This window comes from Citrus sinensis, chromosome 9 (genome assembly GCF_022201045.2).
Source record: "Citrus sinensis cultivar Valencia sweet orange chromosome 9, DVS_A1.0, whole genome shotgun sequence".
NCBI lineage: Eukaryota > Viridiplantae > Streptophyta > Magnoliopsida > Sapindales > Rutaceae > Citrus > Citrus sinensis.
The window spans coordinates 19,597,043-19,669,131 of NC_068564.1; the positions used below are offsets into that span (position 1 = coordinate 19,597,043).

Here is a 72,089-nt window from a genome sequence, read left to right on the forward strand (position 1 = left end):
ATTAGATATTTGGCTAGCTAAATATGATAGAAAAATTTAAAGGGGCCAATTTGGTAGATAAATTGTTTTGTAAAATCGGGAAGTTTTTGTACTATTTTTGTAGATTTCCCTAAGATGAGCCCCTAGATCCCTCATTTAAAATAAAATAAAATGATGTTCAATTTAAAAGATAGATAAGTGTGATGATATTTCTAACCCATAGTTTTTGTAATTTCACCTCATTTTTAAAAAATAATTGCACAAAGTGCACATTATTTTTAAAAAATTTTAAATTGAAAAATTTAGAGAATTAATTAATTAATTTTATCTTAATTTACTTTTCTGTAACTTAAATTTTTTTATTTTACTTGATTACAAAGATTGCTTTGACATAAGTTTGAATAGACTATTTTACCCTTATAATGTAAAACTACCAATAATTTACTTTAACTTCAATATTTTTTCATTTTATACTAAACTCATTGTTTCTAATCCTACTTTATTAGAATAATTATTAATTTTTAATTAAACTAACATTGTGTCTTTATGTCACAATGCTTATATAAATTATTAGGCTATCAAATTTATGTCATTTATGTGTAAGGATAATGAAAATAATAATTAGATTTCATTTAAAAATATTAGATTCTAAATCACAGAATTAAATACCTAAGTTATTAGATACAATAACTCATATTTTTTGGGGCAAATAATGAAAGGATTTAATTGATTAACTACAAATTTTTTTTATTAATTTGTATTTATTAAAAATATTGTGAACTCTGTAATTATTCCTTAAAAATGAGGTGGATTTATAAAAATAATAGGGTAGAAAAACACATTACATCGGCATTGGTGTTTTTTCCTTTTTTTTTTTCCAGTGAGTTAAGTGTATGTGAGACACCAAAAAAATAAATATAAATAAAACAACACAGCGCTTCGTTTGTTAGTATTGCATTAGTTTATTAGAATAAAACTTGTATTCATTGATAATTCGATGGTTTTAAGAACAAAATCTAGTCAACAAGTTTCAGTTAGGAAAAAAAGGGGAAAAAATGGTGTGTCTTAATATAATTAACGGCAATTCCTTGTTAATATACGACTTTTATTTCTCCTGTAATAATTTAATTGCTGTCTTGTTATGATTTTAGTATTGTTGGTTCCAACATTAATTATTGATTAACACTGGCAGACGAGCAGATTGGTCACGATGGCGATCATGTATCGATTAGTGTTGATGACATACTTGATGAAGTACCTGATGAATTATATCTTCCTACAATCCCAAAAGTACCTGAGCATCTACATAGTGTGGATGTAAAAGCCTATGAACCAGAAATGATAGCAATCGGTCCTTTTACCTACGAGCTCCGCTCTCAAAATCGCTTGAAAGGGATGGAAGAGCACAAAAAGCGATATCTGAAGAAGCTTCTCGAGCGAAGAGGGGAGGAGCTTGCAAGAACCCTTGTCTCGGACATGAGAAACTTAGAAGAGGAAGCTCGTAAATGTTATTCAGAACGAGTGAGTCTTACTTCACACGAGTTCGTGGAAATGATGCTCCTTGATGCTTGCTTTATCGTTGAGCTATTTCGTTACACAGCGCTAAACAACGGGGACGACCGTAATGACCCTATTTTCAGGATAATTTGGATCTCTAGGAAACTGGGCCGTGATTTGTTGTTAGCTCAGAATCAACTTCCCTTGTTCGTTCTTCAGAAGGTTTATGACAGGACTACGACACCCGGCGATAAAGATTTCCATGATATGATTTTCAAATTCTTCAGTTATGTATTTGAACAGGCACCAGCACCGACGGGCGGCGCACTAAATGCCGGCGAAGAAATAGAGCATCTACTGGACTTCATATACAAAAATTTATGGATAGCTCGTCCAAACATTCAGCAAGTACAAAATGAGCAAGTACAAAATGAGGAGTTCATACGGATACGATGTGCCACAGAGCTCCAAGAGGCTGGAATCAAGTTCGAGAAGATGCCGGAGACAGAAATGCACAAGTTGCCAAAGGCACCAATCTTGTTTGAAGAGGCTAAGGGAATAATGAAAATATCAGAATTGACTATTGATAATGAGACCGGGTCCTTACTCCGAAATCTGACTGTTTATGAGCAGTACCAAAATGCACGGTATGGTCCTCTCGTTAGTTTTTTAGATGTCATGGACGGTCTCATCAATACCGCAAAGGATGTGAAAATACTTTGTGAGAGCAGGATTCTTACTAACTATTTAGGTGACGAAGAAGTGGTTGCCCGGATGTCCAATAGGCTTGGAGTTTCTGTCTGTCTCCCGCCTGAGAATAATTACAAAGAAATGCTCAAGAATGTGAACAAGTACTGTGACAGAAAATGCAACAAGTGGATGGCGAACTTATGGCACAATTATTTCAATACTCCATGGGCAACCATTTCTTTCTTCGCTGCACTTGTACTGCTTATACTTACCGCCGTACAAACCGTGTTCTCAGTTCTAGCTTATTTCCAGTAATCATGCTTGGGGGAGGGCCTTGTCTTATGAATAAGCTCGGTTTCATGAATGTGGGACAATATTGTAGTGTATTGTATTAAGATGCTTTGTGATGTACTGTATCAAATAACAGTAGAAACAGTTAAAAGCAGCAAAAGTAGCAAATGAGTGCAGCTTAAAGTGACAAAAATACATGAACATAAAAACAGAGGCTAGTAGGCTATGGTGAAGAGCAGCAGGAAATCCTATCTACAACTAGCAATGCCAATATGCCATGATCAAGAAAGAACCTAACAATTAGATCGATATTGCAAGGGCTGTCATCATCAGATGCGATTGTTGATGCGAGATTCTGGTTATCCTCGTTCTACGACCAGGGACTCTGCTCGATCAACTTCACCACGACCAGGATCTCTCCTCGTAAAGCTTCTTCTCCAGAGGTTCCTGCGCACACAGACAGGTCAGAGTACGCCGGTTGTTTTCCCGACGCAAACCCTCCGACGCTCAAGTCAGATATGAAGGTTCGGGGAACGCTTGCCACAAATCTTATGGCTGTTAGGTTGTTTTCTCTCTTTTCTTAGTTCAAATAGCAAAAAATCTAACCCTTTTACCTTCGTTGGCTACCTTTTTATAGGCTTCCTCTGAGTCCCGGTTTTCCGCAGTTTACGCCCGTTGTTCTCCCCACGCTCGGATGTGGATGTCCCATTATCTTCATGATGGGCGAATGGAGATGGACCTCGTGCCTTGATTCTCGGATAGGAAGGCACGTCTCGCCAACTGCCGTTGACCGGGTCTCCTCGCCTCGAACCCTAGCGGGAGTGACCCTATGCCTCTAGCAAGGGTTCCGCCTCGCGAATGGCATATTCGTGGACGAGCAGAATATTCATGCTCCTGTTCCCTTGCTACCTGGCTCTTACAGGAGACACCTGCTCGCAGAATTCTGCCACCAAACATCTGCTCATCACATCTGGTCTCACCGAAGTATTTCCCTTAAACACTGGTCCCCCAGTTTCTGGTGTTGGGTAATGTAATGGACCAGCAGTAGAAACTCAGTGGTTCTTGGTCGCGTGGGACTGGAAAAGGCTGCCAAGGAAAATGCCCAAGGGGTGGAGCCAATCGTGATTGAGGAGGAAAGCTCTCCTCCTCATGCAATCCCTGCTGATGTTGGCGAGGCGAGCACCCCCCGGACGCAACTGGTGATACCCCCCCTGCACCTAAGGAGGCCCAGCCCGTCGACGCTGCTCGGCTTACTGATCCACCATCTTCTTGATGTATTTCTTGTCTTGTAATGAACCATGTTTGTGAAGATTCTCTCCTCTGTTAATTATTAACAAATTAAAAAAAATTTTTTGATTAATTTCTTGTGTTGTAATCATGAGTTATTTTTCGTTTGAGAATCTGCTCGTCTTCGTCTGATTGAGCAAGTTCTGGCTTGGCATATGGTTTCGCCACATGCCTTGGAAAATTCTTCAATGCTTGAGATTCTGCTCGCCTTCGCGTAGTCGAGCAGATCCTGGCATGTTTGGCTTCTGTCTCGCCATAAAACAGGCTTTGAGACTTGGTGAGCCATTGCATGCCTTAGTGACTTCTTCGATGCTTGGGGATTCTGCTCGCCTTCACGTGGTCGAGCAGATCCTGGCATGCTTGGCTTCTGTCTCGTCATAAAACAGGCTTTGAGACTTAGTGAGCCTTTGCATGCCTTAGATGATTTCTTCAAAGCTTGGGACTCTGCTAGCCTTCTCGTGGCCGAGCAGATCATGGCATGCTTGGCTTCTGTCTCGCCATAAACAGGCTTTGAGACTTGTCGAGCCTTTGCATGTCTTAGAAATTTTTTCGGTTCCCAGTGACTGAATTTCCTCGACATTCTATCAATTGCAGGATTCAACTTACATGGAATTGTTTCTTCATAAAATAAATAACGGCAAATACTAACAGAAAGAACTTGAAAATATCAATGACTCTTACTGGAAATATTTCCTGAGATGTGCTGCGTTCCATGGGCGCTTCACCTCGTGGCCGTCCATGCGAACCAGCTTGTACGCTCCTGGTCCAACTAGCTGCTTGACTCTATATGGTCCCTCCCAATTCGGACCGAGCACTCCTTGAGTCGAGTTTTTGGTGTTCTGATTTACTCTCCTTAACACCCAATCTCCGACCTTGATCTGCGGTACAGTCACCTTCTGGTTATAATACCGGGCAACCCTCTGCTGGTAAATGACTGATCGCTCGGCTGCTTGCTCCCTTTTTTCCGTCAGCAAGTCCAAATTCAAACACATCTGCTCGTCGTTTTCTTGCTCGTTGAAATGATCTGTTCGGTGTGTGGTCGTTCCTATCTCAGCTGGTATGACCGCTTCATGTCCGAAAGCCAAGGCGAACAGTGTCTCTCCCGTTGCTGTCTTATGGGTTGTCCTGTATGCCCATAGTACGCCTGATAGCTCATCAACCCAAGCACCTTTCTTTGCTCCAAGCCTGGTTTTCAAAAGCCTCTTGATGGTTTTGTTGGCTGCTTCTACTTGTCCATTCGATTGGGGGTGAGCAGGCGAGCAATACTTCAGCTCTATCCCGAGGTTCCGGCAGAAATCCCTGAAGCCGTGATTATCGAACTGCCTGCCATTATCCGTTACCAAGGCATAAGGGATCCCGTACCGACAGACCAGGTTTCTCCACACGAAGTCTGTCGTTTTCTTCTCTGTAATCCTGCTAAGGGCTTCGACCTCTATCCACTTCGTGAAGTAATCTATAGCAACTATTGCATGCGTTGCTGCTCCTCGTCCCTTTGGCAGCGGGCCGATCAGATCAATCCCCCATTGAGCAAATGGCCAAGGGGAGGCCATGGAGGTGAGTTTCTCTGGGGGTTGGTTGGAGAAACTTGCAAAACTCTGGCAACTTACACAGCTCCTGGTCTTCTCCTGTGCATCCTGGTGCATTGTTGGCCAGAAATATCCTTGCCTTAGAACCTTGTGGGCCAGTGACCTCCCACCAGAATGATTCCCTCAAATTCCTTCATGTACTTCTCTCAGTACGTAATCCGAGTTGTCCTCATCCAAACATCGAAGGAAAGGTAGTGTATACCCTCGCCGATACAGTACCCCATCAATCATCGTGTATCTCGAGGCCTGGGCTCTAACCTTCCGAGCTCGCAGCTTATTTAGTGGTAATACCCCGTCTCTGAGGTATGAAATTATCGGGTCCATCCATGAGCATTTTTGCTCTATCCGCAGCACCCCCAAATTCTACTCGATGTTAGGGCTGGACTTCACCTCCAAAAGGACCGACTTTGGTATTTTTTGGTCGACTACTGCTGCCATCCTGGCCAAAATGTCTGCTCGACTATTCTGCTCCCTGGGGATTTGTATCACCTCCACTGCTTCAAATTTCCCCATCATCTGCCTGACTATCTTCAGGTACTGTTCCATCTTCTCTTCTCTTGGTTGAAATCTTTCACTGACATGGTTCGCAACCAGCTGGGAATCAGTCTTAATCTTAACTCTGTCTGCTTTCACGGCCTTAGCCAATTCCAAACCTGTGATCAAGGCTTCATACTCTACCTGGTTATTTGTGGCTGCAAATTCTAACTTTACAGCATAAGAGATCTCCTCTCCCTCAGGGCCTTCCAATACAATCCCTGCTCCCCTGACGACCCATCCACAGACATCTGCCATACTTGAGCTTCGTCACTGTCTGTAACTACATCTTGTTGGTCTAAACATACTTCAGGCTCTGTGAATTCTGCTACGAAGTCGGCCATTGCCTGAGCCTTTACCGCTGCTCGGGGTTTGTAGTCTATGTCGAACTCGCTCAGCTCTATAGCCCACTTGACGAGCCGACCAGAAGCATCTGGCTTGTGCAGAGTTTGACGCAATGGCTGGTTTGTTATTACCGAGACTGGGAATGCTTGAAAATATGGCCTCAACTTTCGAGCCGCAACTACAAGGGCAAGTGCCCATTTCTCCAATGGTGGGTATCTGGTCTCAGCGTCGAGCAGGGCCTTGCTGGTGTAGTATATCGGATGCTGAACTCCTTCTTCCTCTCTCACCAGAACAGAACTGGCGGCTCGATCTGATACCGCCAAATACAGATATAACTTGTCCTCATCCCTCGGTGTGGACAGCAGTGGAGCTTGCTGCAAGTACTGCTTCAGGTTCTGGAAGGCTTCCTCGCATTCTGGTGTCCATTCGGTTTTCTTCCCCCTCCTTATCACTTGAAAGAATGGCTGACACTTATCTGTAGCCTTGGATATGAATCTGCTCAACGCCGCCAACCTCCCCGTGAGGCTCTGCATTTCCTTCAGGTTACGAGGAGACCTCATCTGCACAATCGCCTGGATTTTCTCGGGATTTGCCTCAATCCCTCTATGGCTCACTATGAATCCAAGGAATTTCCCTGACTCGACCCCAAAAGCGCACTTCTCCGGGTTAAGCTTCATCTTATACTTACTCAAAAGCCTGAAGGTCTCCTCGAGGTGTCTGACATGTTCCTTCGGGATTTTAGATTTGGTGATCATGTCATCCACGTACACCTCCATGGTTTTCCCGATCAACGGCTTAAAGACTTTGTTCACCAGCCTCTGATAGGTGGCCCCAGCATTTTTGAGACCAAATGGCATTACCCTGTAACAGAACAAACCCTGGTTAGTGATGAAAGCCGTGCTCTCCTCATCCTGCTCGTACATGGGGATCTGGTTGTATCCCGAGAACGCGTCCATGAAACTAAGCAGACCGTGTCCAGCCATTGAATCTACTAGCTGATCGATCTTTGGTAAAGGGAAGTTGTCTTTTGGGCACGCCTTATTCAGGTCTGTGAAATCCACACACATCCTCCACTTGCCATTTGTTTTCTTTACCAACACCACATTCGATATCCATTCAGGGTAATTGACTTCCCGAATGAACCCTACTCTCAAGAGCTTCTCCACCTCGCCATTTATGGCCTCATACTTCTCCTGGTTGAAGCACCTCCTCTTCTGCCTTACTGCCCGAGCGCCTTTCTTTATTGCCAACTTATGACATGCTATCTCAGGGTCAATCCCAGGCATGTCTTCGTGTGTCCAAGCAAACACATCTGCATGAGCCTGTAAGCATTTCACCAACTCCTGCTTTTGCTATCCCTTAAGTCTCGACCCGATTCTGATCGTCTTTCCCGGATTCTCTGGTCCCAGGCTTACTGTTTCCAGATCCTCTACAGGTTCTTGTCTGCCGTTCTTGTTTTGCACTCGGGTATCGAGGGATGTTATCTGCATTGCTTCCCTTGCTGCCGAGGAGTAGCAGCTTCTTGTGATCCTCTGGTCTCCTCGTACCACTCCAACTACCCCATTTACCCGGTACTTCAGAGCCAGATAGTGGTTGGACAGCACTGTTTCCTCTGCATTCGCCACCCCGTCGTCCTCATCAAAAATCTGCCTTGCCGGGGACTGCTCTTCCTTTCTATGGAATTCTCCCCGCAGGGGTATGTTACCTTTCTCACCACCAAGTCTCCCGGTGGTTTTTACTTCTCCTCGTACTACCGGGATCTGGTGCCACTCCACCTCCTCTCACCCTTTCTTCCTGGGTTACCCTTCGTTCGCTCCGCCGCTCATGCAGAATGGTTGTCAAGGACTCCATCTGCTTTTCCATCCATTCCATCCGGTCGAACATGGCTTTTTTCCGTGCCTCACTGGCTATCTCCCTCAGTGTCACGGAGTCGTTAAGCCTCATATCACCCCCTTGTGCACTACATCCTCCTGCCTCCATTGCTTTTCAGTTACTTCCCCTCACTTCTTGGTATCAACAGAAGCTTTTTGTTCAGCTCCCCACAGACGGCGCCAAAATGTTGATGCGAGATTCTGATTATCCTCGTTCTAGGACCAGGGTCTCTGCTCGATCAACTTCACCACGACCAGGATCTCTCCTCGTAAAGCTTCTTCTCCAGAGGTTCCTGCGCACACAGACAGGTCAGAGTACGCCGGTTGTTTTCTCGGCGCAAACCCTCCGACGCTCAAGTCAGATATGAAGGTTTGGGGAACGCTTGCCACAAATCTTATGGCTGTTAGGTTGTTTTCTCTCTTTTCTTAGTTCAAATAGCAAAAAATCTAACCCTTTTACCTTCGTTGGCTACCTTTTTATAGGCTTCCTTTGAGTCCCGGTCTTCCGCAGTTTACGCCCGTTGTTCTCCCCACGCTCGGATGTGGATGTCCCATTATCTTCATGATGGGCGAATGGAGATGGACCTCGTGCCTTGATTCTCGGATAGGAAGGCACGTCTCGCCAACTGCCGTTGACCGGGTCTCCTCGCCTCGAACCCTAGCGGGAGTGACCCTATGCCTCTAGCAAGGGGTCCGCCTCGCGAATGGCATATTCGTGGACGAGCAGAATATTCATGCTCCTGTTCCCTTGCTACTTGGCTCTTACAGGAGACACCTGCTCGCAGAATTCTGCCACCAAACATCTGCTCATCACGTCTGGTCTCACCGAAGTATTTCCCTCAAAGAGCGATAAAAAAAAAAAAAATTCTATCTGAATAGACCTAATGTGCAAGTTTGAGATTTGGTACACATGGCCAAATATATATATATATAACTATTCAACAGTCATATAAAACACAGTTTTATACTACATTATTCAACAGCTTAAATTATTTTATAAAAATACATGAATACTTATTTAAGGGATAATCAATTACAGCATGGAATCTCTTGAGAAGATTTGGTGATAAAATTGATCCAGAAAAGTTTGAAATAGTTTGAATGACCAAGTGCGAATTGTACCTATGATAGCACCACAATGCATGTTGGCATATGGCTCTTCGCAGGTGATGATTTCCCACAATGCCATACCAAATGAGTAAACATCAACCTAGACAAAGAAAAGAAAGCTTAAATGATGTTATCACCATATAGGTTTCCACACTTATATTTGCTTCTATTATGATTATTCGAAAAAAAGAGAAAATAAACCCTCACCTTTTCAGAGATCCTATTGTTGCTGCCATTCAATAGCTCTGGTGCCATCCACGGAAGGGTTCCACACACGCCACCGGATACAAGTTTATTGCATTTAATTCTTGACAAACCAAAATCTCCAACCTGCAAAAGCAGGAAAGTCAATTCTGAGTGAAATATGCTATTCTTCCAATCATTTTATGCTCGCAAATTAAAAGATCCAAAGACATTAGCCTACGTATGCTTTTAGTAACAGCATTTAATTAATCACATGTCAAGAGCAAGGGTGTCTGCAAGTGTTGACACAAAGTAGAAGAAGGCCATATTCAATATTATCTAAGTTTTTGCCAACTTGCAAATCGGTCGTTGGGGATCCCTCAAATTGACAAGCAAATTGTCACACTTCAAATCAAAATGCATGATATTCTTCATATGTAAATAGTCCATGCCAAAAGCAGCATCCATCATGAGCATTAGCTTTTTGCGGCGATCAAGTATTCTGCAGGAATAGTTTTAAAGACTCTGTGAATCTACTCCCTGTTTGAGATATGTACAAGGGAAAATAAGATATGCTAGTCGACTCACCTGTCCTTCCTTGCAAGGACATGCCTCAGTGATCCATTCACCATATATTCAGTTACAGTGGCCATTGTTCCTCCAGGTGCATTGGGGACGACACCATAAAATGCTACTACATTTGGATGGTGAAGATTTGATATGATATGCGCCTCTCTCCAGAAGTCTTTAATCTGTATATTTACTAATGTTATATTTCCACCCCAAGAAGAAAAAACAAATTCTGTTTGATAACGACTAATTTGTGAACTCCCCGTGCATCGACTTGCCATCTCTTTGTACAAAAGGTTGGGTGAAATTTTTTATTTTTCCATATTTAGAAAAATAAGGATGTCAACACAAAGCAAAGTACTATGTATTTTATCTAGTGTGGATGGGCATGCAACTGTTTGTACAAAGAGTTACTGGAAGAAGGAACATTGCAGACTCCAATGCACATCTGCTCTAGATTTTGCCTCCCTATATATAATGAAGATATATACTAAAGAGTGGGATTTTAACTATTCTGATCTAAAGAGTCCAAAAGGTAGGATATAATCTTGCAGTGTCATTTTACATGCATGCTTTTATTAACCCAAAAAAAAAATTGTTAAGCATTTTAGAGCAAAAATTTTCAATAACTTGTTTCTGATTTTCCACAACTGAAAGGTTTAATGCATATTAAAAAAATTAAATTGTACAAATATGAATATCGTGATAAGAGTATCTTGAGTAGAAGGAAAGAGAAGACCCACCAACCGTTCTTGTTCTGATGATCTGCCCAAAAAACAACTCTTTTTGATTCTCTTAATGGCAATATCTGTTCCCCTCCATTTTCCACGATAGACAGTTCCAAATGTACAGGAACCTAACTCTTCCAATTCTTCAAGATCACTGTCCTTGATTATCTGCAGATAAGCATATGAATAATGCATTTAATTCAACATATATAGACTTTCACAAAAGCTTTTATATAAAAATTAAAAGGAAATATACTTACAGAACTTGGGTTTATGCATTCTTGATTAGCAAGCATCTTGTCTTTATGACTGTTTTCTGACGGTTCAGTTTGGGCACAATATGCAATTCTAGGCTTTCGCCCCTCAGATGATACTCTCCTGATAAATACCTTGTCAGCCCCATAGTAATATTTGTGGTCTTCGTCATTGATTGTACCCTCTCTACTTGAAGCAGGATTCATCAATTTCTGAAGACAGCATACAGAAATGACTGAAATTTGGGTAAATTTACATCTGAATTTTTTAATTTTTATTTATTATTTACTGATCCCATGCACCTTAGATATATGTATTCTGTTATGTGCTTTCATTTTTTATTATTTGACTTTTCAAACAATTTGTTTAAGTGATTTTTGTGTCTACATTTCTTTGGCATCATTGATTCTATTAAACAAAAGTTGGTATGATTGTCAAATAACAGGCTTGTAGGCAGAAAAGCCTACTTAGAGTCTTAGATAAAAAGGGATTTAATTTCTTTAATTCAAGTTTTAACCAGTTCTTTGCCCTTTTATTTTTCAATAAATCTCGCTTGACGAGGCCAACTTCGAACTTCCGTTAAAAAAATAAATACAATAATTCAATTACTAAGTACCACTCACGAGACAAGTATGGGCCATTGGTTTCCAGAGTTTTCATTCCATGAAGACATTATTAAGAAGCTAGCTAGCACTGCAATGAAGACATATGTGTAAGATTCAGAGAGTGAAATAAGGGCGTTTCTTAACAAGTTTGTTTCACTACCAGTTCATCCATACTTTGTTTTATTGCTCTTATTCGAGTGATCGGTAGTGGTGATGTTTCCTCAGTTCATCTAGATCTGATTTGAAGTAACTGGATAAACATATATATTGCTCTTACTCTACTGAACATTAATATCAGGAGAAATTTAAGCTTTTCGATCTTAGTTCCTCTACTTTATTATATCATAACTAGTCATCAAATATAGTTTTTTTAAGCCCAAACCTCAGTTCATATTAAGAGAAATAGGCCTAGGTCCTCTGAAAGTCAATCCAAATTTGGAGTGTTGGGCCTTGGCAGGGGCTATTGTGGGCTTAAATTTGAATAAATGTAATCAGATAATAATCAACAATAAATTAAAAAAAAGTTTGTCTTAATTAAAACTATTATTTAAGCTATAAATAAACTTTCACTTATTAATAAAAAATACAGATAAAAAATTAGTTTAAATGCAACAAGTTGAGGGCATAGGTTCAAGTGATATCAATTGTATGATGTGACTCTTATTCCTCTCTTATTTGAATAGAGGTAGATAATTTCACCCACAAATGTGGATATATTTTTTTGAAACTACTCACAAGTGTGGATATTAGAGAGGAGGATATATTTTAGTATCGATATTCAAACAGTTAGCTCCTGCTAGTTTACTCTAATTACAAATACAATAAACAGTCAACGTAAATTTATCAGCTCTTAAGAAGGTGTGGATAAGTTATATTACATTTTACTTAAGAGTTGCACTAATAACTTAACATGTACATCCAATCAAACAACAATTATTTTAAATTTTGAGATGAATTTTATTAAATACTGAAGTAATTATTATAATTATTTTAAATTTTTATTTTTTATTTCTCTTATCTAAGAATTATTAATTCAATACTTAGAACAAACTCAATTCAGTAATAAATATTCGTCACTGTAAAATTTATGAGTAAATTAGTACTGGTTTTAAAGTATTTCTGTCAAACTTTTCTATCTGAATATCATTACCCAAAATTTATTGCATTATTTGTGTTAAAAGAAAAAAAAAATGAATGAGAAACATTTCGACCAAAGTGTTGGGACTGGACCCACATGCAGTCTCCTTTGTATTATTAGTAAACATTTTGCTTTCTTTTATCAAAAGAAAGCAGAGGATCGAATTCCTTGCAATGGTAAGATTGGGATCTTGTCAAGCAAGAATCATTGCACTGGAAAGATTGCGATCTCATCAAGCAATAGGAACGGCAGCCTTCAAACAAGTAAGTTATCACAAAATTGTTTAAAATAATGTATTTTATAGCGGTGAAACATTAATTGAATTTTGGTATTACTAAGGAAACAAGAATTGAAATTGAAACAATTTTTTAAGTTGTTTACGGTCATTCAATTAGTTGGTTATTTTTGTTGATTTTGTTCCACTTCCTCTTCTTGTACAAGTAGTGCGGTAACTATAATTCTTAGATGTTGAAACTATTATCAATCACTAGTTGTTAGCTAATACACATCTGAATTTTTGAAATTCAGACATAATTCTTGACATTCATGGTAACTTTTATGAAAATTTAAGTACTTGTGTTTTCTGTGGATGTCAATAATTTATGGAAATGCAGATTTCAACATTGTTGAAATTTTATAGTGCTTGAGATTGTGACTTAAATGCAGACCAAGACATGGCAAGTGAACCAGCTGACATAGTGCTTGATCTTGTTGGGGAAAAGCTTCGTCGTCTAACTGCTACGCCATCTGATCAGTTCAACATTTTCAAGGTGCCTGATGTACTGCGAAAGTTAAATGAAAAGGCTTATGAACCAGAAATGCTAGCAATCGGTCCTTATCATCACGGCAAAGAACAATTATTGGGCTTTGAAGAGCACAAAACGCGGTATCTTAAAAAACTTCTAGAGCGTACGAGTATACCTTTGTCAGACTACGTCATGGCCATGAGGGCATTGGAAGAAAGAGCTCGAAAGTGTTATGGAAGATCTATAAGTTTAAACAGAGATGAGTTTGTGCAAATGATGCTTCTCGATGGTTGCTTTATTGTTGAGTTAATTTGCAAGTTTTCTCGACACCCAAGACACTTGAGAGGAGATGATGACCCAAATTTTAAACTAGGTTGGATGTTACCTTCCATAGCACGAGATATGTTTTTGCTTGAGAATCAACTTCCATTTTTTGTTATTTGGAAGTTGTTTATCATGATTCATGACTGACATGCCTAGTGATTCAAGGAACAAAAGCTTTCTTGTCATGATCCTGCATTTTTTCAATGGCATATTACCAGGGAAAGGTTGTCGAAGAGATATTGTTTATCAAGTTGATGTTTACCCCATAAATGAAATAAAACATTTGGTCCATTTAATACACGAAAATTGGCTTCCTTCACCTGCAGGAGTTGACGCATATAGGAATAATGCCACAAATAATCGTTACTGGAGCTTCATTGGTTCTGCCACAGAGATTCAAGAGGCTGGAATCCACTTCCGGAAGGTTGAGGTCCTTAAAGATGATTCCTTGTTCGATATTAAGTTTGAAAATGGGGTAATGAAGATGCCGTCCTTGGAAATTGGTGATGCTACAGAAACAATTTTACAGAATTTCATTGCATACGAGCAGTGTTCTCAAGACTTAAATCCGAAGCATGTAATCGATTTTGTCGAATTCCTGAACTGCCTCATCAAATCTTCAAAGGATGCTGAATTACTCCGCCGTCGTGGAATAATTGAGAATTTGTTAGGAGATGACGAAGTGATTGCAACCTTATTGAACAAGCTTAGTGATCGTCTTGTACACGGTGATGCGCAGTTCTATGTTATGCCGCTGGTGAGCACACCGAACAGCAAGGTTTCCACACTTTTCAAGCAAGTGCAAGCTCCCATAATTTTAAAAAAACGAGTGAATGGCAAGAGAGAATAGAGAGAGAAATTCAGAGAAGAAGAAGAAACTGAGTCCAGAATTTTATATATCCATCAAATACAACCATGGAAATACTTATAGCAGCAAGAATATGCTCACAGCTGTCGAAAATAAATAACAACCTCTCTCTATAACAAAAATTATTCTCTAAATAGCTAAGGCCGTTAGAAACCGAATCCTCTGCTCATATATGCTCAGTGTGTGTAATCCTTGAACCATTTGGGAGGCTTCCTTACGCGACTTGGCTTGATGATATCTTGGGGTCGGTTTTGGATAGCCTCACTTGAGTTTGCCTGGGCCTTTTCCTCGCTATTGATAGAGCTAGCTGAGTTGGGCTTGTCTAACTGTAATATTGGGGTTGTATCATTCTATTACGGTGACGTTTTTCACGAAATGGCTTTGCATTGCAGCAGGCCTCGTAATCAGTGGATGGTCGTGTTGAGGCGGCGTCTTGAAAACTTGAGGGCCTGGTTGAGGCACAATTATTTCAGCACTGGATTGGCAATCATATCCTTTGTTGGTGCTGTTGTCCTTCTTCTCCTAACGTTGCTGCAAGCTCTGTTTGCAGTTCTTTCTTATTATCAACAAGCGCCAAGTCATTGAGTATAAAAGCAGGTGCAGTGATTGTGGTATTGGAGACATGTATTAATTCGAAGCGCAACTGAAATACGGTTGTAGGGACTGGCTGTGTTATGCAAAATCTGTGTGAAAAAATTCTCACTCCAAAGGAGTGTAAATTGAATTCACAAACCGCAATTGAGTTGCCAATAGGAAATCGACCACCTGTCAATGAATTCTTAAATTGCCTATTTAATATTTCAATTTGTTTATGCTTTTGCAATAAATAAAATATTTTCCTTTGCTCGCTAAAAATGCTTTAGAAGGCTTTCAGAACAAGTGCATTTATTTCCGTTTTGGCTGCATTTTTCATGCTTCTGGGGTCCTACTCAATACAAACCAAAAAATTGCGGCACAAACATCTTTTTACAGTTCTTGCTTATTTAAATAAATGACAGGCTCTGTTTCAATAATAATGATAGAAAATTATAAATGTCGATTTGAGATTTGGGGTTGCCAATGTTATTGTATCATATACAACTTTAGTAACGGTTACAATATCGTGTTTGATATATGTATGTCCGTAGGTGTTCGACAGAATGCCCAGATGAAGTGGTTTTGACGGGGAAGCCTAAATTGAAAATTTGCAGCAAATGAACGAGAGCCTCTAGAAGGTTTGGGGCAAGAACAATCGAGAATAGTGCAAGACAAGGATGTGAATCACCAAAGGATAATTCACTGACGTAATCTAGACCCCTTGATTTATATTTAAAGTAGGTTCAACGAAGCATTAACTAATTAATCATAAAACAACTTTGAATTTGATGTCTACATGATTTGCTCTAGCTAGGAATTTTACATAGGCTCCCGTTTAAATTTATACTTCAGTAAAGACCAAGCCATATAAGGTTCTCGATGCTATATCTCTGCTGCGTAATTTTAACTCTTAGATTTTTGGGTTTCTTTAAAATTGAGGCTGATCCTCAACTTCAAATTTTAATATATTTTCATTTATTTTTTGACTTTATTATGGACTTAACTCTCCAAATTACCGACATTTTTAAAGCTAAATAAATTTTAAGAAAGGATAAAATTTCAACTTGTCTCTTACTTACAGATCGTCTTTAATCCACTATCTAAAAAGTTGAAAACATCAATTTAATCCCATTTACTTTTTAAGAAGAAAAAGAAAAATCATCAATTCTAGCAGCCGTGTTGGGCTTTTAAGATCTTCTTCTTCTTCTTCTTCTTCTTCTTCTTATTATTATTATAAGTGCATGGGTTGATGGTAGGGGTGGCAAAACGAATAAACGAATCGAATTCGAATTGAATCGTAAACGAATTGGGTTAAAATTCTATGGATTCGGATTCGATTCGTTTATTAAACAAATTGAAATTTCATGATTCGGATTTGATTCATTTATTAAACGAATATTTGGTTTGATTCGTTTAATTCGTTTAAGAGAATTGATAAACGAATCGAACCGAATCGAATCGAATCAGGATTCGTTACAATTCATTTAGAAAAATATAATTAATAAACAAAATTAAGTAAAATAAAATATAAAAAAAATCACAAATTTAGCATTCCAGAACAAAATACAAATAACTCAAACCATATTATGCAGTCATCCAAATACCAAATTATAAATCCCTAATAATACAAATAACAATAATTCAAATTCAAATTATAAAGTAAGGTAATTTCTTTAATTCTCTTCATTTGTCTTTTTCACCTTGAAAACAAAAATCCTACACCAAAAAGTAAATAAAATGTTGTTAACATATATAAACGAAATAATTCAAATTAATTGAACAATAAAAGATCATATATATATATATATATTAAAATTAATTAATTAATTTTTAATTTTTTAACAGTGATATAATTGAAGAGTATGAGCAAGAAATAAAAAAGCTTGCACTAATATTATATTATATTATATATATATATATAAATTTATTTTTTAAAATTTTTAACAATGACATAATTGAAGAATACGAGCAAAAAATAAAAAAAACTAACAGCCTGGCACTAATGGACTCTTTGAATTCGTCTTGATGGAAAAAGCTAAAAGCATACATAGTTTACAACATATCTTTCGAAATGAAAAAGCAAGCACTTGGATGCAAAAATAATAAAAAAGAGAAAAAGAAGTGGAGCTTACTTTGGTGGTGACTGCTGCTGGTTGAGTGACGTTGATAAACTGTGAAATCAACCCTGAATTGCTAAGAGATGAAGGTAAAGAGATGTGAAATGTAAGAATTAAGATTAGGGCCGGCTGCTTTAATTGCTTTGACTTTGCTTTAGTTTAAAATTACAATATTAACCTCTAAATTTTAAAACGTTTTCAAATAAATTTAGGGATACAAAAGTAATTTAATTAAACGAATAATAAACGAATATTAAAGAATTGATCTGTATTCGATTTGTTTATGACCCGTTTATTAAATGAATCCTAAACGAATAAACGAATCAAAATCTTTAAACTTGTATTCGATTCGTTTAATTAGCGAATCGAATCGAATTCACCCATTTATTAAATGAATCAATTTTTTCAAACCCAAACCCATTTAATTCGCATCGAATCGAATCGAATAAACGAATCCTGACCCATATTGTCACCCCTAGTTGATGGGCCTAAAAAAACATGCTAGACACGCGAACTTGAAAAATCACGCCATACATGCAGGCTTGGGAAAAAAAATGTTGGTGGAACTTTTTTAGTGTATGGTGCACGACACCACTTGAGCACAGCACGTGTGGGTTTGTGTGGGCCGGCACAACAAAACCCATCAAGTGAGAGGGCCATGTTGTGCTGGCCAATGGGCCCCATTAGACCTCAATTTGAGAGCTGGCGCGGCCCGTTGGCCATCATTAGGAGTGCTAATATTAATAGTTTTAAGAAATAAAATTAACAATAATAATAACATAACAAAAAATCTAATAATCAAATGAGAAACAATCAATAATAACAACAATAAATTAAAAAAAAAACAAAGACAATACTTCTAATTATTCACCTGCTTCCCTAGTACCACGCTCATGGACTTTGAGATTTCTCAATATATCATCATGTAAGAACATGAGAATGCACATGCATCATGAATTTTTTTTATTTTTAAAGAATGCATTAATAATGAAATTGAACAAGAAGAAGAAAAACAATGTCTGGGAATTTTTCACAACAAGCATTAATTCATGAAATCAAGATTCTAATTTCCTCAAATAAGTAAAGATTAGAGAAATTTAAGCTTGGGTGTGTGTGTGTGTGCAAACAACTCAATCTAAATCTTTTTTTCCAAAAAATTCATCAATTTTCACAGTCAAAGTCTTAAATATAAAATATAGAGTTGGTCAAACTAATCTTATCATTTTGATTCTAATTTTTGACCATTTCAATTGACAGACTTCTTTTTTTTTTGTTATAATAATAGCAAAGCCCCCTTTTTTTAAATTAAAAAACTGCGGTCAAGAGCTTTCACTCTACCCCTTAAAGTAGCCTTCTTCTCATGGTAGTTTGTCATCTGTCATATTTGTGATACACAGACTCAGATTACTCAAGGATAGCCTCACTCTTAAGAGTTATAGGTATTTATTTTTTACCATAGTGTCTGCATATATTTGAGGTCTTATGACAAGATAAGAATTAAGGCAAACAGTCATAACTCAAGTGTTAATATCAAAATCTTGAGTCAAAGTAAATACTGAATTGTCATTCATGTGCTTTTGAAGAAAGGTTAAATAACTCTAATTAAAACTTTTTCAAACTTTCAAATCTTTAGAAACATGAAAAATTGCTTGTCATTTAAAAAAAAAAGAACACAAAAACAATGATTTAAACTTAAAATTATAAATGTAAGTCCTATATCTAATTGCACAAATGCATGATTTAAAACTAAATGAGAAATAAACATTTTGACTTACATGGAACACACACCTAAAGTTTTCCTTAAAGTTTCAAATCGTTTGGAGTCTAAAACTTTTGTGAAAATATATGCAAGTTGTTTTTCTGTATCAATGTATTCTAAGGACATGAACTTACTCGCAACTAAATCTCTAATGAAGCGATGATGAATATCGATATTCTTAGTCCTAGAGTGTTGAACAAGATTTTTAGAAATATTGATAGCACTCGTGTTATCACAAAACATAGTCAAAGTATCCTGAACCATACCATAATTTGCAAGCATTTGTTTCATCTAAAGTAATTAGGTGCAACAACTTCTAGTTGCAATATTTTCAGCTTCAACCGTGGAAAGAAAAACTGAATTTTGTTTCTTACTATGCCACGACACTAAGTTATTTCCAAGATAAAAACATCCTCCAGTAGTGCTTTTTCTATCATCAGTATTTCCAGCTTAATTTGTATCACTATATCCTACAAGAATTGAATTAGTGTTATTAGTGTACCAAATATCATAATTAACTGTTCCACTGACAAAACGAATGATTCGTTTGACACCAGTTAAGTATAATTCCTTTGGATTTGCTTGGTACCTAGCACATACACCAACACTGAAACATATATCAGGTCTACTTGCAGCCAAATAAAGTAAGCTACCAATCATACTGTTGTAAAGACTAGGATCAACACTAGAATCATTATCATCAATAGTCAACTTGGTATTAGTACTCATAGGGTTCTCATGTGTTTTGCAGAATGTAAGCCAAACCTCTTAACTAAACTCTTGGCATACTTACTTTGATTAACAAAAATTTCATTCTCCATTTGTTTAGCATAGGTTTCTTTATTTAAGATATCATTCAAAAAGGCACTCTTAACATCCATTTGAAATAATTTAAAGCCTATTAAACAAGCAACTGCAAAAAGAAAATGAACATATTCGAGTCTAGCAATAGGTACAAATGTTTCATCAAAGTCAACACCTTCAATTTTGTTATTAAAAATCCATTTGGTTCCTATAACATTTGTGTGACTTGGTATAGGTACTAGCATCCAAACATCAGTTCGCTCAAATTGTTCTAATTCTTCTTGCATAGCTTTGACCTAAAATTCATCAACTAAAGCTTTCTTCACATTCTTAGGTTTAGTTAAAGATACAAAACAAGTAAATCTTACTAGATTTGCATGCCTTTTCCTTGTGATCATTTGTTCATCAAGATTACCTAGAATAAGATCAAATGGGTGACTTTTCTTAACTATTGATGATAGTTCCTTTCTAATTGGGTCCTGTAGGTCAATGGTTGCTTGGAGTTTTGAAACTTTCTCCTTCACATTCTCTGGTGTTTCCTTAGAGGTGTCTTCTTCAACATGTTCTTTTTTTTTTAAAGAAGGTTCACTAGATTGACCTTCCTCAATAACTCGAACTTCAGGAGTAGTTGGAACAACATTTGGTGTTTCTAAAAGATTGGTTATCTCTTCCTCAATTAAGTAATCTGCAAAATCTTGATAATCATTAATAACCACATTTGCAGATTCAACAATATTTTGAGTTATCATATTATTAGAGTAACCAAGAAAAACACCTTCATCACTTTTTGAATCATATAAACTAAGATGTTCGCAATCATTCAATATAAAGCACATACTCCCAAAAATATGAAAGTAATCTAGATCAGGTTTTTTATCTTTCCATAACTCACAACGAGTTTTCTTAGTACTTGGACGAAGATAAACACGATTAATGGTGTAGTAAGCAATGTTAAGTGCTTCAGCCCATAATCTCTTTAAAAGTTTCTTTGAGTTTAACATTATTCGTGCCATTTCCTGCAAGGTCATATTTTTCCTCTCAACAACACCATTTTGTTCTAGAGTAATGGGTGAGGAAAACTCATGTGAAAGTCTATGTAAATTACATCTTCTTCAAAACAACAGTTTTAAACTTCTCTTCCATGATTACTTCTAATTCTAATATTATTGCAATTTTGTTCATTTTTAACCTTTTCACATAGTTTTCTGAACACATCAAATATATCTGATTTTTCTTTAATAAAGTCAACCCATGTATACCTATAGAAATCATCTACACACAAATGCGTACCTTTTTTCAACCAAACTTTCAACTTGCATTGGTCCCATAAGGTTCATATGAAGTAGTTGTAGCACCTTTCATGTTGCTCTATCCTGAATGGCTTTATGCTACGCTCTTTGTTGTTTTCTAGAATGACATGAACCATATTCCAGGTTGTTTCTTATTAAGCATTAGAACTCTTTTTACAACACCTATTTTCACAATTCTAGTCAGTAATCTATAGTTCAAGTGACCTAACTTTCGATGCCATAATTCTTTGTCATCAAGAATGGTCTTATGACAAATAATTGAGCTAGTCAGTTTATAACAATGATCAGATGAACGAATTCCTTCTAAAATGTAATTTCCATCAACATCAAGAACGTGACATTTGTTTTTGTCAAAGTTGACAAACAAGTTTTGATCACATTTGACTAATACTGAGTAAATTTGCTTTGAGATCCTCCACATGCAAAACATTGTCAAGTTTTGGAAAACCTTCCACATTCAAAGTTCTTTTTCCAAGCACTCAACTTTTCAAACTATCCACAAAAGTTACATTTTCTTGATCAAGTTTTTGCTAATTGATCAAGATACTTCTATCACTTATCGTGTCCAGAATAACCAATATCAAAGTACCAAAAATCAATAGTGCAAGTTCTCAAGGAAATAAAGGACACGTAAGCTTTATAATGAGTCTTCCTCATCCAAGTAGTTCTAAGTTTATTTTCCCTTGTCTCAACCTCAGGTCTAGGTGTCATCCTAAGTTTTCCATGAGAATAATTAAAGAACATAGCCTTTTTCATATATTTAATGAGCTTAAAGTAATTAGGTCTTATATGTCCTTTCATATGACAAAAATGACAAGTGGGAATAAACATATTATTCTTACCTTGAAGAATTGGTGAAGAATGTGCAATAGCTTTACCTTTTTAAAAATATGAAACTTTAATTATTGGTGGAGAAGCTGTAACTTGAGAAGCTTTAACAAACATAACTTCAGAATTTAAGTCTTTACCATCTTGATATCCAAGACCATGATGATCTGAGCTATACTTGCCAATTAACAAAATATGATCTAACTTTTGAGTTCTAAAATTCATCATTTTGAGTGACTTTTTAGTGTTCTTTAATTCTGTGGTCACTGCAAGTAGTTGATTATCTTTGTCAGCAAGTAAAGACTTGTAATGAATTAGCTCACTTTCAAGTTTTGCCTTATCATCCAAAAGATTGGATACTTGACTCATCAGGGTCACATTCTCATTGTAGACTTCTTCCCATTTAACGAACATCATCTTGTAGCTTTCATGAAAAGCTTTCTTATCATTTATATTAATGTCACTAACGTTGCTATCTGAATCATTATTCTTATTAAAATGTTGCACAATTGTGTCAAGACGGAAATCAGTGTCTTCCTGGCAAGAAGCCAAGTACAAGGCTTCAGATGTGGATGCATCTCTGATGTTTGATTCCTGTTTACTGCCATCATTATGGACAACAAGTTCTCCAACGAGGTCTTCTTCATCAATGCTATCATTAAAATCATCATCACTCAAAGTGGATTGCATTGCTTTTTTTTTTCATAAGAGTGTTAGCACATTGTGCTTGTATGTGTCATATGCCTCCACATTCTCTGCATCGAATACCCTCAAGTTTGTTAAAATCAAAAAATTTAAAATTAGAGTTAGAAGAACATTTTTGAGCCGTAGGAAGCACTGATGTAGAAGTCTTCTTTTATTTGTTAATATTCTTCTTTTTCAACATCTTCTTGAAATTCTTTACAATAAGTGCAAGTGAATTATCCACGTATAAATATGGATCATCATCCTCACTTGATTTGGTGACGGAAGCCTCTGTTTCAAACTAAAAAGCAATACCTTTTTCTTTCTTGTGATTCAAATTCAAGTAGTTAGTCTCATAGACCATCAATTTTCCTATAAGTGAACGCCTAGTCATAGCAGACATATCAGCATATTCTTCAATGGCCAAAATTTTACGATGATATGGATGGACATATCTTAAGATTTTTCTACAAATTTCTTCCTTGGAAATAGGTTTTTCAAGAGCAAAAAAATCATTAACCATAGTAAGGATTCTTGAATTAAATTCATGTATGGTAATGTTCATGCATTTTCAGGTTTTCAAAATCAAATGTAAGTTTTTGAAGTTTAGAACGTTTTGCCATAGTGTCGCCTTTAAAAGTACTTTGGAGTATATCCCAAGTAGTTTTAGATGTCTTGCATGTAGAAATTAGTTGGTGTTGAAACACATCAACTCCATTAACAATGGCATTAAGTCCTCTTGTATTATATCCAAATGCATCAAGTTCATCATTAGTCCATTCCCTGACTGGCTTGGGAGATTCTACACTATCTTTATCAATTTTGATAGGTGTGTCATGTGAGTACGCGTTGCTAAACTCTTTCATCAATAACTATCAGATAAATTTCCATCCTATGTTTCCAATAAGCATAATTCGTCTCATCTAGTACAGGTGGATGGGCCAAAGAGTCTCCCTCTATTTGCAAACTCATACCTACAAAATAGATCTAAGTTCCAAGAATTTCACTAAATAGTTAGTGTCTTGCTCTGATACCAATTGAAATTAATTTAGATCTATCGCAAATAGATGTAGGTAATTAAAAATAAAAAATGAACAACTTAATTAATTTTCGAAAATATTGTTCACCATTATTGTTCAGCGTTACTGTTCGTCCACATAAAAAATATTAATTTTGAAAAAACACAATAAAATGCAGAAAATAAATGATACGAAGATTTTTATGTGGTTCGGATTAATTAATCCTATATCTACGAGGCCACACCCAGATGAAAAGCAATTCACTGAGTTGAGATGTTACAACCTAAAAATTACAGTTTATCACTATACAGTTTGCTCAACCTTAGACTGAATCTGCTTCTCTTGAATAATTGCTACCCCTCTTGATCCACAATCCTCAAGGCACTTCGCAAAGTGATCAATAACAATTCTTCAATTCTTCAACGTCTAGTGATCCAAGATCCACATAAACTCTCTACAGAGATGAAAAGAAGATAAATAAATAAATCAACACAACATTATGCGCCAAATCCGAATTCACTAGGGATGAGGCCTAGTTTTGCTTGTCTGCTTAATGCTTTGTGTTGTGCATACCTCAATTTTGAAATACCTCTCCTTATTTTGGACTACGGTTTCGCCAAAATAGCAAGTCTTAAAAGACTTTGATTCTTTCCAAATAAGAGTTCCTTTCCTCTTATAATTCCCATGAATCTGAATAGGAATAAATCTTATCTTCTTGTCTTGCTTATCTCCTAAGAAATATCTAGAGCATTTAATGAACTTCATGTTTGAATCAACTTTTTGCTCTAAATAGATCTCATGCCCCAATTATAAAATCTCATCGTTAATTGACTTTCTAAATTAAATATCTAATTAAATTAGGAAACAAATATTTCTAATAAATTTGAGTCTCACTAAATTAGGGAATTAATAAATTAATACCTATTAAAAGATATGCAATAAATAAATTTCCAATTTAATTAGATTTTCCATAAGATGCCAACTCTATAAATAATAGACTTAACACACATCAATCTGTTGTTATTCTGATCATCGAATTATTCTTGATTGATTATTGAATTATTCGATTCGCATATTTACCTTTATCGGCATTATTTTGTTATGAGAAAGATGGAAGGCAATTTCTTTGTTTATTCTGATTCTGATTTATGAGAGGTTTCATGAATATGGTTTCGCTTCTCTGTTAAGTTTTTGAGTCATTTTGTAGCATATATAGTTAGCCTCATTTACACTGAGCTAGCAAGCTTTCTCAGCAGCAAATACTTATTATACTGAGTAAGAGCAAATCATGAGTAGTATTAGTCGTCAAAAAGAGCCTTCGCTTAGGCAGAAGGCTGATGAACCAACACAAAAAATCCTCATTCAGTCAATGGATTTGGAAAAACACGAGAACTCAATAATCGCACCGTGTTCGCGCCCTTTCTCCAAAAAGTCAGACCAGATGGAAAGAACTTTTGAAAGTTTCCAGGAGGCCCCAGGAAACCCATGTTTATTTTTATGAATCTTTGTATGAACGCCTCTTTAATCGTTGTTGTATTACTGCAGTCTCGATCGATCGATGCTTTTAAGTTATTCCTCCTTCATTTAATAGTGTGTTTATATTATAAAGATTGTAATTTAATATTATAAACTCTTTATATAAATAAGGATGAAGAATTCTTATATTTGTAACTATTATGTTATTTTGTCCCAAGTTTTTTCACTAGATTCTTCAAGCTAGTTCCTTCTTTTCAATCTTTGCATGGTCGATTGTGATTATTGATTGGGAAAAAGATGGATGGAAATTGTGTAGAAGTTTTACACCACCATAATTTATTTATTCTGATTTCTGAGGAAGATGTGTACACTACTATATGCTTCTCTTTTAAGGAGTTTAATTTATTGCTAATTATATAGCGAACGTCAATTAGCTGCAAAAGCATAAAACTGGAGAGGAAATTAAATAATTAATCTCCTAAGAAAGCCATCAAAACGATGACCAAAATATCCTCCCAACTAATCAGGGAAAAAAAGAAGAAAAGAAAATTAATCTATGCAAGATCGATTTTTTTTTTCCTTTTGATGAACATTCAATGAAGTTGTAAAGTAAGTTTAAGTCCTCCCAAGCGCAGCAAAACAATATTATTCAAAAGGACTCATAATGGCTCAAATCAATCCAGATCATATGTTCCTTTGCACTCGTTGCTGGCCGCAAATAAAAAACTTTGTTTGCCTTTATTATTAAGCTTTTTCACATCCGTTAGAAAAAGTTTTAACCAAAAAGGGTGGTAATAATATTCTTGATCTAATCTCCCATAAATATATTGATGTTGTACTATTTGCTCATAATATTAGAGCTAAATTTTTTATAGTTTACTGAAGGAAAAAGGATACCTAAACCCTCATGCTTTGCTTAAATAAATAAGTAGACCTCGAAGGTTTCATAAATGCTCACATTGTCACGCATAATCCTTTTTAACCATTATATTCTTTTAATATAATAACTAAGAAAATTTACTTTAATGTCTTTTAATAAATGAAAATATATCATTAATAATAAAATCTTTCTCTAAGATACCTATGATATTAAAATAAGTGTTTTAATATTTGAAATATCTTCAAAATAAAAATTATTATATTTACTTATAGTATTACGCTTGTACCTATTATAAATATATTTGTAAAAAATATTTGGGTAAAATAAATTTTATTATTAACAAAAAATTGATTGGCATATTAATAATATATAGATTTTTTATAATATTCAAAATAATAAAAAATAAAAATATTTTTGTATTTATTTGAATATTATATTTTTATTTATTAAAAAATTTAAAATAAATCTTGCTTTTACAAATATTAATAATAAAACCTATCTCAAATTAATCATATTAAATTAAATACACACACACACACACATCACAGGCATTTTAATATTATATTTTTGTATATTATAAAATTTAGAGTCAATTTTTCTATGTTAATAGAGTAAAAGGGTAAAGGGTGTCTATATGATCATTTTTAAAAACTTAAGTTACAGTAAGTTTGGATTGAAGAAATAAAAAGAGAGAAGAGGAGAGGAAAAGAGGAGAGGGAAAAAAACTGAGGGGAAGACGAGATCCATGTACATTTCATTAAATATAGGGAGTATAGGTGCAATTTTCCCTTTATCAAAATAAAACATTTTCATGATCATGAACAACAACTCTTTCCCGAAGAAACAGTAGAAATAAGCGAATGGATGCAAAAGAGTGTTGCTGGAATCGGATGCCAATGACAATCTTAAAAGGGAAAGGTGATTTGAATTGCGTTCATCAACACAAAAAGATATATTATTGTAAATTAAGCACAGCCGACAACTTTTACTTCTTGGGTCGTTAGTCAACATTCAATTTCATCAAAAAGAAATTGAAATTTTTACAAAATTAAGAAGCAATTTTTTTTTAATCAGTCTAAGTAGTAATCAATAATTCCTTTCCTGCAAAAAGAATTTTCTGAATTCTGATCATTCATTATTGCAAATCAGAATTCTTTCGAGTTTTAATTTCATTGGAAAAGAAGTCTCACGGAAATAGAGAAGAAAACGATCTTCATTGTGATTCCTGAGAGGTTTCATCCTGAATATGTTTGATTCTTTGCTAAGCCTTTGAGCATATATAGCAAATAGGGGTGTTCGGGTTTCGGATTTTACGGATTGGACATCGATCCATATCCGATTCACGATTTTGCAGATTATAATTTTTCAATCCAATCAAATCCACGGATTAATAAAATTCAATCCAAATCCAATACATACATCTGCGGATCGGATGCGGATTTGACTCAATCCATATCCAATCCACCATTTTCCACATTAGTTGAGGTCTTAAGTTCTAACTTGAATGATGCATGAGTTAATAATTAAAAAAAATAAAAAATTTTAAATCAGACTTTTTCACATCTATTAAAAAAGTTTAACTAAAAGAGTGGTGATCAATATTTATCATCCAATCTCCCCCGGGAGACAAGTTTCTGAGTTGTAATTGTTATTCTACTTTTACTAGAACTGTGTTATTTGAGCAGCTTGAAATTTCAGTTTTACAAGTAAATAGATTTGTAATTTCACTTTTTTATTTTATGAATCTTTGAATGAATGCCTCTCTAAATTCTTTATTTTTCAATGAAAATATTTATTACAACATCGTCTGACAAATGTGCTTTCAATTTGTTCGACTTTCGTTTAATAAGGTGTTTTTGTCCTGTTTCGATCCAAGATTGTGACATTACAACCTTGCTATAAAAAATTGTGGAGAACTTCGAACGTTGGAGAGAAAGGAACCAACCACTAACGGAAATGGTGCATGTAATTTGAAGGATATAAAATATTAAATGGTTTAATTAATTTTTGTGAAGCTTTATAACGATGTATTTGGATACAGAGAAAAGCAGAGAAAGTAAAATCAAGGTAAGAGAGTATTTGTATTATTGTAACTAACTTCTACTATAAATATTACACATGCTACTAGCTTGTAACCTATAAGTAGATAAAATTCTGCATTTTAGCTCTCAGTTGTAGCTTATTGAATTCAGTATTGTATTTCTCTTGGAGAATTATAGTATCAGTTAAATCAAAAGTGCTTTAAATTCTGCGGTTACTGTCTTTCTAGTTACAAACTTCAAGTACAAATTATCCAAAGAAATATCCTTAGCTTCACAGAGAAGTCACTTTTGAGCAATTGACCCCTTTAAAGGGTACGTGATTATGTGTTAGCCTTGAACTTAGTCTATGCCCAATAGATTTGAAAGGTATGTGTCCTGAGTGTTCATAAGGGGACTCGAGATTTTGACACCCCTAAAAATTCCTCATAAAACCACTCTATTCAAGATACCCCAATAAGACCCCAATGATTCCAAAACTGCCCTCCAATTTCTTCCCCTTTCAATTTTCAATTTATAGTATCGCTCTCTTCTAGAAACACACAAAATATGTACATATTTTATTAGTTTTTAAGGCAATGCTATATGAAGAAAAAAAATTGAAAATAGACATGGCTTAATAAGAACATGCAAAATTTTCAAAACAGAAAAAACCGTTAATAAATCAAATCCTAAGCGCCAAAAATAAAGACCTAATTACTTAAGGATACACAAAAACTTTTCATATTTTTATATTCAAGTGATTTGCCAACTTTAAAAAAAATAAAAAAAAGGCACCAAGTAAATGAAAGAGAACATAATTATGAGAGAGAGATTCCGTATAATGATTTTTTTCTTTTTATCTCTTAAGATAATTTGAATAAAGATTAAAAATTTAAAAGAATTAAAATGTTTTATAAGAATTTTACTTTTATGGTTAATTTGTTAATTAACCTTTTTTTTTAATATCAATTAATATATCCAAAAATATTATTGCAAGAGTATTACATTAAAAGCAAATAAAAGAATAAGAATATGAATGTAATATATTTAATAGCAAGTATTTTTAAGGTACTTTTGAGTACATAGAGACTATACATGTATTTTTAAGGTACTTTTGAGAAGAACTTAATTATGAGAGAGAGAGAGAGAGATTGTGTGTAATGATATTTTCCTCTTTTAAGGTAATTTTTGAAGCTACGCTCAACCTACAAGCCGTAGTTCCAACGCAAGTGATAGGTTCCGCTTTATAATAGTCAGGGCCCGATAAAATGAATAATATTATTTTTATGGTGTGTTTAAATTTTCGGAATCGGAATGGAAATAGCGGAATCATAATAAAAAAATTATTTATTTGTTAAATTGAAATTAAGAATGGGGATAATTTCGTTTAAAAAAAAAAAAGAATGAGAATAATTTATATGGTTCCATACAAAATATGAAGTGATTATTGAGTTTCTGATTTCAGGAGAGAGTTGGGAATCAGAATCCCATTTCCCCTCGTGAAGAAGACATCCCCATTATTTTTTTAATATTCCAAAAATACCCCTCTTTCCATTGAAAAGTATGAATTGATGATGTAACTGTGGTGATGATGATGAAGATGATGTAATTGTGATGACGATGATGAAGATGAAACAGAATTTTAATGTTGATGAAGAAGAAGAAGAAACGAAATTGACAGGAGAAAGAAGAAGATATTTGTGATGATGATGATGTTGATTAAGAAGATGAAATTGAAAAGAAATTACAGGAGAGAGAAAGAAAAAAAAAGAGAAGAAGTGGAGAGAACAAAGGAAGAGAGATAAAATAATAATAAAAAAAAGAGGAAAAAATTATTATTATTATAACTATTATTATTGTTAACAATTAAGCTAATGCCAAACCTTTGTGTTGAAATAAAATCTGACTGTACTGCTGTTGGATAGCGTTTGAGCTGACTTGATTTCATATGGCGTCAAATTTAAATTATTCTAAACACAATCCATTAACACCCGTGCCAAATTTGACAACCTACATTCATTATTCATCGTGTCAAGTCAAAAATTTACCAGTGACAATTTGTAATAAATCTAATGATTTTAAAAATTTTATGTTGAAGAAAAAAATAATACACTTAACTAGAAAATAAAAGTACATATGTTACAATAAAACCCATCCTCACATTCATCAAACCGCTGCCACTTTGTTTCTGATTTTCGCGTCCATCTGCCGTTATTCTGATCATCGAATTATTCTTGATTCATTATTGAATTATTCGATTCTCAAATTTACCTTTATCGGCATTATTTTTGTCATGAGAAAGGTGGAATGCAATTCCTTTGTTTATTCTGATTCTGATTCATGAGAGGCTCATGAATATGGTTTTGGTTCTCTGTTAAGTTTTTGAGTCATTTTGTAGCATATATAGCTAGCCTCATTAACACTGAGCTAGCAAGCTTTCTCAGGAGCAAATACTCATTATACTGAATAAGAGCAAATCATGAGTAGTGCTAGTTCTCTTAAGCAGACGGCTGATGAACCAACACAAAAAATCCTCAGCGGGTCAGTGATGTTGGAAAAACACGATAACTCAATCGTACTGTGTTCGCGTCATTTCTCAAAAAAGTCAGACGCGATGGAAAGAACTTTTGAAAGTTTCCGGGAAAGAACTTTTGAAAGTTTCCAGGAGCCCCCAGGAAACCCATGTTTAGTTTTATGAATCTTTGTATGAACGCCTCTTTAATCTTCGTTGTATTATTGCAGTCTCGATCGATCGATGCTTTTAAGTTATTCCTCCTTCATTTAATAAAGTGTTTCTATTACAAAGATTGTAATTTAATATTATAAACTCTTGATATAAATAAGGATGTAGACTTCTTATATTTTTAACTATTATGTTATTTTGTTCCAAGTTTTTTCACTAGATTCTTCAAGCTAGTTCCTTCTTTTCAATCTTTGCATGGTCGATTGTGATTATCGATTGGGAAAAAGATGGATGGAAATTGTGTAGAAGTTTTACACCACCATAATTTATTTATTCTGATCTCTGAGGAAGATGTGTACACTACTATATGCTTCTCTTTTAAGTAGTTTAATTCATTGCTAATTATATAGCGAACGCCAATTAGCTGCAAAAGCATAAAACTGAAGAGGAAATTAAATAATTAATCTCCTAAGAAAGCCATCAAAACCATTACCAAAATATCCTCCCAACTAATCAGGGGAAAAAAAAAAGAAAAGAAAAATAATCTATGCAAGATCGATTATTTATTTATTTATTTATTTTCCTTTTGATGAACATTCAATGAAGTTGTAAAGTAAGTTTAAGCCCTCCCAAGCGCAGCAAAGCAATATTATTCAAAAGGACTCATAATGGCTCAAATCAGTCCAGATCATATGTTCCTTTGCACTCGTTGCTGGCCGCAAATAAAAAACTTTGATTGCCTTTATTATTAAGCTTTTTCACATCCGTTAGAAAAAGTTTTAACCAAAAAGGTGGTAATAATATTCTTTATCTAATCTCCCATAAATATATTGATATTGTACTGTTTGCTCATAATATTATAACTAAATTTTGATAGTTTACTGAAGGAAAAAGGATACCTAAGCCCTCATGCTTTGCTTAAATGAATAAGTAGACCTCTAAAGTTTCATAAATGCTCACATCGTCACGCATAATCCTTTTTAATCATTATATTCTTTTAATATAATAACTAAGAAAATTTACTTTAATGTCTTTTAATAAATGAAAATATACCATTAATAATAAAATCTTTCTCTAAGATACCTATGATATTAAAATAAGTGTTTTAATTATTGAAATATCTTCAAAATAAAAATTATTATATTTACTTATAGTATTACGCTTGTACCTATTATAAATATATTTGTAAAAAATATTTGGGTAAAATAAATTTTATTATTAACAAAAAATTGATTGGCATATTAATAATATATAGATTTTTTATAATATTCAAAATAATAAAAAATAAAAATATTTTTGTATTTATTTGAATATTATATTTTTATTTATTCAAAAATTTAAAATAAATCTTGCTTTTACAAATATTAATAATAAAACATATCTCAAATTAATCATATTAAATTAAATATATATACACACACACACATACACATCACGGGCATTTTAATATTATATTTTTGTATATTATAAAATTTAGAGTCAATTTTTCTAAGTTAATAGTGTAAAAGGGTAAAAGGGTGTCTGTATGATCATTTTTAAAAACTTAAGTGACAGTAAGTTTGGATTGAAGAAATAAAAAGAGAGAAGAGGAGGGAAAAAAACTAAGGAGGGGAAGACGAAATCCATATACATTTCATTGAATATAGGGAGTATAGGTGCAATTTTCCCTTTATCAAAATAAAACATTTTCATGATCATGAACAACAACTCTTTCCCGAAGAAACAGTAGAAATAAGCGAATGAATGCAAAAAGAGTGTTGCTGGAATCAGATGCGAATGACAATCGTAAAAGGGAAAGGTGATTTGAATTGCGTTCATCAACACAAAAAGATATATTATTCTAAATTAAGCACAGCCGACAACTTTTACTTCTTGCGTCGTTAGTCAACATTCAATTTCATCAAAAAGAAATTGAAATTTTTACAAAATGAAGAAGCAATTTTTTTTTTCAATCAGTCTAAGTAGTAATCAATAATTCCTCTTCTGCAAAAAGTAATTAAGATTAAGTAATTTTATATTATTATTTATACTATTATTAATTTTAAATTAATATTATTAAAATTTATTCATATTTAAATATTTATTATTAGTTATAATAAATTATAATGTAAAAATAAAAATATAATATAATAATATTGAATAATAAATTACATATTTATTAATTTATATTAATAATTATAATGTAAAAATAAAAAATTATATAATATTATATTAAATTAAAAATTATATTATTATTATTATTATTATTATTATAATAATAATAATAATAATAATAATAATAAAGTTAAAGTTAAGCAAAAGTCAAAGTCAAAGTAAAAGCAAAACCAAATGCAAAGTTGGAAACGCGAAAGGGCAAAAAAAAAGTAAGGTGCAGATGCCGCATTAGCTTAAAACCTACTGTGAGTCGATAAAGAAATTTGGATGAACCATTATATATATAAGGATGAACCATTACCGAAATTTTCTCATTCGATAAAGAAATTTGGAAGCTAGATTCAACAAAGAAATTGTCTCATTAATTAAAGAAGATAGATTGATCACCTCAGTGAGAGAGCAGTAAAGGTGATCCTTAACAAGCATGTTTCACTACTTTATATTTATTCTTTGCGCTAGCGATCAATGTTAATTGATACTTTATCTCTGATTTTGAAATTTGGGTAAACTTACATCTGAATTTTTGTAACATTTTATTGATCCTATGCATGTTGTGTTCCTTTAAATATAGAATAAAATGATGTAAAAAGATATAGATTCAGATGTGTGCTTCATTTGTTGATTACATGACTTTTTGATTTTTGAGTATCCTTGCCACCTACACTAAATCTCATTGCCTCTGCGTCAGAATAGTTAGAGCTGCTCATTTTATGCTATTTTGTAATTAGCATTAAAAAAAAAAGTTAAAGAGGTCGAACATTTTAGGATGATTTATTTGAGTTTAATATTTTTGGATAAAATTCAAATCAATTTTTAATCTCCTATGTCTTCAAGATTTGAACTCCAATGGTAAATTAAATAAATTTGTTCGAAAACCACTTGGCGAGGATCACATTAGTTTATTAAGACAAAATCTAGTTTAATTTTTCATAACACGTGACTTTCATTTTTCTGTTATGATTTTATCCTTATTAATTTCAACATTAATTATTTCTCTTACTCTAGTGAACATTAACATCTTGAGAAATTTACATAACGAGCCCGAAAATTTTTAAATTTTTTGAAATTGATCCCTCTAATTTTTTCTATCATAACTAGTGAAATACGATTTCTTGAACACGTTTACCCTTATCGAAAACTCAGTCTCATCTCTCTTCAGCCCGCAATGAACGAACAAAATCCTAAAGTCTTGAGATTGTCAGCAGTACTGTGACGACATGTTGGCAGGGACGAAGGCAGCTTCAGCTTTCTATTTCTTGTGCACTTCATTTGACGGTAGCTTCTCTAATTAACAATGATAGCATGTTTTGGCGAGTAAAATCTAATTTTTTTTTTATGTGAAATTGAATTGCTCTAATTTTATAGAAATTATTGGTGAAAAAATAGTGTATTCTATTTGTATTAGTGAAAAAAATAGTATGTTGGGTTTGCATTAGTAAAAGAACGAACAATTGTGGTAAATATGTAAATATAGTTTAAGGTCAATTATTGCACATAAGTGTTTAAGAAATGAGTGTGAGAGTTTTTTTTTTTTCATTATTTGAGCGTTTGAAATGGTATGTATGGTGTGTGTTGTGTTATTGTTGTGTTATATGGTATGAGAATGGTGATGGTGGTGGCTAGCCACCGAGATGATGATGATGATGATGATTTTGTGGTGTTTTGTGTGTGGGTGTGTTTTGGTGCGATAGGCACCATAGGAACCATTGTTTTGGTCTATCGACGGAAAATTCAAATAAGGTATTGTATGAAAGTAATGCAGTGGGAGTCTAATGTTCTAATATGTCATTGATTCTTAAAAAAATCAGAATAAACAAATAGTTTAAATTCATATTGATTCGTAATAATACTGTGAATATAGGAATTAAGACTCATTGATTCTGCAAAATGCCGACGATTAACTAAATTAAAAAACTCACACAGATCTTTGAAAACTGAAAATATTATTGAACCCAAATTTGCTTCAAAGACTACAAGTGAAGACTTATTTATACTACTAGTAATTATCCTAAACCACAAAGAAAAGAAAAACAAAGTCCTAAACTACTAAAAAAAGAAGAATAAATCTTAGACAATAAGATAACTAATCTAAATAGGATAAGGATTCCTAATCTACAACATAAAGTATGATTTCTTCAATTCTCACATGAGAATAGAATGATTTTTGTTCTGATTGAGCCAGTTCCAAGATTTTTTTTTTTTTTGTCTACCTATTTTGGTGTGATGGCCCATGGCACTTAGACATAGCACACGAATATGGTGTGTATGGGTATTTGGTGCGATAGGCATGTGCTGAGACACAGTTGTATAGAAGCACAATTGCTATGTTTTGGTTTCTTTTTATCTTTTAATTATTACCGTAATTTTACAAATCTTATTATTAACCATTTTACTATGTGATTTATCATAGATACATGGGGCTTCTCCAACTGAGAAATCATAGGCGCAGATAGATAAAGTGGCATAGTAGTGCTACACGTACCCGTCTCCCAGGGTAAAACACCAGAGGTCCTTGTTGCCCGAGCTTAAGTGGTACAGGTACATGTCGCACTTGTGTGTCGTCTTCTATTTCATTTTTACTCAAAATTTATTTGTTTGAACCATTTTTTTAATATGTCAACTCAAACTTAGTATTGTATGAACCCAGAATGTTAGAAAAAATATATATAATGACACTGACATCAATTTGTTGAGAATGGTGAAGTTTGGAGATTAGTTGAGACTAGTATCGATTTGGTGAATTGTTGAGGGTGGTGGGTATTTTCATCCAAAAATTAGATATTTGACTAGCTATGTATGATAGAGAAATTTAAAGGGGCCAATTTGGTAGACAAATTGTTTTGTAAAATCGGGAAGTTTTTGTGCTATTTTTGTAGATTTCCCTAATATGAGCCCCTAGATCCCTCATTTAAAATAAAATAAAATGATGTTCAAGTTAAAACATAGAAAAGTGTGACGATGTTTCTAACCCATAGTTTTTGTAATTTCACCTCATTTTTAGAAAATAATTGCACAGAGTGCACATTATTTTTTAAAATTTTTTAATTGAAAACTTCTGAGAATTAATTAATTAAATATATCTTAATTTATTTTTTTGTAATTTAAATTTTTTTTATTATACTTGATTAAAAAGATTGCTTTTGCATAAGTTTGAATTGACTATTTTACCCTTATAATGTAAAACTACCAATAATTTGCTTTAACTTCAATATTTTTTTAATTTTATACTAAACTCATTGTTGCTAATCCTACTTTATTAGAATAATTATTAATCTTTAATTAAACTAACATTGTGTCTTTATATCACAATGCTCATGTAAATTATTAGGCTATCAAATTTACGTCATTTACGTGTAAGGGTAGTGAAAAGAATAATTAGATTTTATTTTAAAATATTATATTCTAAGTTACAAAATTAAATACCTAAATTATTAGATACAATAAGATACAATAATTCATATTTATTAGGGCAAATAAAATAAAATTTATATTAAAATTTATCATTAAAGATAGTTAAAGATTCTTAAGAAAAAATTAATGAAAGGATTAATTAGTTAATTATACAAAACTTTTATTAATTTGTGTTTATTAAAAATATTATGAACTCATTGTAATTATTCCTTAAAAATGGGATGTATTTATAAAAATAAGAAGGTGAAAAATACAGACTCCGATACACTATTGGACAAAACACGTTACGTCGGAATTGATGTTTTTTTCCTTGTTTTTTTTCCCCGTGAGTTAAGTGTATGTGAGACAACAAAAAAATAAATATAAATAAAACAATTCTATGGGTCTTAATGCTTTTATTTGATTGTTCTCTTTATACCACGTGATTTATACCTACCGACCTTTAAAAAAAAAAAAGGGTATTTGTGTTGTGAAATCCTTGACCAAAGTCAACGAACACATTGGAGAAAATATACTTTAATAATAAAAGTAGTGCTAACTAGGGGTGGGCATAAACCCACAACCCATGGGTTTATCCAAACTCAAACCAAATTAAATGGTTTGGGTTGGATAAATCATGAAAATGGGTTAGATGTGGGTTTTATGTAGAAAACCATTTCATTATGGTTTGGGTATGGTTTACCTATGGGTTATGGACAAAACCCCAACACTCAAATTTTTCAAATAAAATAAATGAAAACAAAATAAATGAACACAAATAAGTGAAAGACCACCATTAAATTTTTTACGGCGTGATCAATTGTCAACAGTTAGAAAATGAAAATAACAGTAAAAATAAATTTAAATTAAATAAATATTATTGTAAATAACATTAATTTTTTTCTTATTTATAAAAATAATTCCTCCGACATGGAAGGATCATCATAGAAAGAGCAAGAGACTCTACTAAGAAGAAATTTATTATTTATCTTATAATAAATTTTTATTTTTCATTCAAGTTTTCTTATAATATTTTTTTTATCATTTGACTAATAATTTTCTTATATATTTATTATAAGAAAATTTTCACAAAATAAATAAGTACAAAAAAATTTTATTATTAATTTTTTTGTTCATATCAAAACATATATTTCTTATTTTTAATGCTTTATTTTTTATTTAGTTTCTATTCATGTGATTTATTTAATTTAGAATAAATATAAATAAAGAGTAGTTGAAAATAAAGGTAATATTGTAAACTTATACTATTATGGGGGGTTTTTGGCCATTATAAAAGTAGAAGGGGGAAAAATAATATATGTTGATTACTGTAGGGGGGAAAGTGGCAATCTCCCTAAAATTAAACATATAAGTAGACAACATAACGCAAAACTACCAAAACGATACATAAAAACAAATATTGCATAATTAAATAAATAACAAGTAGCAAAATTTATTATTAGGTTGTTAATGTCATGTTTGTGAAAGTTTATTATTAAAGTGTACGTTCTTATTTATTGAGAAATAATAATTTTTGTGATTAAACTTTATTTTGATTTTCTAGTATTCTTTAATTTAAGGATTAAGTTATTGTAAAATTTATAATTTTTATCCACTATATTTTTTTATATTTTAATATCAATTTAATAATTAATAACAATTAATAATTATTATAATTTTGATATAATTAAATTTTATTAAAATAAAAATTATTTTAATAATAAAATTCAAACCAAACCCAAACCAAACCCAAATGGTTTGGTTTGGTTTGGGTTAAAAATATTTGGGTTGGTTTGGGTTGGATCCAAATTTTTATGGTTTGGTTTGGATTGACTTAAAATCCAACCCAAACCAACCCATGCCCACCCCTAGTGCTAACGACAGTAGCCAGATTCTTCTCTCACCACGTGTCTCATTATTTTGTTTCTGTGTAATTTTAAATCAATATAAAATATTTGATAACCTGTAATTTTATTTTAATATTATTATTTTTATGCTAAGTAAATTTACATTAATATCCTCACTCTCTTCCTCGCTCCAAGGTTTTTTTTTTATTTATTCTTTTACACCTGGCGACTGCAACTTCCTCCTTAATTTTTTCATCAATTTCTTTTTTTTTCTTTATTATTTTTTGAAAGCTTGGAAAAATAAAAAAATTTCAGATATGGTATTTTTTTAATGTACACGGCCTTATCTACATAATCAAGATAACTTTGTTATTTATTTTTTAAAATAAAATATTTTTAAAATTTTATTTTTAAAAAAGAAGGCGATTGACCTAATTGGAGATTGAATTTCTGAAGGGCCTACTGAAAAATCTTATGCTAAATCATCCATCACTGTCCTCACTTCCGCATGCCAAAAAGAAATTCAAGAAGTTGCAGTGGGCCGAGAAAAAGAAGTACAAAAATTTTGGAGGGAGAGGGAGAGGGAGAGGATATTAAGGTAAATTCCCTCAGCAGAAGATAATATATTAAAATTAAATTAAATGTTGTCAATATTTTTATTCGAAACTACTACGTTGCCACATCGGTTTCGTACCCCTTTTTTGTCTTTTTCAAGGTTAATTGTAATGGAGTCCATTTATTTGTTTAAAGAACAAAAAAGCTAAAGAATTTTATATTTTCACACATTAGTCCTGCATCTAAAAATTTTCAATTACAATGATGTTTTTGGAAGCCACAATCTATTTTAAAAGAACTTTTCAAAGATGCCGACATGAATACAATACTCCAACATCATAGACTTGTCAATTTGGAGAATATAAGTTTTTTTTCTTTTTTTATTGCAATATATGTAGAGAAGAGAATGCATAAATTGTTAGAGTTGAAGGAAAAAAAATTCCATTTCACTACCAAACTAAAAATAAAAATAAAAAATAAAAAATAAATCATGGCCATGGTTCTGTTTTCCAGCACTTAGCTATTAATCCGACAAGAATGTAACACAATATATATATAAATTTTCCGGTCAGGGATTTTAAAGTGCTGGAAAGTCCGCAAAAACTTTAAAATTACACGGCTTTAAAGGCTTACAGTTAACCATTACCATATATATATATATATGGTAATGGTTAAACATGCGTATTTAATTTTTATCATAAATCACTATGCATTTTATAATATGAAAAGCTAATTAATGTGTTTTACATAAAAAAATCTTATTTTTTATTTACTTTTCCTAAAATGATTAATATTAAAAGATAATTAAAATTATTTACAATATAGAAACAAACTAATAAAATAAAATTATTACTCTTCTTTTTAATTACAAAAAATTAATAAAGAAATATTTAAATTATTTTCAAATAGAGTAATTGTTTAGATTTATTTTTTTACCCTTCTTTAATTAAGTTGATGAAATATTTTAAATGAGTGCTAATGACTATTTAAAATGTTGGGGTGGAATAAAAAAACTCAATTTAGTTAAGTGTGCAATTAAATTTACTCTTTTTATTTAAGGACAAAAATTCAACCAAAAATACAAAATCCTTGTTCAAATGAACAAAATTATTTTATGAATCGATAAACTCATGATTTTACGAATTGATAAACTAACACTTTATTATTATTATTATTATTATTATTATTATTAGTAAATTAATATATTTTTCTACATAATCAAATAACTGATAGTATGTTAAATAAATATTATGTTACAAGAAAATAATAGACCATTAATTATATATAATATGAAATTAAATTCATTTTCATATTTTGTGCATTTCATCGATTTGAGATAGTAAAATCTCTTGCGGTTAGAGAAAAAAAAAGGTATAAAATCTCTCACATGGGAGGAAATTGGCTGTCATTTTGTTAAATTAAAAAAAATCATATATATATATATATTTATTGTCAATTATGGTTAGTAAAAAAAATACAATGTTTAGCTATATATTAAATTAATTAGTTGATTAATTAATAAGAGAATTATTAGTTTAAATAAATATTAACAAATGTAAGAATAAGTCATTTAATTGAAAATCTAGTTCAATAATCTAAAAAGAATTTAAAATATTATGGACTTACATGTTAAAATTTAACAACGTTCAATGTTTCTTATTTTGTACAAACAATAGGGGCATTTAATGTTAATAACCTAACAAATCCATCTAACCGTTGGACAACTTTTGGTTGAATCTAAAGGTGGATTTGAAAAAGACAAAAAATGGAGTACCAAGCAGGTAAGCACCATGGGTAATATAGCTGGACCCTATTTTTATTACTGATTTAAAATTACACAGAAATGAAAATAATGGTACACGCGGCGCGAAAGGGGAAAGTAGCTAGCAGTCCTCCAATAATAACGATACGTTGCCCAATTGTGTCACCGAAATTTTCGGTCGCAAGTGAGGTTTTCCTTCAATATTTTAAGTACGATTAATAATTCATCGGCAAACTACATGCTCCCACAAGTTAGAATGTCACGCGACAAACAATAGAAAAAGAATGAATGTTTCTTTTTCTTTTTTTCGCGCCACCCCACCCCCACCCGCAAACTAGCCGCGTGCAGCTGGAACTAAAGAACCATCAATGATTCATTCACACAGCTGTAACGAGACATATGACGGTGACTTATTCCCGTAAACTAAATCATTAAACAAAGACTGGGTCATTTTAAAGTCTATCGCGAACTTGCATATAATGGTGACTTGCTTCGCCCAACCTAAATCAAATAATTAGTACTGCAAAGAAGATAGATTAAACAAAAAGAGACATCGACTAATTAGCGCTGCAAAGAAGATAGGTTCAGTTGATCAGTCAAAGAATAATACTTCATCTTTAACAAGTTTCACTATTTCTTTTTGTTAAACATTGCTCTTATTCCAGCAGTCAATAGTGATATACTTCTCTCTGATTTGAAATTTGGGTAAACTTATATCTGAATTCACTTAATTTTCATGATGTCTCTATTGATCCTATGGATGCCATGTTCCTTCAAAAATAAAATAAAATAAAATAAAAAGATATTGATTTAGCTTTGTGACCCTTTTGTTGATTACACGACTTTTAAGTTCAAGTGAATTTTTTAGTATCCTTGGCCATCTCATTGCCTTTCCAGCTAATATGGAGCATAGTTAGAGCTTCTCGTTTTATGCTGTTGTTACTTGTAAATAGTATTAAAAACAAAATTAAGGTCGAATATTTTAGGATGATTTATTTGAGTTCAATATGTATATTTCTTCTTTTTCTTTTTTTTTTCCCCAGCAAATAGTAACTTAATTAATTAACTGGCAATTAATTATACAAATATATTGCAATGCTAGTAACAGATCAAGTAATTGATTCTCGTTGCCCCAGTCTCAGAGTAGACAGATACTTGATTGGGCTAGGGTAGGTTATTGGTCTCTAATTTCAAGAGTAGTATAATTTTTAGAATCACCTTAATTTCTTTTCTTTCTTTTTTTAATTAGTATTTATTTTTTATTCTTAAAAAATAGAGGGGTAGACAAAATTTAAATCAATTTTAAATCTCTTACATCTCATTAAGTGATAAACGATTAAATAAAATTACTTAAAAACTACTTGAACCTTGAGGATCACAATAGTTTATTAGAACAAAACCTAGTTTAATTTTTTATAACACGACTTTCATTTTTTTTTTAAATAATGATTTTAGCCTTGTTAATTTCAGCATGGATAATTTGATAACGGAGGAAGAGGAAGAGGTGGACTTAGATGTATCCGTTGCGCTACGGGAATTGACGCGTAAACTTGAGAGAGAACCAAATGAATCCTCAGCTGGTTTTAAAATACGAAAAGTACCCGAGCATCTGCGTACTGAGAATGTAAAAGCCTATGAACCACAAATAATAGCGATCGGTCCTCTAAACCACTCCCTGCCTTGGGAGAAAACTCACTTAGCAGAGATGCAAAAGCACAAAGTTCTCTCTCTGAAAAAGCTTCTCCGCCGAAGAGGTAGCTCACAAAGGTATTTGGTGGCCATGGGAAACTTAGAAGAAAAAGCTCGTTGTAGTTATGCAGAGCCCATAGATATGTATCGACATGAATTTGTGGAAATGTTGGTCCTTGATGCCTGCTTTATTGTTGAGCTATTTCGCAAGTTTAAGCCAGATCCATGGGACAATGATAACGATGTTTTCAGGGAAAGTTGGGTTCGCAAGAAACTGGGTCGTGATTTGTTGCTAGCTGACAATCAACTTCCCTTGTTCGTTCTTCAGGAATTTTACAACATTACTAAGATGCCGGAGGATCAAGAAACAAATTTTGAAGACTTGATTTTGGGTTTCTTCAGTCAAGTACTTCCTGTCCAACTTTTGAAAGTCTCAAAAAATGGACCAGTGTTCAATCCCGAAATGCATTTACTGGGCTTTATATACGATTATTACTGGAGCTTGGTTCCTCGCAATGTACCTCCACCTTATGCGAAAAATTGGAATTTCATAATAAGTGCTACAAATCTCAGAGAGGCTGGAATCAAGTTCGAGGAGATTGAGGGTGAAAGCTTACTGTCAATTGATTTTGACGAGGATGCTGGAATACTAAAAATACCTACATTGACAATTGATGATGACACCGAATCCTTTTTCCGAAACATCTCTATTTATGAGCAGTTTTTCCCAATTGATGTGCGCGCTCCTTTCATCAATTATTTGAAATTCATGGACTGTCTCATCAACACGGCAAAGGATGTGGAATTGCTTTGTGAGAACAAAATTCTCCATAATTGTTTAGGTGACGAGGCAGTGGTAGCCAACATGTTCAATAGGCTTGGAGATTCTGTCGCGCTGCCCCTTTACAACTTTTACGGAGACATATTCCAATATGTGAATGAGTACTGTGACAGGCATTGGAACAGATGGATTGCCAACCTCAGGCATAACTATTTCAACACTCCATGGACAATCATTTCCGTTTTCGCTGCACTTTTTCTGCTTATACTTACGCTGATACAAACTCTGTTTTCAGTTCTAGCTTATTTCCGGTAGGCATCACCATAATGGCCTCATATCTTGCTTATTAAGTATCATCTCTGTTTTATCACTGATATGATCATGTCACTGTGATTTTCATGTATTGCTCCTCATCAACTCCCTTTTCTAGATGTTTAATTACATTTATGCTTTATAAACAGCCTTTTCCATTTTGTTTAATATATTTTTGTTGAAATTTGAAAAGTTTAATGATTAGACAAAACGATTGGCCTACATGCAACACCAGCTCAGAGTAGTTCTTGTATTAAGTTTTATTAAGAGCTTGGAGTTCAATTAATTTCAAGAAGAGTTTGTTTTGAACATATTTCTGCGGCTGCCTGTCAAAGTCCCTTTAGCGACTCAAGTGCGTAGGCAGAGCATTCGGTTCGCTCATCAACGATCCCCACTTCGTTAGAGAGCATGCATCAATCATCAATTGTGGGGAAGGTAATGAGGAATATCAGGGCTTTGGAAGAGTTCCAACAACAACAGGGGAGCATATTGATTTCGATGTTACTTCTCAGATAACGCAAGTTATTGCACTATTATTCTTCATTTTGAACATCTAAAGGTTGGATTTTATAATGAGTAGGACTACTGACACCCCATCCAAAATCCTTGTAAAATCGCTCTATTAGATGCACTCGTTAAAATATACAAGGTAAGTACACTCATTTTTTTTTTGGGCCAAAAGTGGCCTCTTATTATTATTTTTTTCCCCATTTTGAACAATGAAATGAGACTATTTATACAAAATATTTACATTACTAATTACGAATAGTTATCACATATTGACTAGTAGTCTACTAGTCTCTAAAAGGGATGGAGAATAGGTTTTCTTAATTTTTTTAATACTTATTTATCTATAAATATAAGAAAATCTCAGTGTTTTTTTATTTTCTTATATTTATTTAACTATATTTCTTTCTTCTCGTTCGTTATTAGTTTAAATCTGACAGTCGGGACCGAAAGCTTTTTAACATAACAAGGCATCCAAACAAAAAGGAAAAAAAAAAAACAACTATGTTTGATTTTAAATCAATGAATACTGAAGCTTTACTGAAAAAATGAATATTGGAAGTGATCGATGACATAACCACATACTAGGATGTAATTAAATATTAGGGTTATAACTGTAATTTTCTATGAAGGAGGTTTGCTGAGGACTTGAAAGGGGTGTTATTAGCTAAACTCTTTTATAATGTAGTTGTCTTGAGACCCAATTAACCTTCTGTAAAGCACCTTGGACTTGGACTACTCAAATAAGGGGGCAGAGCATGGAATTATTCCATCAAAATGATTCTCCAACTCATTAAATCTTTGCAATAAAATAAATGAAGGTGATGAATATAATGTTCTTGTTCTCTCAATTTGTTCATGCACATTTTGGTTATGTTTTGGAGAGAGGGTGTTTACTTATAATATTGGTGAGTTATGAATATAGGTGAATGGTCTAATAGAGATTCATACATTGTGAAGCCACGTTCAAGTATCCTCTCCTCTATATCACTAATATATAGGGTAAAAGCTCGTTTAGTCCCTATACTTTGAGGTTAGTGTCCGTTTAGTCCATATATTTTTTAAAATACCTCAAAGCATCCCTATCATTAAATTATTGACATTCTTGCCATTCCCTTTTGTTCATTTTGACTTATTTTTACAATATTATCCTATTACAATAATGTTCCTTTTTTTAAACATTATTAAAAAAAATTAAATTACCAGTTTAACACCAAAAAATAAAATAAAAATAATATATATATTAATTTTTGTGGAACACTCTGCCGAGAAGTTAAAATATTAATTTTTTTAAAAAATTGATAACTTAATTTTTTACAAGATTAATTTTTTTTGGACACACATGAGCTTCCACAAAAATTAATATATATCTTTTTTGTTTTTTATTTTATTTTTGGGTTTAATTTGATAATCCAATTTTTTTATTAATATCTAAAAAAAGAAACATTACTGTAAGAGTGTAAAATTATAAAAGCATACTAAAAAAATAAAAAAATAATGGCATAAGTGTCAATATTTAATAGTAAGGACGTTTTGAGGTATTCTTAAAAATATAGGGATTAAATGGACACTAAGCTCATAATATAGGGACTAAACAAGCTTTTACCCCTAATATATATTATGTCATTGTGACTTTCGTATGTATTTCTCTCATAAACTTTTTTATATTATAGATGTTAAATTTCTTTTTCGCTATTGAATTATATATCCTATTTTATTTCTTTAATCGATCGGTTGGAGAAGTAGAAAGTAAAGCACGGAAATGATTTGCTATCTATTAATGAATATTGTAAGGGTTTAGTTGTAATTTTGGTTTATGAGCGAGCCAACTCAGCTACATTACATTTTTTTCTTTTAATTTCGATAAAGTCAGAAAAAACTAAAAAAAATTAGAAATAAATAAAAAATTAGAAAATAACAACTAAACAAGAGGGGAATAAAAGTCCTAATCCCTCAAAAAAAAAAATTAAAATCACATCAAAAACATAAATTTAAAAAATTAGAAATCACTTGAAATAATAGTATGGATCACGATCATTCTCATGTGAATCTTAAGTGGCATCCAATTAGGGTATTCCTTGGCATTTTCATGTTTTACAACTGAAGAGTAAAGACCGACATTGAATAATGATTTTAACCTCAATTTTTATTTTAGAACATTATAGAAAGTTTTTTTAAATGAGATTTTACAACATATTTAAAGTGACACATTAACAAAAAAAAATTTAAAAAACTTTTCAAATGAGATTCTTTGAATGAGATAATACTTTTTTTCTTTTTAATGTTGAAGAGAGAGAAAAATTATCTCATATAAAGAATCTTATTTGTAGAGTTTTTTTAGAGTCTTTTATTTAGTATTATATTATCTTTTATCTCATAATTTATGAAGAAAGAGAAGTATTATAATTAATATTACTTTTGTAAAAAAATTACTTAAAATAATATGTACTTATTTTTATTTAAAAAATCTTATGAGAGATGACTTCTTTTTTAATTCTGCTGTTTATTAATAAATAAATAAATATTTAAAAAATTAAATTAAAAAAAATCTTTTGATAGTGGTACTCTAAATCCTTCCATCACATATGCTGCTTATAGCCACTTGTACACCATATATAGCTACCACAGAATTTACCTACCCTTTCCTCCATCCCTAGAAGGCTAGAAGTCTGAGGGAGACAGCTATGTTCAATACCGGACTAATGAAAATCCCAAGATTGAACACAAATCAATAATTGAGCCTTTCTTGATAAATCTCAAAGCCCATGAGCAGTCCTCTAACTCCAAAATACGTAAATCTACCAGATATTTTTTTATGTGTTGGCTCGTTTTAACCAAACAAAATGTTAGAAGTTAATTATTATTAATCAAAATGAAGCATTTGGGTTGAACTAATTGTCAAACAAATAAAATTCAAGTCTATTGTTTTTTTTTTTTTAAAAAAAGGAGGCTTTCTGTGTCTTTTTAAAACCATTATTTAAGCTATAGATGAACTTTCACTGATTAATAAAAATTCAAATAAAAAATATTAGTTTAAATGCAACAAGTTGAGGGCATAGATGCGAGTGATATCAACTATAAATTAGGACTCTTATTCCTCTCTTATTTGGATAGAAGTAGATAATTTTACTCACAAATGTGGATATTAAAGAGGAAGATATATTGTAGTATAAGATGATAAATCTGAGTTGACTATAATTGATTTAATCTAAGTTAGTCTCAACAACTTTTGAATCGGAAATAACTATGAACTACAAAATATGGCGAAAACAAAATATGGCAGTCCACTAGTTGTTGAATCAGATTGTCAAGAAGTGGTAAATCTAATCACACGGGTAAGAAGAGCAGCAACCTGGAGATTGGTTGGATCATTTCTGAGGCTCAGCAAAGGATAAAAAGGCTAAAGAATGTTATAGTTCAGCACACACCTAGAAACTGTAATAACAACACTGCACATAATTTAGCTTGGCCTTAAATTTTGATAAGGCAGAAATTTGGATTGGAAGCTGCCCACCCCAACTTTTGTATTTATTCTCTTAGTTCTTCAATGAAAGTTATACTTTCCAATAAATAAATAAATAAATAATTTACTTCAGTTTATTCACTTAATTATAAATACAGTAAACCGACCGACTATTTTGTCTAACATTTTATGCGCTCCTTATGTTTTAAAAATGATAAAGTTTCACTTTAGTACTTCAAACAGTCACGTGACGAGATACAAAAAAGTCAAGAAATTTCTTTAATTATGTAGGTGCTGTACGTACAGCTAATAAGTCAATTGATTACAACGTGAAACGTACATGCCGCTACACCATACATAGCTACCACACATTTTACGTACCCTTTCCTCGATCCTTAGAAGTCTAAGGGAGACACCTATGTTCGACAACGGACTATTGAAGATCCCAAGTCGAATATTGATGATCTGATTAAATCAATAATTGAGTCTTTCTTGAGAAATCTCAAAGTCCACGAGCAGTTCTCTTAAGAGGATAAAACTCCAAAATACGTAAATCCACCAAATATTTTTTTTTTTGTGTAAGCTCGTTTTAACCAAAATATTAGAAGTTAATATATTATTAATCAAAATGAAGCATTTGGATTGAACTAACTGTCAAACAAATAAAATTCGAATACATATAAATGGAGGCTTTCTCTGTCTCTTAGTCATCGTTCATAAATAGCAAAACCAAGACTCGAAATTAATTAAAACCATTATTTAAGCTATAGATGAACTTTCACTTATTAATCCCATAAAATTAAGGAAAATAAAAATCAAATACGTTAGTTTAAATGCAACAAGTTGAGCGCATATGTTCAAATGTTTTAAGCTAGAACTCTTATTCCTCTCTTAATTGGATAGAGGTAGATAATTTTGTCCAAAAATGTAGGTATTAGAGAGGAAGTTATATTTTAATATGAGATCATAAATCTGAGTTGGACTATAATAGATTTAACCAAAGTTAGTCCCAACAGTTTTTAAATCAGAAACATCTACAGACTACTATTAGTACTAAACAAAATATGAAAAAAAGAAAAAAAAATTGAAACAAATATTTTGAGATGTGCAAATATAACAACCCATAATTGAATTAAAATGTGAGCCACGCACATGACAAACAATAGGGGGAAAAGAAGAAGAAGAAGGTATTCATATTCAGACAAACGTGTTGACAGAAATAACAGTAAATTGTGACTATTGTGTGGACATTTTATCAGCTCCTTCTCTTTTAAAAATAATAAAGTTTCGCTTTAGTGCTCCAAACAGTCACGTGACGAGCTACAGAAAAGTAAAGAAGCTTCTTTAAATATTACGTGCCGTACGTACAGCTAACAAGTCAATTGATTACAACGTGAAACGTACAGCCAGCTATGCTACGCGTCATATAAGTATTGGCCATTGGTTGCTGAAATTTTCATTCCATGAGGAAATTAAAAAGCTAGCATTGCAAAGAAGATAAGATTAAGTGAGCCGTGAGCGAGTGAAGGCCGGCAGCCTTCGACAAGTAAGTTTTACAACTAGCTCATAGTCCTTTCTTACAAATTGCTCTCATTCTAGTGATCAATAGTGATGCTTCATCTTTGATTTGAAATTTGGGTGAATTTACATCTGAATTTTGTAATATTTATTTCTTATTTACTGATTCTATGCACCTTAGATATATGTATTCAGTTATGTGCGTTCATTTTTTATTATTTGACTTTTCAAGCAGTTTGTTTAAGTGATTTTTGTGTCTACATTTCTTTGGCATCGTTGATTCTGTTAAACAAAAGTTGGTATGATTGTCAAATAACAGGCTTGTAGGCAGAAAAGCCTACTTAGAGTCTTAGATAAAAAGGGATTTAATTTCTTTAATCAAGTTTTAACCAGTTCTTTGCCCTTTTATTTTTCAATAAATCTCGCTTGACGAGGCCAACTTCGAACTTCCGTTAAAAAAATAAATACAATAATTCAATTACTAAGTACCACTCACGAGACAAGAATGGGCCATTGGTTTCCAGAGTTTTCATTCCATAAAGACATTATTAAGAAGCTAGCTAGCACTGCAATGAATACATATATGTAAGATTCAGAGAGTGAAATAAGGGCTTTTCTTAACAAGTTTGTTTCACTACCAGTTCATCCTTACTTTGTTTTATTGCTCTTATTCGAAATTTGATTTGAAATTTGGGTAAATTTACAAATGAATTTTGTAATTTTTGTTTATTATTTATTGATCCTATGCATGTCAGATATATCTATTCAGTTATGTGTTTTCATTTTTTGTTATTTGTCTTTGAACAGTTTGTTTAAGTGGTTTTTAAGCAGTTTGTTTAAGTGATTTTTGTGTTTACATTTTCAGGGCATCATCGATTTTGTTAAACAAAAGTTAATATAATTGTCAAACAAAAGACTTGTAAGAAGGAAAACCTATTTAGTGCCTTAGGTAAAATGGGATTTAATTTCTTTAATTTAGGTTTTAACTAATTCTTTACTCTTTTATTTTTTGATAAACCTCGCTTGACCCGGTCAACTTCAGTTATATATAAAAAAAAATCAATAATTCAATTACCACATACCAGTCACAAGACAATTTATACAGTCGTAAAAGTAAGGGCCATTGGTTACCGAAGTTTTCATCCCATAAGAAAATCATTAAGAAGCTAGCTAGCATTGCAGAGAAGATATATACTTAAGATTAAGAAAGCGAGTAAAGCCGCTCTTTAACAAGTAAGTTTTACCATCAATTCAAGTATACTTTTTTGTTACACATTGCTTTTATTTATTCTAGTGATCAGTAGCAGTGATGGTATTACCTAACATAGTTGTTGAATTGCCTTTTGCCTTTTGAATTATCCTATTTTCTAACATATATCAATATAAATTGTGTGATTTGTGATATGATATTCCATTTTCGTTAATTAAAATTGTACGACGAGAATGTGTGTACGGAAGATGATTAGTATTGTTGTGAATTCAATATTTAAACAATTTTCTCAGAAAAATGCATGATTGTGGATTTTTAAATAATTCTATTTAATTAGCAGCTTAGGTAGATAAAGGTTAAAAAAATTAATTTAATTTTACCCACTCAGCAACTTTAAAAAAAAAAATAATAAAAAATATAAAAAAATAAATGATAAAATATCTCTAAACGCTTTGACATCAACTTTCTCTTCTTCTACCTTTTACAGCATGAATTGTAAACTGCTAATGATTACACGGGAATGCTACCTCGGTTTCAGCAGTGATGCTGACGCAATCCCTTGATGAAATTAAAACAAATTTCCTTCAATAATTCAATTACTGGTCTATTAATTCACGATGCGTTTGACATACTGTGTTATATTATGCGATCTTAATATATATTTAATTTATTTATTATATATTAAATATATTTTATATAAAAAGAATATTATTTATATTTATCAAATTTTCACGTGTTCAAAAAATTTTATGTGATATGACATAATCTTTACACTGTCAATCATTTTTATGGTTAAATGGATTAAATTTTAAAAAACAAGAGTTATATGAGTGAATATTTGAAACTTTTAACTTTTATGATTTTATAATAAACAGTAAGCACTTAAGTGTTAATAACCAATTGAGCACATTTCAACCTTTGAACACTTTAACCATTAGATCTACTGGCTGAATAAAAAAAGGACAAAATTTGGGGTACCGTACAACTGTTGCAAAGTAGATGGATTCACTATTATTACACTGTCCTACAAAAAAATTTTCACTTTTTTTATTGCAAATATCTCTAGAAGTCTGAGGGTAAAATTTTTGTTCAATCTAAAGTTTGAAAACGGATTAATGAAAATCCCAAGACGGATTGTTGATGATGATATTACTTTATTATTAAGAATTGATCTCTCGAGAGACTAATGCAATCCCATACGTATGCTGAAAATGGAAAAAAAAATGTTTTATCTTAAATCTAAATCAACCAAAATATATTATTACGTGAAGCTCTTTATCTCCAAACAAAATATTAAAAGTTAGTTATATTATAATCAAAATGAAGCATTTGGCTGAATATTGTACAAAAAAGAAATTGAAATAGGATTTTTTTATTTATTTTTAAATAATCCATAAAATCAAATAACATGATTAGTTTAAAATGCAATAACTTGTGGGCGTGGGTTCAAGTCCCAACTTTAAGTTGGGACTTTTATTTCCCTCTTATTTTGATAGAGACAAATAATTAATTTTTTTCATAAATATTGGTAGAATAAATATAACTTTTAAATATTAGTGGATTGATATATCTTAGTACAAGATATAAAATTTGAGTCGTACTATAATAGAATGTTCATCTCAATAAATTTTAAATAAACATCTATAGATTAATATGAGTATTCAAAAATAATATGATAACCAAAAAAATTGAAAATCTTATTTTAGCCTGTTTTATAGACATTATGGTTATAATTTTTTTTACGAATATTTTTTTTACGAATATTTTGCAGAATACCATTCTGCAACAAACAATAGGAAAAAGCATCAATAGTCACAATAAACAGGCAACGTAATTTTATCAGCTCTTAAGAAGGTGTGGATAAGTTATATTGCATTTTACTTAAGAGTTGCACCAATAACTTAACATATACATCCAATCAAATACTGAAGTAATTATTATAATTATTTTAATTTTTAATTTTTTATTTCTCTTATCTAAGAATTATTAATTCAATGCTCAAAACAAACTCAGTTCAGTAATAAATACTCGTCACTGTAAAATTTATGAGTAAATTAGCACTGGTTTTAAAGTATTTCTGTCAAACTTGTCTATGTGAATATCATTACCCAAAATTTATTGCATTATTTGTGTTAAAAGAAAAAAAAAATGAATGAGAAACATTTCGACCAAAGTTGTGGGACTGGACCCACATGCAGTCTCCTTTGTATTATTAGTAAACATTTTGCTTTCTTTTATCAAAAGAAAGCAGAGGATCGAATTCCTTGCAATGGTAAGATTGGGATCTTGTCAAGCAAGAATCATTGCACTGGAAAGATTGCGATCTCATCAAGCAATAGGAACGGCAGCCTTCAAACAAGTAAGTTATCACAAAATTGTTTAAAATAATGTATTTTATAGCGGTGAAACATTAATTGAATTTTGGTATTACTAAGGAAACAAGAATTGAAATTGAAACAATTTTTTAAGTTGTTTACGGTCATTCAATTAGTTGGTTATTTTTGTTGATTTTGTTCCACTTCCTCTTCTTGTACAAGTAGTGCGGTAACTATAATTCTTAGATGTTGAAACTATTATCAATCACTAGTTGTTAGCTAATACACATCTGAATTTTTGAAATTCAGACATAATTCTTGACATTCATGGTAACTTTTATGAAAATTTAAGTACTTGTGTTTTCTGTGGATGTCAATAATTTATGGAAATGCAGATTTCAACATTGTTGAAATTTTATAGTGCTTGAGATTGTGACTTAAATGCAGACCAAGACATGGCAAGTGAACCAGCTGACATCGTGCTTGATCTTGTCGGGGAAAAGCTTCGTCGTCTAACTGCTACGCCATCTGATCAGTTCAACATTTTCAAGGTGCCTCATGTACTGCGAAAGTTAAATGAAAAGGCTTATGAACCAGAAATGCTAGCAATCGGTCCTTATCATCACGGCAAAGAACAATTATTGGCCTTTGAAGAGCACAAAACGCGGTATCTTAAAAAACTTCTAGAGCGTACGAGTATACCTTTGTCGGACTACGTCATGGCCATGAGGGAATTGGAAGAAAGAGCTCGAAATTGTTATGGAGGGTCCATAAATTTAGATAGAGATGGGTTTGTGCCAATGATGCTTTTCGATGGCTGCTTTATTGTTGAGTTAATTCGCAAGTTTTCTCGACACTTGAGGGGATATGATGACCCAAGACACTTGAGAGAAGATGATGACCCAAATTTTAAACTGAGTCGGATATTATTTCTCATAGCACGAGATATGATTTTGCTTGAGAATCAACTTCCATTTTTTGTTCTTTGGAAGTTGTTTATCATGACTGAGATGCCTAATGATCCAAGGAATGAAAGCTTTCTTGTCATGATCCTGCGTTTTTTCAAGGGCATATTACCCGGAAACGGCTTTCCAAGAGATGCTATTGATCGAGTTAATGATTATCCCATAAATGAAATCAAACATCTAGTCCATTTGATACACGATATTTGGCTTCTGTCACCTGCAGGAATTGGAGCATATGGGAAACATAGGACACAATATAGTTACTGGAGCTTCATTCGTTCTGCCACAGAGTATCGAGAGGCTGGAATCCAGTTCGGGGAGAGTGAGAACTTTAGAGATTCCTTGTTGGATATTAAGTTCAAAAATGGGGTAATGGAGATCCCATACTTGGAAATTGATGATGCTACAGAAACTATTTTTCAGAATCTCATTGCATATGAGATTTGGTCCCAGGACACAAATCCGAAGCATGTAATAGATTATGTACGATTCCTGCACTGCCTCATCAACTCTTCAAAGGATGCTGAATTACTTCGTCGTCGTGGAATAATTGATAGTTCGTTCGGAGATGATGAAGTTATTGCGACCTTAATGCACAAGCTTGGTGATGGTCTTGTATTCGGTGATGAGCAGTTCTATTACGGTGACGTTTTTCACAAAATGGCTTTGCATTGCAGGAGGCCTCGTAATCAGTGGATGGCCGTGTTGAGGCGGCGTCTTGAAAACTTGAGGGCCTGGTTGAGGCACAATTATTTCAGCACTGGATTGGCAATCATATCCTTTGTTGGTGCTGTTGTCCTTCTTAGCCTAACGTTGCTGCAAGCTCTGTTTGCAGTTCTTTCTTATTATCAACAAGCGCCAAGTCATTGAGTATAAAAGCAGGTGTAGTTATTGTGGTATTGGAGACATGTATTAATTCGAAGCGCAATTGAAATACGGTTGTAGGGACTGGCTGTGTTATGCAAAATCTGTGTGAAAAAATTCTCACTCCAAAGGAGTGTAAATTGAATTCACAAACCGCAATTGAGTTGCCAATAGGAAATCGACCACCTGTCAATGAATTCTTAAATTGCCTATTTAATATTTCAATTTGTTTATGCTTTTGCAATAAATAAAATATTTTCCTTTGCTCGCTAAAAATGCTTTAGAAGGCTTTCAGAACAAGTGCATTTATTTCCGTTTTGGCTGCATTTTTCATGCTTCTGGGGTCCTACTCAATACAAACCAAAAAATTGCGGCACAAACATCTTTTTACAGTTCTTGCTTATTTAAATAAATGACAGGCTCTGTTTCAATAATAATGATAGAAAATTATAAATGTCGATTTGAGATTTGGGGTTGCCAATGTTATTGTATCATATACAACTTTAGTAACGGTTACAATATCGTGTTTGATATATGTATGTCCGTAGGTGTTCGACAGAATGCCCAGATGAAGTGGTTTTGACGGGGAAGCCTAAATTGAAAATTTGCAGCAAATGAACGAGAGCCTCTAGAAGGTTTGGGGCAAGAACAATCGAGAATAGTGCAAGACAAGGATGTGAATCACCAAAGGATAATTCACTGACGTAATCTAGACCCCTTGATTTATATTTAAAGTAGGTTCAACGAAGCATTAACTAATTAATCATAAAACAACTTTGAATTTGATGTCTACATGATTTGCTCTAGCTAGGAATTTTACATAGGCTCCCGTTTAAATTTATACTTCAGAAAAGACCAAGCCATATAAGGTTCTCGATGCTATATCTGTGCTGGGTAATTTTAAGTCTTAGATTTTTGGGTTTCTTTAAAACTGAGGCTGATCCTCAACTTCAAATTTTAATATATTTTCATTTATTTTTTGACTTTATTTTGCACTTAACTCTCCAAATTACCGACATTTTTAACGCTAAATAAAATTTAAGAAAGGATAAAATTTCAACTTGTCTCTTACTAACAGATCGTCTTTAATCCACTATCTAAAAAGGTTAAAACATCAATTTAATCCCATTTACTTTTTAAGAAGAAAAAGAAAAATAATCAATTTTAGCAGTCGTGTTGGGCTTTTAAGATCTTCTTCTTCTTCTTCTTCTTATTATTATTATAAGTGCATGGGTTGATGGTAGGGGTGGCAAAACGAATAAACGAATCGAATTCGAATTGAATCGTAAACGAATTGGATTAAAATTCTATGGATTCGGATTCGATTCGTTTATTAAACGAATATTCGGTTCGATTCGTTTAATTCGTTTAAGAGAATTGATAAACGAATCGAACCGAATCGAATCGAATCAGGATTCGTTACAATTCATTTAGAAAAATATAATTAATAAACAAAATTAAGTAAAATAAAATATATAAAAAATCACAAATTTAGCATTCCAGAACAAAATACAAATAACTCAAACCATATTATGCAGTCATCCAAATACCAAATTATAAATCCCTAATAATACAAATAACAATAATTCAAATTCAAATTATAAAGTAAGGTAATTTCTTTAATTCGCTTCATTTGTCTTTTTCACCTTGAAACAAAAATCCTACACCAAAAAGTAAATAAAATGTTATTAACATATATAAACGAAATAATTCAAATTAATTGAAGAATAAAAGATCATATATATATATATATATATATATATATATATTAAAATTAATTAATTAATTTTTAATTTTTTAACAGTGATATAATTGAAGAGTATGAGCAAGAAATAAAAAAGCTTGCACTAATATTATATATATATATATATATATATATATTTTAAAAATTTTTTAACAATGACATAATTGAAGAATACGAGCAAAAAATAAAAAAAAACTAACAGCCTGGCACTAATGGACTCTTTGAATTCGTCTTGATGGAAAAAGCTAAAAGCATACATAGTTTACAACATATCTTTCGAAATGAAAAAGCTAGCACTTGGATGCAAAAATAATAAAAAAGAGAAAAAGAAGTGGAGCTTACTTTGGTGGTGACTGCTGCTGGTTGAGTGACGTTGATAAACTGTGAAATCAACCCTGAATTGCTAAGAGATGAAGGGAAAGAGATGAAGGTAAAGAGATGTGAAATGTAAGAATTAAGATTAGGGCCGGCTGCTTTAATTGCTTTGACTTTGCTTTAGCTTAAAATTACAATATTAACCTCTAAATTTTAAAACATTTTCAAATAAATTTAGGGATACAAAAGTAATTTAATTAAACGAATAATAAACGAATATTAAAGAATTGATATGTATTCAATTTGTTTATGACCCGTTTATTAAATGAATCCTAAACGAATAAACGAATCAAAATCTTTAAACCTGTATTCGATTCGTTTAATTAGCTAATCGAATCGAATTCACCCATTTATTAAATGAATCAATTTTTTCAAACCCAAACCCATTTAATTCGCATCGAATCGAATCGAATAAACGAATCCTGACCCATATTGTCACCCCTAGTTGATGGGCCTAAAAAAACATGCTAGATACACGGACTTGAAAAATCACGCCAAACATGCGGGCTTGGGAAAAAAAATGTTGGTGGAACTTTTTTAGTGTATGGTGCACGACACCACTTGAGCACAGCACGTGTGGGTTTGTGTGGGCCGGCACAACACAACCCATCAAGTGAGAGGGCCATGTTGTGCTGGCCAATGGACCCCATTAGATCTCAATTTGAGAGCTGACGCGGTCCGTTGGCCATTATTAGGAGTGCTAATATTAATAGTTATAAGAAATAAAATTAACACTAATAATAACATAACAAAAAATCTAATAATCAAATGAGAAACAATCAATAATAACAACAATAAATTAAAAAAAAAAACAAAGACAATACTTCTAATTATTCACCTGCTTCCCTAGTACCACGCTCATGGACTTTGAGATTTCTCAATATTCAACCTTAGAATTTTCATTAATCCGTTTTCAAACTTTAAATCGAGACCCAGCTGTCTCTCTCAGACTTCTAGACATCTGTTCAGAAACAAGAGATTAAGGATAAGGTAGGTAAGATGTGTGAAAGCTATGGTGTCTCACATGTGGTGGAAGGATTCCATGTCAGGTGCCAATGCCAATTAAGCAAGTCATTCACACATCACACTGATTTTTTCATTCATAAAGAAATTGGGGAGCAATATTAACAACAATTAATCAAATAAGAAATAATCAATAATAGCAACAATAAAATAAAAAATAATGAGGATTGCCATATATTTCAAAATTTTTATTACAGAAAAATTATCTCAAATGATATGATTTTCATCAATTGATTGATAAGAATAATATAATTAATTAATTTAAATTTTATAATTAATTATTAATAAATAATATATCTTTTAAAATAAAATTTAAAATATCTATTATTACCCAAAAATAACACTTCTAATTATTCCCTTGATTCCCGAGTACGCCCTCATGGACTTTGAGATTACTCAAGTAAGGTTCAATTAATGATAAAAAAATCAAGACATACCTGTCTCCCTTGCACTTCTAGACATCTGTCTGAAAACAGGAGATTAAGGATGAGATCGGTAAAATGTGTGAAAGCTACGGTGTCTCGTATGTGGTGGAAGAGTCGATGTCGGGCGCCAGGGCCAATAAAGCTAGTCATTTGCACTGCATTTTTCATTCATAAAGAAATTAGAGAGCAATAACAAGAATAATTAATCAAATAAGAGATGCTCAAACATATCAACAATAAGATAATAATAATAATAATACTTCTAATTATTCACTTGATTCCCAAGAACTACAGGTGGCTTTAAATGTAGAAGAACAAAGCAATAACCTAAGGTTGAGTATTTTGAAAAGGCCTTATTTATTTTAGTATTTTCTTTATAATTTTCTAATTAATAAAGATTTTTTAAATCACGTATTGTAGGAAAATCTATTAAATATCTTTATAATTAATAAGTATCCCACAACTAAGATTTTTTAATAGAAAATCAATATTTGATAACGTTATTCCTAAATTGATATAATTAAAAATATTTTTTAACTATTAATTCATTCATTGTCAGTCTTTCTGAGGAAAAAGTAAATAAATTCTTTACCTTTTTAGTTTCCTTAACAGAATTGATTATTTAACATTAAAATCTTTTACTTTTAATTTTATTTTTTATTAAAAATCTTATAATTTGAAAACTAGTAAATAATTTTTTTTTACTTCTTTCTATTAAAAGAAAGAAAATTATCACATTCATTGATTTATTTAAAAAACATAGTTTTTTGAAATACAAAGTCTATATTATAGATGATAATTAATTCATCATCTCAATATTCTATGTGCTACCATTTTAAATATTCTATTTGAAAAAAAATTGTTTATGTTCATTTGTTTGTTTGTTTTTGTAATAGTTCTAACAAAAGTGTAAAAGCTATCTTCTTAACTATTTTTTTAGGTTTGCTTTTGGAAACTTTTAGGATCTTTTTTATTATTATTAAAATTCAAGAATAAAAAATAGAATGAATTTTAAATTTTTTTATATTTCTTTGAGTATTAATATTACAAAATAAAAAAATACCCACAAAAAAAAAATTCGTCTAACGCCCTAAAATCTCTAAAGCCGTCCCTGGTCCACGCTCATGGACTTTGAGATTTCTCAAGAAAGGTTAAGTTAATGTCATCATCAATGCTCAACCTTAGGACTTTCATTAATCTGTTTTCAAACTTTAAATCGAGACATAGCTGTCTCCCTCAGATTTCCATACATCTGTTCAAAAACAACAGATTTAAATATACGGTAGGACTAATCTCTTATTCAAAGAGCTTCTTCACACTACAGGTGTGTTTTGATCACTCAATAGGAGTGCTTTTCGTTCTTCTTTTTGTCCATCCACACTTTTCAATCTCGTCTCTCCAGCTTAGTGCTCTCTGATTACTCACTTCATTCAGATGGATTCTGACGAATTAACTCGGTTCTGTGAAGCACTCTCTCTTTGTAATGAGGACGGTGAGGTGATTACTATTGAGAGGTGTGCAAAAGATGCGGGAGTACAGAAACTAAAACAGTGCCTGGTAGGGAAAGTTTTAACCAACAAGTCCATTCGCTGTGAAGGTTTCAAAACAACCATTCAGCAAATTTAGCATACCATTCACGGGGTGAAAACGGAAAGTCTTGGCAACAATACTTTTATTTTTCAGTTTCAATCACCAGCATAAAGGAAACAAGTCTTAACTGAAGGGCCGTGGCTTTTTGACAGAGCTCTCTTAATCTTAACAGAACCTCAGGGGACATGAGAGCTCTCAAAGTTGAATTTTAGCATAGCCCCTTTTTGGGTGCAAATTCACAACATTCCAATAGTTTGTATAACCGTAGAGACCGAAGAAATTTTGGGTAAGAGGATTGGGGAAGTTTTAGAAGTGGACATAGGGTCAACTGGGACATGCCTTGGTAATTGTATACGAGTTAGAATATTGATGGATGCAACGAAACCGCTGAAGCGAGGAATTAGAGCTAAATTGGGAGGATGTAATAAAGTTACGCAGTTTGTAATATTCTATGAACACTTGCCTGATTTCTGCTTCAGGTGTGGCTACATAAGACATCTCTATCAAGAATGTCCTATCCCTCCTACTAGTGGATCACCAGCTGGTCAAGATCTCAAGTATAGCCATTTGCTTAAGTTACCTAACTCATCAGTGAAGCCAAGAGATGCCCAGAGGTAGGAAAAGCCATCTGCTACAGTGCAGAACACGAGCATAACGGCGACCGCTTCACCGAATAGTGTAGAAGGGATGACGTCAGCAGCAACTAATCGTGAAGATTAGAAAACATCTGTGCTGCTAGCAGAATACTTTAGAGATATGGACACGCGATAGAAAAATCAAGCCGCAGATCCAGCCGCATTAATTACAACATCATCACTCTCTGAACATTCTCGAGATGCATCTCACGAATTCTTATCTATACACCCAACAGTGGAGCTCTCACCAAACAAGCCTACAACTAGAGAAGCAAAATGAAAATACATCACAGGCTTCTCAATCCATCCCATAACACCTCACTAAAGAGCCTAGTACTAAGCCATCTAAAGAGACAAGCCCAGCAAGAGGTGGAAGCGTATGGCCCGAAACTTTAGGTTCACGGCAACCTCTTCATCCGGTCCAAATTCCAAATTTAAACGGCAAAGGGTCAGTGACAATTCAATAGATTTGGAACCCGAGCTGAAGCGATTAACCAGAGATCATGTTTCTACCGGCATTGAGCAGGAGCCTAGTAATACTCTTATTGTTCATTCCTCATACTCGTTATTTAAGCCCTCTTCAGTTAAGCAGGAAATGGCGGGTGCTGGCCTCCATCCTCGTCGAGAACAATGAAGATTATATGTTGGAACGTTTCGGGGACTGCGGAACCCCCGAACGGTCCGAGCACTTAAGGAAGTTCTCCGCAAATATGAGCCTCATGTAGTATTTTTAAGTGAGACTAGGCTGACAGTGAAGCATTCAGACGTCATAAAATATAAACTTCACTTCTCTTACCTTTTCTCAGTAACTAGGAATGGGTTCGGAGGTGGTCTGGCTCTTTTATGGAATGAAGATAATGATATGAAGATCCTCTCATATTCCAAGTATAACATAAATACTGTTATTACTAATGGGGATGAATTATTACGGTTCACAGGCATATGTGGCCATCCTGAGCAGGTAGAAAAGAGACATACATGGACCCTGTTACGTCGATTAGTTCTAACTTGAATGATGCATGAGTTAATAATTAAAAAAAATAAAAAATTTTAAATCAGACTTTTTCACATCTATTAAAAAAGTTTAACTAAAAGAGTGGTGATCAATATTTATCGTCCAATCTCCCCCGGGAGACAAGTTTCTGAGTTGTAATTGTTATTCTACTTTTACTAGAACTGTGTTATTTGAGCAGCTTGAAATTTCAGTTTTACAAGTAAATAGATTTGTAATTTCACTTTTTTATTTTATGAATCTTTGAATGAATGCCTCTCTAAATTCTTTATTTTTCAATGAAAATATTTATTACAACCTCGTCTGACAAATGTGCTTTCAATTTGTTCGACTTTCGTTTAATAAGGTGTTTTTGTCCTGTTTCGATCCAAGATTGTGACATTACAACCTTGCTATAAATAATTGTGGAGAACTTCGAACGTTGGAGAGAAAGGAACCAACCACTAACGGAAATGGTGCATGTAATTTGAAGGATATAAAATATTAAATGGTTTGATTAATTTTTGTGAAGCTTTATAACGATGTATTTGGATACAGAGAAAAGCAGAGAAACTAAAATCAAGGTAAGAGAGTATTTGTATTATTGTAACTAACTTCTACTATAAATATTACACATGCTACTAGCTTGTAACGTATAAGTAGATAAAATTCTGCATTTTAGCTCTCAGTTGTAGCTTATTGAATTCAGTATTGTATTTCTCTCGGAGAATTATAGAACAATGCTTATAGTATCAGTTAAATTAAAAGAGCTTTAAATTCTGCGGTTACTGTCGTTCTAGTTACAAACTTCAAGTACAAATTAGCCAAAGAAATATCCTTAGCTTCACAGAGAAGTCACTTTTGAGCAATTGACCCCTTTAAAGGGTACGTGATTATGTGTTAGCCTTGAACTTAGTCTATGCCCAATAGATTTGAAAGGTATGTGTCCTGAGTGTTCATAAGGGGACTCGAGATTTTGACACCCCTAAAAATTCCTCATAAAACCACTATATTCAAGATACCCCAATAAGACCCCAACGATTCCAAAACTGCCCTCCAATTTCTTCCCCTTTCGATTTTCAATTTATAGTATCGCTCTCTTCTAAAAACACACAAAATATGTACATATTTTGTTAGTTTTTAAGGCAATGCTATATCAAGAAAAAAAATTGAAAATAGACATGGCTTAATAAGAACATGCAAAATTTTCAAAACAGAAAAAACCGTTAATAAATCAAATCCTAAGCGCCAAAAATAAAGACCTAATTACTTAAGGATACACAAAAACTTTTCATATATTTTATATTCAAGTGATTTGCCAACTTTAAAAAAAAAATAAAAAAAAGGCACCAAGCAAATGAAAGAGGAGAACATAATTATGAGAGAGAGATTCCGTATAATGATTTTTTTTTCTTTTAATCTTTTAAGATAAATTGAATAAAGATTAAAAATTTAAAAGAATTAAAATGTTTTTTAAGAATTTTACTTTTATGGTTAATTTGTTAATTAACCTTTTTTTTAATATCAATTAATATACCCAAAAATATTATTGCAAGAGTATTACATTAAAAGCAAATAAAAGAATAAGAATATGAATGTAATATATTTAATAGTAAGTATTTTTAAGGTACTTTTGAGTACATAGAGACTATACATGTACTTAAACTGAAATATGATCCCAAATTAATTAAGAATGGACAAGAATTTTTCATCTTTCTACAAGATATTTGCAAACGCCCCCCCAAAAAAAAAGGGCGCGAGAAGAACTTAATTATGAGAGAGAGAGAGATTGTGTGTAATGATATTTTCCTCTTTTAAGGTAATTTTTGAAGCTACGCTCAACCTACAGGCCGTAGTTCCAACGCAAGTGATAGGTTCCGCTTTATAATAGTCAGGGCCCGATAAAATGAATAATATTATTTTTATGGTGTGTTTACATTTTCGGAATCGGAATGGAAATAGCGGAATCATAATAAAAAAATTATTTATTTGTTAAATTGAAATTAAGAATGGGGATAATTTCGTTTTAAAAAAGAAAAGAATGAGAATAATTTATATGGTTCCATACAAAATATGAAGTGATTACTGAGTTTCTGATTTCAGGAGAGAGTTGGGAATCAGAATCCCATTTCCCCTCGTGAAGAAGACATCCCCATTATTTTTTTAATATTCCAAAAATACCCCTCTTTCCATTGAAAAGTATGAATTGATGATGTAACTGTGGTGATGATGATGAAGATGATGTAATTGTGATGACGATGATGAAGATGAAACTGAATTTTAATGTTGATGAAGAAGAAGAAGAAACGAAATTGACAGGAGAAAGAAGAAGATATTTGTGATGATGATGATGTTGATTAAGAAGATGAAATTGAAAAGAAATTGCAGGAGAGAGAAAGAAAAAAAAAAAGAGAAGAAGAGGAGAGAACAAAGGAAGAGAGATAAAATAATAATAAAAAAAAAGAGGAAAAAATTATTATTATTATAACTATCATTATTGTTAACAATTAAGCTAATGCCAAACCTTTGTGTTGAAATAAAATCTGACTGTACTGCTGTTGGATAGCGTTTGAGCTGACTTGATTTCATATGGCGTCAAATTTAAACTATTCTAAACACAATCCATTAACACCCGTGCCAAATTTGACAACCTACATTCATTATTCATCGTGTCAAGTCAAAAATTTACCAGTGACAATTTGTAATAAATCTAATGATTTTAAAAATTTTATGTTGAAGAAAAAAATAATACACTTAACTAGAAAATAAAAGTACATATGTTACAATAAAACCCACCCTCACATTCATCAGACATCGATGACCACACATCAGCGTCATCGACGTCAATCACCGCCCAGAACAACCACACGAAAGCCACAAAACCGCTGCCACTTTGTTTCTGATTTTCGCGTCCATCTGCCGTTATTCTGATCATCGAATTATTCTTGATTGATTATTGAATTATTCGATTCTCAAATTTACCTTTATCGGCATTATTTTTGTCATGAGAAAGGTGGAATGCAATTCCTTTGTTTATTCTGATTCTGATTCATGAGAGATTCATGAATATGGTTTTGCTTCTCTGTTAAGTTTTTGAGTCATTTTGTAGCATATATAGCTAGCCTCATTAACACTGAGCTAGCAAGCCTTCTCAGGAGCAAATACTCATTATACTGAATAAGAGCAAATCATGAGTAGTACTAGTTCTCTTAAGCAGACGGCTGATGAACCAACACAAAAAATCCTCAGCGGGTCAGTGATGTTGGAAGAACACAATAACTCAATCGTACTGTGTTCGCGTCATTTCTCAAAAAAGTCAGACGCGATGGAAAGAACTTTTGAAAGTTTCCAGGAGCCCCCAGGAAACCCATGTTTAGTTTTATGAATCTTTGTATGAACGCCTCTTTAATCTTTGTTGTATTATTGCAGTCTCGATCGATCGATGCTTTTAAGTTATTCCTCCTTCATTTAATAAAGTGTTTCTATTACAAAGATTGTAATTTAATATTATAAACTCTTGATATAAATAAGGATGTAGAGTTCTTATATTTGTAACTATTATGTTATTTTGTTCCAAGTTTTTTCACTAGATTCTTCAAGCTAGTTCCTTCTTTTCAATCTTTGCATGGTCGATTGTGATTATCGATTGGGAAAAAGATGGATGGAAATTGTGTAGAAGTTTTACACCACCATAATTTATTTATTCTGATCTCTGAGGAAGATGTGTACACTACTATATGCTTCTCTTTTAAGTAGTTTAATTCATTGCTAATTATATAGCGAACGTCAATTAGCTGCAAAAGCATAAAAGTGAAGAGGAAATTAAATAATTAATCTCCTAAGAAAGCCATCAAAACCATTACCAAAATATCCTCCCAACTAATCAGGGGAAAAAAAAAAGAAAAGAAAAATAATCTATGCAAGATCGATTATTTATTTATTTATTTTCCTTTTGATGAACATTCAATGAAGTTGTAAAGTAAGTTTAAGTCCTCCCAAGCGCAGCAAAACAATATTATTCAAAAGGACTCATAATGGCTCAAATCAGTCCAGATCATATGTTCCTTTGCACTCGTTGCTGGCCGCAAATAAAAAACTTTGTTTGCCTTTATTATTAAGCTTTTTCACATCCGTTAGAAAAAGTTTTAACCAAAAAGGGTGGTAATAATATTCTTTATCTAATCTCCCATAAATATATTGATATTGTACTATTTGCTCATAATATTATAGCTAAATTTTGATAGTTTACTGAAGGAAAAAGGATACCTAAGCCCTCATGCTTTGCTTAAATGAATAAGTAGACCTCTAAGGTTTCATAAATGCTCACATCGTCACACATAATCCTTTTTAACCATTATATTCTTTTAATATAATAACTAAGAAAATTTACTTTAATGTCTTTTAATAAATGAAAATATACCATTAATAATAAAATCTTTCTCTAAGATACCTATGATATTAAAATAAGTGTTTTAATAATTGAAATATCTTCAAAACAAAAATTATTATATTTACTTATAGTATTACGCTTGTACCTATTATAAATATATTTGTAAAAAATATTTGGGTAAAATAAATTTTATTATTAACAAAAAATTGATTGGCATATTAATAATATATAGATTTTTTATAATATTCAAAATAATAAAAAATAAAAATATTTTTGTATTTATTTGAATATTATATTTTTATTTATTAAAAAATTTAAAATAAATCTTGCTTTTACAAATATTAATAATAAAACATATCTCAAATTAATCATATTAAATTATATATATACACACACACACATCACAGGCATTTTAATATTATATTTTTGTATATTATAAAATTTAGAGTCAATTTTTCTAAGTTAATAGAGTAAAAGGGTAAAAGGGTGTCTGTATGATCATTTTTAAAAACTTAAGTGACAGTAAGTTTGGATTGAAGAAATAAAAAGAGAGAAGAGGGGAGGAAAAGAGGAGAGGGAAAAAAACTGAGGGGAAGACGAAATCCATATACATTTCATTGAATATAGGGAGTATAGGTGCAATTTTCCCTTTATCAAAATAAAACATTTTCATGATCATGAACAACAACTCTTTCCCGAAGAAACAGTAGAAATGAGCAAATGAATGCAAAAAGAGTGTTGCTGGAATCGGATGCGAATGACAATCGTAAAAGGGTAAGGTGATTTGAATTGCGTTCATCAACACAAAAAGATATATTATTCTAAATTAAGCACAGCCGACAACTTTTACTTCTTGCGTCGTTAGTCAACATTCAATTTCATCAAAAAGAAATTACTAATAACTCGGGCTAAGCTAATAACTAAATATATTTGAGCTGCAATCTCAAAATCTTCTGCTGAGCTGCAGCTGTAATCTGGAAACTTCTATTCCTCACAATTTTGAACTTATTTGAGGTTAGTCTAAATTAAATAGTTATATTAAAAGAGTTGCAACTTTTTTAAAATCTTTTTTTTAAAAAAATCCTATTCCATTAGCATCAAAAGTCATTGTAAGAAGAGTTCTGCTATTTGCCCCGGGTCAAATCCCGGGTCAAACCCCGAAAACTAAAGCAAAACGACGCCGTTTTCTTTTCTATTTGAAACGCTACCGTTTCACCCTAGCAAAAGCTCTCCTCTTCGTTTTCCCCTCTTCGTTCTTCGTTTTCGTCTTCTCCTCTTCGTTTTCATCTTCCCCTCTTTGTTTTCTCCTTTTCGTTTCACCAGGGAAATTTGCCATTCGTTTTGTCTTCTTCGTTTTCGTCTTCCCCTCTTCGTTTTCTCGTCTTCCTTTTTCCACCCAAATCTGGAAGTTTCTGCCAAATCTGGAACCACCTACAGCTTTAGAAATAATAAAAAATCTTGGGCACAGATTCTTGTTCTTTTATCGGTTTTCGATTTTATATCTCTGCCCAAATCACCGGTTCGTTTCTTCATCAGCGGTAGATTTAAATAAGTCAACATAATCTCTTATCGTCACCGTATTCTTAGTTCCTTTTTTATATCGTGAGTTTAACTATTGTTCTTTTTCTAGAAAACTCTGAGACGTATCACCCTCATCTCTTGAACTGGGAAAATAATTGGATTCAGGAACTTCATCCCATGAAGTTAATTGATAATTATCGTCCTCACTCCCTTCCTCCGCAAATCTCCACATATCTGCGTCTCTGTTTTTACTCTGTCTATCCAGCCCCACAGGTTCACAATAGTTTGCTCCTTTTTTGGCCATAAGCTTCAATCTACTGTGATTAAAATTGCCTCTATGTCTCTGTTCTGGCTGAGCAGATGTGTAAGAAGGGTTCAATGCCTTTGGTCGTTTATGATTACATTTCAAACATACCATGTTTCTTCTGAAATTGATGAAGTTGCACCTATAAAAAATAATAAACTTTTCGTTGTAACACATTTTTGACTGAGAAACTCTCTACATATTGATTTTTAGAAAGTTATAAACATTAGACGTGAAAAAATACTCACGATTTACATTCCCATTCCCCCGGATTGAGTTGTCGCTTTGGTGGGTTCTCTTTGCATTGCCGACATCTTGTATTCTTTGCAAAATTCAAGAACTTGCATCTGCAAGAAGTTAAAATGAGAAAAACCGCAACAATGAGAAAAGGAAGAGGAAGAGCTTCAACACTGGTGACTGAAAAATCGAAGAGGAAGAGTTGTTTCTCTGCACAGCGTCTTCGTAGTTGTTTCTCTGCATAGTGTCTTCGTTTCTCTGCCTTAGGAAAATGCTTTAGTTTGTTTTCTCTTTACTAGATGAAACGACCACGTTTCATGCAACCAAGGGCAAAAAAAAAGAAGCCAAAACGACGCCGTTTTGAAATAATTCGGGGTTTGACCCGGGATTTGACCCGGGAAAAATAGCATTTTCCTTGTAAGAATGGCTGGCTTTATTGGGGCTAGCAACCGCCCTTAGCACAATGCAGGATGAATTTAAATTGTTTAATATTAATTCTGGGAGAACAATTTATTTGTAGAGGAATGTGGCAATCTTTAATTCAAAACTCCATAATTAAGTATGATGAAGTTAGAGAAATTCAAGGATGGGTGAAGGATCACATATTAAATTGGTGGGCTAACACCATATCAACCAATCAGCGGAAGCTAGCATCATGGATGGCATCCTACTAACAAGTAGTTATATAGCATTTTATTATTGTGCTAATTTTAATATGCTTGCAAGTGAATGAGTCTATTAGAGTATAAATTAGGAATAACGAGGTCGAACTCATAAGGGTTGTTAATATTTAAGAAAACAAAATTTAATCTAACTAAACTATAACTCTACCCTACTTAGAAAAGAGAATATTTGTTTGAAAAAATTAAAAATAAAGATGCTATTAAATTAAAGGCAAATAGACTAACAAAATAATTCAAGAGATTGAAGCTACTAGGGTTTTAAAATCCACTACAATTTAACTTAGCAATTATCTAATTTCCAATCAATTCTCAAGTTGAAGTAACAACTTGAAATCAATTTATCTCTACTTATAAATTTAACAATTAAGCCCAATTAGAAATAATCTTATGTAAGTTTTTTTTTTTTTTTTACTTAATAGCATGATATCTAAGCATATCATGTAAACATTATGCAGTAGCAAAAAATCAAAATCAACTCTATATAAACAATTTAATAAAAGACACATAATCAAAGATAATTACTTATAAGCTTTATGGATTCAAGTATCGATTTAGTCAAATAATAATTCTAATAATCAATAATGCATGACAGAATTGGTGAAAAAATTTAATAATATTCAACTAAACATCTGAAACAAGAATCATAAATATCAAAACACACATCTAGGGAATTAATTGAATAAAAAGTCAATTTATTTTATTAAACAGGTCTTTATCCATAATTCTAATATAGAAAATTTAGTTACACATAATTAAACTGCGGATAAAAGAATAGAAAATACCGTCAGGGGAAATCAATCCGAGCGGATGGCTCTTTCTCCAAGCCGTCGCTGCTGCTCCGCTTCAATTCCTCTTGGGCGCTGCTACCCCTCTTTCTGTGCAAAAGCCGAAGACTTGGCTTAGGCCACCGACTTCCCAAATCAAATCAAATTCTTTTATTATTTTGATTATAGCCAGCGTCTCCTGCAAATCAAGGAAATAAAAACCTTGCAATGGGCTTTCACATGCAGCCCATATGGATATTCGCATGCCTAATATAATGCCCATAGATAATATTCCTTATTGCTTTATGCTTTTACACGGGAAAGCATTAAAAAGGTCCAAATAAGATTTCGTTTGCCCAAGCCCATTTGCAACAATTCCGATAGCTTCAATCTATCCAATTTTGATTCTTTTATGCTCATTTAATCGCAAATCCCCAGTTAATTTTCCTGTTCAATAAAATAAATAAACTTGTTAAAAATAAAAATAAAAATAAAAGAGACCAACTATTATATGATTTGAGGGAAAATATATCAATATATTATGCCCATCACATATCAATTAGTCAGTAGTGCGCCAGCATCGTGAACGGCAAAGGCCGGGTATGGCCAAGTCGTAATGGCGGAAGCAAGGTGTGGCTAAGCCATAATGGCGTTAGAGGCTGGGTGTGGCCAAGTTGTAGTGATGGAGGCTTTGATGTGACCAAGTCAACTGGTGAAGTAGGCTAGCACTATATAGGAGTGGCAAAAAAGCATGGGTCGGCTCAGGCCCGATCAAGCACAGCCCAGGCTCAGCAATGGGTGGGCTGGGATATAGGCCTAAAAATTGTAAAGTTCACATATATTGGGTCTGGACAAGGGCTTAGCAAAAAAGTCTGGACTTGGCCCAGGCCTTTTAAATTTATGAATAAAAAAATAAAATTAATTTAAATAAAAAAGAAAAAATTCAAAAAAATAAATTAGTTTAATTTTTTATACTAGTATTTGTTATTTTATTAGGTTGTATTACTAATATTTTATGTATTGGATTATTATTCTATTATTTGGACTATTATTCTATTATATATTAGATAGGGGTGTTCAGTATCCAATCCGATCCGTATAAATTCGATTCGTGGATTGGCGGATTGGATATGGATTGAAAATTTAAAAATCCGCAGTCGATGGATTGGATATGGATTTATTTCTGTAAATCCGCATAAATCCATGAATCCGCAAAAAAAAAAAAAAAAAAAAAAAAAAATATATATATATATATATATATATATATATATATATATATATATATATATATATATATATATATAACATTTCTTTAAGGCAAAGAGACCGAATCTCTGTCCTTAGTTGTATCTTCTTTTCTCCCTTTATTAAATCAGAATATTATTTCTGGGATCCTAGTATTATCTATGAGCCTTTGTGTTGTTTTGAATAAAGAAACTTTTTAAAATTATTTTGGTATATCGGCTGGAAAACAGAACGTGCGAGATATTGATCTATTCTAAGTCAGATCTGGTCTCAAAGACAGATTAAGTTCTGCATCGATCTGGTAACAACGCCACGTACTGATTTAATTCTCATTAATTAAAAATTTGATAAATCCTACTTAATTTACATACATCCTTCGGTCCTATTTCCTACTGGTATCAGAGCCACGGAGAGGATAGTGTAATATAGGATAGAGACTTTGTGTTTAAAGACTTGTGTTTTAGTTGAACATTGTTTGTGTGGTGAGTGTTTACCTCGGGTGCCTAGGTAGTATTTGGTCGTAAGTCCCAATTTGGTTGAAGGGCAGTAAAACCAATTCTTAGCCTTGGATTGTAGCCATACCGACAAGACTAAAACTAGGATAATAGGTCTTAATCCATGGATTCTCTACTCTGTAGAGCATCGTCATTTTCTAGCTCTTCTTCTGGAAGAACTAGCGATTCAAAGAATGTTGTGAATTCAGAAGAATTTGTAATTGAAGATTTTAATAAAGCAATTGATAATTGGGAATTACCAAAGATCCTAAAGAAATGATTTACAAAACAAAAAAGCTTGATTTTTTAAAGAATGATTATGTTATAAAAACTGAAGAACGAGACATAACCCTTTCAAAGCCATTTGAAACTATTCATTTATTTTCAGAACACTCTTTAAAGAAATTAAAAGATAAGAATTTTAATTATGTTCACATCGGCTTAATACAAGTTGGTATAAAATCTTTAACAAAAGAAGGCTTTAATACTTCTATTCTTTCTGTCCTAAGAGATGGACGATTCATCTCTTTTGATGATTCTTTACTAAGTAGTATAGAATCAAGTCTTTGTAAAGGTCCTATCTCATTTAGCTGTTACCCGAACATAACAATTTCTTTAAAAAACAAAAACATCCTAAAAAGCATGATTTTGCAAATCAAGACCCATAATTATCACATGATTGAGGGATCTGTTCCAATTGCCTTAATTTATAAAATTTCTTATAAAGCTATGATTTCTGCGTTCAGTACGCAACACAAATTTCAGTCAAAAAGAGATGAAACTCTTCTCTTGCAGACTGACCTGTCTAAAGCCAACACCGTAATCCTAAAACTAATCCAATGGAAGGACGTCAATCTTCCAGATGAATGGATTCTGGAAGGAGCCACTGAACCAGTGATTCCAAAACAACTTGAGCCTAATACAGAGTTACAGAATGTGACTCAGTATTCTGATGGTAAAGTCAAACCATCCTTTAGGAGATCTATATCATCTAGATTCTCTGATAAAGATTCATTCTCAAGGATCCCTTCATTAGAAAGGAAATTCTCAAAAATCCCTTCTGTTATAAATCTCCCTTTCCAACCAGTAAAAAGTCAGCCTAGGTTTTCTACATCAGATATACCTAGTTCCTCTATATATTCTGTTGACTATACTACTAGTGTTCCACATCCCATCTACACTAGCCGTCAACATGAACAAAGCCAGGAAGAGAATGAACCTTCTCCTCATACTTCTCTTACATTCTCCGCTGTCACGGAAAATGTAATCAATGTTATTGAAAATGATTTTGAATTGGATAAAGCTCTTCTTCATAATGATTTTTATTCAGACACTAATAAAGAAAAAAGACTTGGGTTTTTCAAACATTTCTTAAACCAAAGAAAAGAAATTCAGGAAACTTACTATAAGTTTGTAAATTCACATCAAGTTCATATATTGTTTTTTGATTGGTTTGAAGTATATGCCTCGGATAATAAAATTACTTATCCTTTTAAAGAATCAAACCCCATCAATATTAGGAAAAAGGTTCCTGAATGGAATCTTATTGATAGTGACAGAACCATAGAATCT

At 32.6% G+C, this 72,089-nt stretch overlaps 5 protein-coding genes and 4 long non-coding RNA genes across 9 annotated transcripts; 5 read left to right on the plus strand and 4 right to left on the minus strand.

The window, feature by feature from the left end:
- The first annotated feature begins 1,167 nt into the window (after positions 1–1,167).
- Positions 1,168–2,481, plus strand: LOC102609055 (UPF0481 protein At3g47200-like). Its single transcript, XM_025102638.2, has one exon. It carries the CDS (start codon positions 1,318–1,320, stop codon positions 2,479–2,481), a length of 1,164 nt encoding a protein of 387 aa, XP_024958406.2. The 5' UTR covers positions 1,168–1,317.
- Positions 2,482–8,640: 6,159 nt separating this feature from the next.
- On the minus strand, positions 8,641–11,132 carry LOC127899911 (probable serine/threonine-protein kinase SIS8). Its single transcript, XM_052434058.1, has 7 exons — positions 10,932–11,132; positions 10,687–10,839; positions 9,962–10,125; positions 9,725–9,875; positions 9,398–9,520; positions 9,203–9,290; positions 8,641–8,918 (listed from the first exon to the last, which is right to left on the minus strand). Exons 1-7 carry the CDS (start codon positions 11,130–11,132, stop codon positions 8,641–8,643), a joined length of 1,158 nt encoding a protein of 385 aa, XP_052290018.1.
- A 1,634-nt stretch (positions 11,133–12,766) lies between these two features.
- On the plus strand, positions 12,767–14,447 carry LOC127899682 (UPF0481 protein At3g47200-like). Its single transcript, XM_052433222.1, has 2 exons — positions 12,767–12,932; positions 13,336–14,447. The coding sequence occupies exon 2, from the start codon at positions 13,344–13,346 to the stop codon at positions 13,884–13,886; it is 543 nt and encodes a 180-aa protein (XP_052289182.1). The 5' UTR covers positions 12,767–12,932; positions 13,336–13,343; the 3' UTR covers positions 13,887–14,447.
- A 2,262-nt stretch (positions 14,448–16,709) lies between these two features.
- LOC127900028 (uncharacterized) lies at positions 16,710–17,439 on the minus strand. The gene is made up of 2 exons (XR_008051987.1): positions 17,316–17,439; positions 16,710–16,899 (listed from the first exon to the last, which is right to left on the minus strand). It is a non-coding gene; the product is annotated as an uncharacterized LOC127900028 (long non-coding RNA).
- Positions 17,440–41,943: 24,504 nt separating this feature from the next.
- LOC127899912 (UPF0481 protein At3g47200-like) lies at positions 41,944–43,872 on the plus strand. The gene has a single exon (XM_052434059.1). It carries the CDS (start codon positions 41,944–41,946, stop codon positions 43,255–43,257), a length of 1,314 nt encoding a protein of 437 aa, XP_052290019.1. The 3' UTR covers positions 43,258–43,872.
- Positions 43,873–48,699: 4,827 nt separating this feature from the next.
- LOC127900029 (uncharacterized) lies at positions 48,700–50,142 on the plus strand. Its single transcript, XR_008051988.1, has 2 exons — positions 48,700–48,770; positions 49,608–50,142. It is a non-coding gene; the product is annotated as an uncharacterized LOC127900029 (long non-coding RNA).
- A 655-nt stretch (positions 50,143–50,797) lies between these two features.
- Positions 50,798–54,285, plus strand: LOC102612907 (UPF0481 protein At3g47200-like). The gene is made up of 2 exons (XM_052434348.1): positions 50,798–52,311; positions 52,715–54,285. Exons 1-2 carry the CDS (start codon positions 52,101–52,103, stop codon positions 54,100–54,102), a joined length of 1,599 nt encoding a protein of 532 aa, XP_052290308.1. The 5' UTR covers positions 50,798–52,100; the 3' UTR covers positions 54,103–54,285.
- Positions 54,286–55,553: 1,268 nt separating this feature from the next.
- On the minus strand, positions 55,554–56,449 carry LOC102618764 (uncharacterized). The gene is made up of 2 exons (XR_008051985.1): positions 56,183–56,449; positions 55,554–55,757 (listed from the first exon to the last, which is right to left on the minus strand). It is a non-coding gene; the product is annotated as an uncharacterized LOC102618764 (long non-coding RNA).
- A 9,711-nt stretch (positions 56,450–66,160) lies between these two features.
- LOC127900027 (uncharacterized) lies at positions 66,161–68,994 on the minus strand. Its single transcript, XR_008051986.1, has 3 exons — positions 68,797–68,994; positions 67,343–67,441; positions 66,161–67,236 (listed from the first exon to the last, which is right to left on the minus strand). It is a non-coding gene; the product is annotated as an uncharacterized LOC127900027 (long non-coding RNA).
- Between the last annotated feature and the right edge of the window lie 3,095 nt (positions 68,995–72,089).

Bases quoted from the DNA above. Each gene is read 5' to 3' on its own strand.
- LOC127899911 (XM_052434058.1), bottom strand. From the start codon at position 11,132: ATGAATCCTGCTTCAAGTAGAGAGGGTACAATCAATGACGAAGACCAC. The intron at 10,840-10,931 runs GTAAGTATATTT...GCTTATCTGCAG, and splicing joins AATGCATAAACCCAAGTTCT to ATAATCAAGGACAGTGATCT. The intron at 9,521-9,724 runs GCAAAAACTTAG...CTGCTTTTGCAG, and splicing joins AACGACCGATTTGCAAGTTG to GTTGGAGATTTTGGTTTGTC.
- LOC127899912 (XM_052434059.1), top strand. From the start codon at position 41,944: ATGGATAATTTGATAACGGAGGAAGAGGAAGAGGTGGACTTAGATGTA.
- LOC102609055 (XM_025102638.2), top strand. From the start codon at position 1,318: ATGATAGCAATCGGTCCTTTTACCTACGAGCTCCGCTCTCAAAATCGC.
- LOC102612907 (XM_052434348.1), top strand. From the start codon at position 52,101: ATGAATGAGAAACATTTCGACCAAAGTTGTGGGACTGGACCCACATGC. The intron at 52,312-52,714 runs GTAAGTTATCAC...ACTTAAATGCAG, and splicing joins GAACGGCAGCCTTCAAACAA to ACCAAGACATGGCAAGTGAA.
- LOC127899682 (XM_052433222.1), top strand. From the start codon at position 13,344: ATGGCAAGTGAACCAGCTGACATAGTGCTTGATCTTGTTGGGGAAAAG.